We start from the raw sequence: 72,089 nt of genomic DNA, 5'->3' as shown, positions 1-72,089 counted from the left end.
GACATGATGTTTTTACCACTTCTGGATTATGGGCCCAACAGTGCTCGGTGGTACCTTCAGTAGTTTAGAAATTCTTCTGCAACCAATGCCATCAGTATGTTTTACTAATAGTTAGTGGCAAATGTTCTCTGAGAGCTCATGGTCATCATGAGATGTTTCTTTTTAGACTCCTTGGTAATGAGATACCCTTTTATAGGCCATCAGGACTGAACCAGCTGGTATTAATTTGCACTACATGGTAGGATTACTTTCTAATTACTGATAGATTTCAGCTGGTGTCATGACCTCCCATGCCTTTTTGTGCTTCCCTTACTTCATGTGTTCAATACTTTTTCCCTCTGTTATTTCTCATTACTATACAAAACCTAATTTATGAAAATCTGTGGTTTGATTTCTTGGCATATGTGGATTGAATGATTTATTACCAACATCTGGTGAGAATTTCATGTCAGTAGCACCTTTAGAAATATATTTACTTAGAAAACTGGTGATATGTTCAATATTTATTCAGGTTTGGTTTTTTTTAGCCTATGATGTAACCTCATTTACCAAAACAGTTGCTTCTGAGCATGAGTTGCATTTCCGGCTGGCCTTAAAAGGGAGTCACACCCCAAAGATTCACACATTAAAAAGGTCTGGATTTATGCCATTAAAAGCATGTTTACAGCCTGCAACAAAAAAGCAGTTTTTGCCTGTTATGAATATTTTCCCCTTTTATTAAAAATTAGTTTTATTTTATAGTTTTTTTTATAGTAAAAAAAGCACAAACACAATGCTTTAAAATGTCCAAACCAGTGGGTGATGTCATTGTGGCCGACACAGTGTTTTTTTTCTTTCTCCAGTTTCTAAGACCTAGGTATAGTGACTCAGGTATTTGAGGTTTTTGCTTGTTTTGGATATTGTGGATATTGGATAGGTTGGTAGTTAATAGTTTCAGTTAATACAAATGTATCTAGGAATGAAAGTATTTTATGTGCATGCAGGCAAGCAGAACAAACTATATCGGACAGATTTATTGTGGAGTGATTTTAAGCTATTACCATTACTGCAGAATTTCATGTAGTCTATGTGGTATTATCCCTCTCTCCCTCTCTCTCTCTCTCTCTCTCTGTGTGTGTGTGTGTGTGTGTGTGTGTGTGTGTGTGTGTGTGTGTGTGTGTGTGTGTGTGTGTGTGTGTGTGTGTGTGTGTGTGTGTGTGTATAAGGTACTTGAAAAGGCAGGAAGCTGCAGTACTGTTTTCAATTAGCATGCCAGTCTGAAAGTCATGTTGGGGTGGGAGGACTTTACAAGCAGCCACACCACATACCCGGCGAATGAGACAGAGGACAAGGCACGTACAAAGAGAACTAGTATTTTCCCTTTTGTAGACTACTTAACAGAACCAGACATTACATTAAAACATTTTCCTGTGTAGCTGTGTGTGGTCATGTATACATACATGAGAAAGACAGAAATTGCATGATGTCATGAATTTCAGTCTGCTTGTATTTATCTATATACCTAAGGAGGGATGTGTATGTGAGAGAGAGGAGAGAGAGAGAGGTGTATAACTTAAAGCTACACAATTTCTTCTAAGGGCATCTAAGGATAGATCCCAAGCCCCCAGCACAACTGAACTTACTCTTAACTTACTTGGGATTTAGCAGTAAGACCATATGCATCCCACCATACCCTTTCAATTTTAATTATGACATTAACTACACAGAGGTGACAAACATACAGACATTCTGTGCTTAAGTAGAAGTACAGATACTTGTGTTTAAAAATACTCCAGTAAAAGGTAAAGTACTTACTCAACTTCTTTACTTAAACTAAAGTCAAAAAGTGCAGTCTCTGAATTGTACTCAATGTAAGACAATAAAAAATAGCTCCTTGAAGGACAATTCCACCAGCTATTTTTACGCACAGGTAACTGGACCTTCTCTTATTTCAATGTAAAACAAATATAATAATAATGCATGAGAATCTTAAGCCAAATTAATGTACTCAGCTTGAATGTGTTATTTAGGATACAAGCAGTAAAAGAGAATTTGCTTCCACACCTTAATGAGTAAAATCAGGGTTTATAGTGAGATTTGGCAAATGGGGGAACACTGAAATCTGTTGTTGTGGCACAGCATTGGGAAAATACTAACAGCTTACAATAATTTCTAATGTGAGCTCCAGTAGATTTTCTGTGTACAGGCTGTGATCAGCTGACCTGCTGCTCTTTATCTCACCCTGAGCCTGGTTCTGCTGAAGGTTTCTTCCTGTTAAAGTTCACTTAAGTTAAATAAATATTCCTTTAAGGTGTATGTTACAGCAACAATGTTATTGAGTAATTTAATTTTATTGTTTGTGCTACTTTCTTTGTGATCTGGATGTTTTGTGCTTAAAAGTTGACTGCAGTTCCCCCAAAACAATGCATCTTGGGACTTCCTGTTTTTTGATTGTCAAGAAAACGTCATATTTTTGGCAATTAATCGAAGACCTGCATGCGTACTGCAGGGCGGCCATTTTCTTCATGTAGGGAATAAGTTGCAAGATCATCAGTGTACTCCAGTGTCCAGGGTGAGCGGAGATATTGCTGTGGAATCCGACGCCACTGCCATATTTCTTGTATTTCTTTTATATCTTGTATTTCTCTGGTGCATTTTTTGTTTTATTTATTTTTCATTCTGTTAATTTGCCACATTTCATCTCTTGCTGCCAAAGTTTAGGACAAATCCATATTCTTCTTGTTGGACATGTGTAAAGAGAAAAAGAGACATTTTTGTTTATTCTGTCTTCACTGACAATAAGACAGCACATTAAGAACCCCAGTAATTGTGTCGTGTTGGGCATCTCATTTCCAGGTCTATGGATATATAAATCCTCTCTTCTTCTGCTCTTCTCCTGTCTTTTCTTACATCTTTCTCCATCTGTGAGTGAAATTAGCTTTCATTTCTTTCTCTTCCTGGAAATCCAGTATCTGGAGCTTTAGCAAGCAACACACTGTACGACAAACCACACACGAACAGTTTGTGCGTTTCCTGATGTTTGTTGAGCTGATCCAAACACTTTACAAACATTATGTTGTGTAGAAACGTTACACCCTTTATGTTTATTCCTCTTCTATAGCGCTAGCTAGAAACTGACAGTAATATATAGACACCTGCACTCCTTCTGGCCCAGTTTAGCTCCCTGGTATAAACACTATACATGACACTGTTGAGTCCGTGAGGAGTAGAAAGTACAGATTGTTGTGTTTAAATGTAGCTAGTAAAAGTTTTAATAAAATGCATTTACAAAAGAATGAACAGAAATACAAACTATTTCTAGCCAGGTGATTATGCTATTACTCAATTACTCAGACTGCAGGCCTATTGCAGCTTAATGGTTTTTGGTGATTAAGGATCCTGGAATGTACTTTATTTGTTTTAGTTTTTTGCTTACCACTTCTTGGCTTTCATTTAATCTCCCTATGCTGGTAATGCAACATCTGCATGCATACCCATTTCACACTTTGGAGAGGCAAAGGGTCAAATAGACATGGTGGACTAGCATGTCTATTACAAGCTTTGCCATGATATTAGGTTGCCCTGGAGCATGGATGAGTTGCTATCCCTAATGGAGGAGTTTTGGGATCTTGAGTTCTTGTTCACAAGTGAGGGGAGAGGGGAGTGAGAGACTGGCAAATGCATCAGGGCATGGCTGCAGTGATGCAGACACTGTACTGGTCCCTCATGGTGAAGAGAGAGCTGAGCTTAAAAGCAAACAGATTGCAGATATTAGTGCCAAAAAGTGGTTTTCATCATGGTATGGCTGGCCTCTGTCTTACAGATAGGTTGAGGAGTTCAGTCTTTTGAGAGGGGCTCATAGTAGAGATGCTCTTCTCCCATCAAAAGGAGACAATTGAAGTGGTTCGGGTTTCTGACTAGGATCCTTCTTGGGTGCCTTTTGAATGAGATGTTTCAGGCATGTCCCACCAGGAGGAGGCCATGGGGCAAGCACAGGATATGCTCGGGTGGCCTGGGAGCACCTCTGTGTTTCTCCAGATAAGCTGAAAGAGGTGGCTTGGGAGAGACAATAACATATGGACACCTGCACCTGAGTATAAACACTTTAAATTATACAGCTGAGTCTAAAATAACAATGACAAGTAAATTAGTTAAAGCACTCATTACCATGCCCACATCCTTTCTCGAGGAACGTCAGAAAGTAGAATAGTGTAGCTAGTAAAATCAGTGTCAGTCTCTCACCTTCATTTTTACCAGTATTGGCATCTTTGCAACTGGTAATTACAATGTTGCTCTTTTGGCCTGCAGCAATGGTTTTAGCTGGGTATTAGAAAAGCACATTGTGTTTCTTGTTGACCCAATTACACACACACACACACACACACACACACACACACACACACACACACACACACAGTGAGAGTTGCCTGAAGTCTACAACCCATGGATATCAACAAATGTTTCCTCTCCCTACACTCTTAGATCTTTACTGCAGCCACCTTCAGCTGCTGCTTGGTTGTGGGTCAGTCTGCATTTAGTTGTAATATAATGACTGTTTCGTTACAATAGATGATAAGATGCAGATATTAGAGTGTGTTTGTAAGGTTCTGATATTCTGCAAGCCTGCAGTTTGAGTGAGTGACTGATAACAGAAGTGCTGGAAAAAAACTTAGCGCGAATAGTAAGAAAATTTGTGTTTGGTAGATTATTTCTTTCTTCCAACAATGTTTCTTGGAGATAAATCTTTTACTGCTGGAAAACCTGGTTATTTTCCTTTAAATTGTGCCACATTTGTAGGAAAAATGCATTTCCATCTGCAATCCAATTCGTGGTACTGGAAAACTCTTCACCAATACGGAGTATTGGGAGTTGAAAGGATGGAGTGAATGGAACTCCACTCTTTCCCCCCCCCCAACATATATTGCTTCCATAGGAATTAAGGGGGAAAGGAGGAGCAAGGGAAAGCAAGTAAATTTATGTGACCACATCTATAAAAGCAAAAGTTTGGGAAATTGGTTCATCTGGAGCATCAAACTGTGTTAAGACATTGTCAAAGATATCACCAATGACCTTAGAGAAGAAATTGTTGGGGTTGGGATGCTTTATATTATCATTTCCAAACATGTTGAATCCTGTCATTCTGAAAGATTATTCACAATTCAAGACAGTTGCCAGTCTTCCCAGTGCTGGATATAAACTCACTCTGAGGTCAGTCCATTAAATGCTTCAATGTGCAAAAACACAACAGCTACATACCTTCTCTATAGGCCTCATTTAGCATTTTACATGTTAAAATCAATGACAGTACACTTAGAAATGGAATTTGAATGGTGGGATATGTTGAAACTGCATGTAAATTACCAGAGACTATATCGTCTGACATATAAGGTTTTATTTTCTTGCCTTTGTAAATGGTGCCTTTCTTTACATTGTAAAAGAAAGCATAGCTTTACAGCACCTTGATGCTTCACTTTGGCTGGGAGACAGATGCAAAGGTTGCAAAGACACTTGGCATTTCTCAGAACCACTATTGTAATACACAACTGCTTTGAGCTTTTTTAAATAAAAAAAGGATTACACCCTAAGCCAAACAAGCAGACAATGTTAAAAGCATATTGCTTTTTCACAAAACAGAGAACTGGGATTGAGAGGAGACCTCAGAGGTGTTTCTGGGTACTTAGCTGTTCAGAAGAGACAAAATGAGCTTTTCATTCCAACTTTGGCACAGTATCTATCAAAGCGAATCTTAAAAGAGGCAGTATAGAGGTTGGGCTTCACTCTGTGCTTTTCACATTTTCCCAAGCGCATACAAAAAAGTCCCACAGTGCTTGTTTTGCTGATGGTTGCACAACTTCAGCGTGGATGTCTAGTGTTTTTTCATGGACATGAAGCATTTAAATTGAGTGCAAGAACTTTTGTTAACTCCTAGACGGGACAAAGACTGCAAAGTAGTAGTATTAGTAGTTTCTTCAGAGATGACGGTGTTCTTTCATGACTCTTGGTAAAAACCATATTTCACCTTTGTCAGCAGTTCATAAAATTACATTACATGATTTCAGTAAATAAATCGTATTTGTTTTTTCCCTTATTTAATAATTGGGGTCACAGTAGCCACCTTCCAAGCTGATGGAATAACAGTTGGCCTAAATGACAAATTAACCAAATTTGTCATTTTTTCAGTTTTATGAAGCAAATACTTAAACCAAAGGTATCTTTAGTTTTTGGAGCTTTTAATACTGTTGCCTTATAATTTGTTAATTAATCGATTCGTGTTGTGTTGTTAATCTCTGGCTGTCTTCCACAGTGTATCTTTTATCCCGTCTTCCTCCCATCTCCCCCAACCGGTCAGATGGCTACCTCTCCCTGAGTCTTCCTTTTAAAAAGGAGTTTTAATAGCTAGTATCATTATCAATAGATAAAAGAACCAAAGTTTTTTTTTAAATTTCCATTTTCTAATTTATTTTGTTTCTCACAGAGATACATTTTTGTCAGTCTGCAATATGAGTTTTATTTTATTACATTTGTCTCTATCGCTGATCATCATTCAAGTAGGGCATATAACCCTTTTGGCAGATTGTCCCTTTAATGTGGATTCCTCTATTCAATGAAAGACATTTACACTTGTTTAAGTTTTGGTAACAAATACATTCTAAACTCTATTTCTTTCTTTAACTTTGAATTATACATATGGGAGACCAACCAATTTAAAGGAACACAACACATTTTGCCAGTGTTCTTAAGTTTAAAAGCCTCATCTTTAAGTCTTAAATATAGTCCTTTTCAGGGCTGCAGACTGGACACCCAAATAGTTTCTGTTATACTTGGAAGTCTGTTCAAAGTTCACTGTCTGGGGCACAGTAGTAGTTGTTGCATTGTAATGTAATTTATACACTGACAAATCTGCACAGTCAAAAATTAAATAAACAAAGGCACGTAGATGTTTGCATTGACTTTTGTCAAACCATAAAACTTGTCCAGAAGGTATTTCTTCCACAATTTTCACTTGAAGGTGTTGATTTTGTAGCAAAATCTTCTTTGGCACCATTATCAGTTCATGTGAATACAAAATTAGTTTTTTTGTGACAATGATGCTGGTGTTTTAGCAGTTTCCACTTCATGGCAGACTTTAGCCTTGATGCTTCAGTTCAGTTTCCTCTAATCTGCGGGTAACAGTCCGACTCTCCTTTTAGACCTTGACAAAATGATATCGCATCCAAATAACTTGTACTGTAACTAACTGGCACACACAAGCGAGACCACATATCTCCTATACTAGCATCCTTACAATAGCTGCCAGATTTTAAGATTCTATTATTCATTTTTCAAGGCATTGGACGGATTAGCACCCTCATAACTTTCTGATCTTTTGAACTGGTACACTCTCGCAAGATCATTGAGGTCTGCGGATCAAATGCTCCTAGCTGTCCCGAGGTCCAGGTTAAAGCACAGAGGAGATCGGGCCTTTGCTGTGACTGCTCCTAAACTGTGGAACAAACTGCCCCTTCACATCAGGACCTCCCCAAGACACTTTCAAAACCTGTGTGAAAACCCACTTTTATTCCTTTTCTTCTAAATCAGAATGAGTTTGTACTTTATTTATCGTATTTCTTAATCAAATCTTCACATTTTATACTTTTTTTAAAAATTCATGACTTCCTATGTTTTTATCTCTTTCAATTATTTTGAATGTACAGCACTTTGGTCAACAGTTATTTGACTTTGAGGGTCTGTTTCCTGAGGGGGATGTAGGTAGGGATGAGGAGCAGAGAGAGGTGGTTGGATTGTCAAAGCACATGGGTCATTAAAACAAGGCTGGATGATTGTCATTTTAGCCAGGTGCAGTGGTACAGTACACAGTGAAACAAGATAACATTCCTCCAAGACCATGGTGCTACATATAACAGATAATCAACACAGGACTACATAAAGTGCAAGTGTGCAAAAACTGCAAAAGACAAACCCCAAAACAAAGACAGTGCAACAGCAGGCATAACAGAACGATGCAAAAAAGAGTGTGCAAACATAACAGTACAATAGAACAGTGCAACAATGACAAACTGAGCAAAACACTGAGCATTGTGCAAAAAGTAGCTTGATGTATGAAGGTATGCGTGTGTGTTTCGCAGTCTGGCAGTGAGGGCCCGAATGCTCTGGTACCTCTTTCCAGAAGGCAGCAGGGTGAAGACTGTGTGTGAGGTCTTTCACAACGTTATTGGCTTTGCAGATGCAGCGGGTGCAATAGGTGTCTGTGATGGAGGGAAGAGCGGCTCCAGTGATCTTCTCAGCTGTTCTCACTATTCCTGGTAGGGTAGTGCGATCTGATACAGTGCAGTTACCATACCGGACAGTGATGCAGCTGCTCAGGACACTCTCGATAGTCCCTCTGTAAAAGGTGGTGAGAATGGGTGGTGGGAGATGGGCTTTTCTCGGGTTCCTCGGGAAGTAGAGATGCTGTTGGGACTTCTTAGTTAAGGAGCTGGTGTTAAGGGACCAGGAGAGGTTCTCCACCTGCAGCTACCCCCCACCCAGCTCACCCCCTTTCCTCCTCCAGGAACATGAGGTCAGGAGGAGATTAAGAGCAGTGAACCCCAGGCGAGCTGCCAGCTTTGATGGCATCCCAGCTGCCAGAGATCCTCACCACTCTGTTCAACTTCTCCCTGACTCATGCCACGGTTCCCCCCTGTCTGAAGGCATCCACCAGCATTCTGATTCCCAAAAAGACAGAGCAAATTGGTCCACTTAGGATGCCATCACGATGACCCTTTAGAGAGCGCTGAGCCATCTGGAGAACACAAAGAGCTATGTGAGGATGCTCTTCATGGACTACAGCTCAGTGTTCAACACCATAATATCAGACATCCTCAACACCAAACTGGACCACCTACAGATCCCCCCCCCCCCTCCCAAACCCACAACACCAGCGCCCTGGTAAAGAAGGCCCAACAGCAGTTGAACTTATTCCCTGTCCTGAGAAAGAAGAACCGGGACCACAAGCTGCTGTTGGCCTTCTACTGCTCCTCAGTGGAGAGAGTGCCCTCCTACTGCCTGAGTGTTTGGTATTCAAGGGCCACTACAGAGAACAGGAAGGCTGCACAGAGGGTAATTAACACTGCCCAAAAAATCATTAGCTACCCTCTGCCAACCCTGCAGGCTGTCGCCAGATCCTTCTGTCTCAGGAAAACCTGGGCCATTATGGGTGATAATGGCCCGGCCCACCACCTGTTTGACCCACTGCCCTCTGATCGCTCAGGTCAATCAGGTCCCACACCTCGAGACTCGCTAACAGTTTCTTCCTCTGGGCCATTGAGATTGCAAACAAACACAATCACCCACCTCACTAATCTGAACCATGGTCTCACCCTCATCACTCAGGCCACTTTCATACAGACTCTATTCAGACCAACTCTTTTCTTTGCTTTTCCTCCAAGCTATTTGCTCTCCATTGTGTGCCTTTCTATTGTTTTGTACATATTTCTCTAGACTGTATACATCTTTTCTTTTTTGCTATTCATTCCCAATGAATAAATTATATATATGTACCTATACACTGTACCTATATATATACCTATATATCTACCTATACAATAAATTAAATTTAATTAAATTTAATTAAATTAATTTATACTGCACCAAATCACAACAACAGTCAGTAGTCCCTACAATAATACATACAGAGAAAAGACCCCCACAGATTACCAGATGAGCACAGCTTTCCCTGACAGCTGACAATAATTACTGATTAGCTTAAAAACACACATTTTACTTACCAGAAAAGTGTGGTGGAGCCTCGGGTCCTTCTGTCGGTTAGTTCAGTTTACTGCAGAACAACTCATGCTGTCACTTTGAAACAGTCAGCCATGGTTTTGGAAAGTAAACACTGGACCTTCTCTCTTAGTGTCCCGTTCTATCTGCCGTTCTCGAACAGAGAGAGACACACAAGTTTCTCTGTGAATGCCGCTGCCAGTCAAAGCTGTCATGATTACGTTGCACGCAGATTATAGCAAGTTAGTAATTAGAATCAAACTCAAGTAAAACAATACCCCTTGAACACAAATCAACATGATAAGAACTATTAGTAAAGACAGCAAGCATCTTTAGGAGAAATGTGTCTGAGGAGAACATTTTTGTTTTACTTTGACCCAAGTCCCATCCACTAACATGGAGAAGGTGAGGTTTATGATGTATATTGCAGCCAGACCCCAGTGGGTGATAGAAATATTTTGACTTTATTTCTGGGGAGCTGCTGGGTCATCTAAATTTGCTCTTGAGGCAGGATAACTGAAAATGGCATACAAGGGTCAGCGTGAAGGAAAAATAATAACCACAAAAAAATCTTTGGAGGCTGATTTACCATTTGGCAGTAGCAGATTATCTGGCAGATTCTGGAACACCAACTGGTATTTAAGTATTGGGAATTAATTGGAATCTGATGAGGAACTGGTGTATCTGCCAGCATACTAATGGCCGAGTTCTCCCCCAGAAAGAAGAGAAGAAACAAGAGGAACCTATAGCCAGCTTGTTATCTATGTAGCATGTGTTGTTCTCAATCTCTCTCACACACACAAGTCTCAGCACACATACACACACGCATGTGTGTGCGTTCAGTTAGTAACTCTGCCCCTCCCCTTCCTGCTCAGCACGGACCAATGGCTGTTTGGTGTGAACACATTATGTAGTTGGCCAATTACGTGGGGGGGCATAAGGGAAAGAAAAGAAAAGAAAAGCTTCTCTGACTCTGGCAGGAACTAGATCCCATTTTTAAAAAGCCAGCTCCCAGAGCCAATTGTTCCTGACGGACACATTGCTAACTTACGGACACTATTTCTCTCTTACATGCAGTCAGACAATACAGTGGAAAATAAATTATGTAAAATATATATTCTGGGTTTCCAACCTCTGCAGCTATAGTTTGGCAGTCTTGGTGTTGTTTGTAGAGAGGACATCCTGCAGTGGCTGCTCGTTTCTGTGGATGCTTTTTGCCATGTTCAGAGTCAAATTACTTCTGGTTGGAATGCCTTGTATAAGTGACTGTTTCTTTTGTCCATGTTCAATTTATTGCAGTTCTAATTCTGCACCACTTACTGGAATGTGTTTAAAGTAGCCCAATACTTTCTGCATTTGGCCAGGACATTGTCCCTCTTCTGCAGAGATACTGTGACAGAATGCTGAAGAAAGTGCACAACACAGCTTTTTGATAGGAGACGTGGTCAAACAGCAGTAATTATGTGTCTTGTGCTATCTGTTCCAAGTGTGCTGACTTTTTAAAAAAAATATTGAACTGCTTTGTAACGTGAATGAAATGTTTTCTGCTGATTCAGCAAAACGTCTCTCTCTTCTGTTCTCATTACAGAGCATGTGAATGCAACTCCCACTGTTAACCAATATAATTGTCACAGTGCTGCTGTGTGGTAGGCAGGGAATGGAGCCAAATCCAGGACTTGTGAGACTAAACATAAACTTAAAGGGCAGCTTTATTGCTAGTACACAAGCATTCAAAAATGCAAAATACTCGGGCACAGAAGGAGAGAACAGCGTGAGCAGATATGATGATGATGTGCCAAAGACTTAAATACACATGTAAGGTAAGGGCAGGGTGGAAACACCTAGGGAACACAGCTGAACAGAATCTACAAATGAACTGTTAACATGAAACAGTTTTTAGATATAGAAACTTAGCATAGAGATATGACTGACTGGGGATAAAAGACTAACTTGACACAACTAATCAGGGAGACTAAACAACCACAGAGACAGAACACATCGAAAACCAGGCAGATATTGGGAAACAGAGCAATCACAAAACGGAACTAACAAACCTATAAACAAGAGCAAGACAAGGGCCTAGGGCATGAAATAACAAAACTCAAAATTCATACAGGAACAAATGATCAACAATCAGAAAACTAAAGAGCTGAACGTAAAACAAAACCAAAACAGAACTCACAAAAAAACCCCAACTCAAAACCCTGGGTCCAAGCCACAGGGACCTTAACAAAAATGCTTTTTAACTCAGAGGTAGTTATGGTTACCCAGTCAAATCCAGTAGTCTCCAAAGAGAGTTGGTGCAGTATAGAGAGTTAGTGCTGTTTTTAACAACGCTGCCTTTGTAGTTCTCTCCTTTTTATATGACTTGGATATTCTTCTTGGGATGTTGTGGTGAGGATCATACGTGCCATCATACAGCATCCAAGGTAGTCTGCTGAAGCCTGTTTGTTTGGGTTGGTGATTTTCCTGCATCAACATTTAAGTAAAACTTTAGACTCGAAGTACTCGAACTATCAGAAGAGTTGTTCAAGAGCCAATGACCACTTGTGGAGAGCTACAGAAAGACCTGGAATCAGGAGGCACAATTGTTTCAAAGCCAGCAATAAGTAATGCACTCAACTGCAATGACCTGTATGCACACGCACTACGACTTCATTGCTGAAGAAAAAGCATGTTGAAGTGTGTTTGCTGAACAACATTTACAAAAACCTGTAAAATATTGGGAGAATATAGTCTGGGTCAGATAAGACCAAAAAACTCTTTGGATGCCATAATAAACAGTAAAAGTCGGCTTAGGGCCTGCAACAACTGGAGACCATCCTCATCCACCTGCAAGGCATCCAGGAAAACAAGACTACAGTCGTCAGTAATGGAATTGATCATTGGGGACCAGAGAGAGACAAATTCATCCAGTTAGTTTTTTGAAGAGGCAGACATTCTCTCTTAATGTAATCTAGATGGTCATTTCTATATTGATTGATACATAAACTGTTTTTTGATTTCCATTTCATGAGGATAGTTTTCTTAGTGATTCATAAGGAAGTAAGGAGTATATGTGATGTGTTTCCTTCCACGTGTAGTTCACTAAGATGCACAGCTTGGGTTTGGTTGGGATACAACAACTAAACCATGTGGATAGGTCTTCACATATTCCCTGCCAAAACCTCAGAACAGGCATGCAGGACCGCAAAGTAGTTCTCAGCAGAGTTGTCTTTGCAATGGGAGCATAAGTTTGAGTGTTTAAGACACATTTGGAATAACCTCTGCCCTGTACGGTTGTTCTATAGAGAATGTTGTATTGTGTAAATTTTAAGTTGAAGCCTTTAGTCATTTTGAAGGTGTTCAAGCATATTTCTGTCCAGCAAAAAAGTATTTCTAGATTCAGTTGATTGGGATTGAATTTTTTCTGTACAATGGACTCAGTAGCTGATATTCAAGAAACTTACTGTTGCTGGTTCCATATTTTGATAGAAGTTCTTCAAATGAAATACACTTTCCTTCATGTTTAACATGTTCTTGTTTTTTTTAACCCTTTCTGATGCCACAATGAACAACTTAGTATTTTCTTTTTCTCATATGTATCTGGATTGTTCCACATGGGTGACTTAGACTTAGTTTATTTTAGTTATTTTTAAGAATTCCCACCAAGCTGTCAGAGAGGTGTTTATGTTGAAGCTTTTAAAGCAGTTACATTGCTTAATACTGGAGCTGATGAAAGGCAAATTAGAGACTTTTACTTTTCCACAGAATGCTTGTCCTTGGTCCAGCTAAGGGCTGTCTAATTAGCTTGGTTTAACCCATTTTGAGACATATATAAATCTACTGGATAAGAAATGATAAAAAAATTGGTAGTTCTAGACCACTGTTGTGTTTTGGTTTTTGTAGAGTTTTTAGACTTGTCCATGATGGTTTATTTTTCCATAGAAATCTTTATTTAAAACAAGTAAGAAAGGGTTTATTAGGGATCAGTGAAAATAAGTAGTCAAATGCTTTCTCTGCATCTAAGGAGACTGTGGTTTCTAATTTGTTGATAGAGCAATAATCTATTATATTTATTAGTCTGTGTGTATTATTCATTGAGTGTCTACCTCTGAGAAAATCTGTCTGGTCAGAATATATTGTCAGTGGAGTAATTTTTTTTTTCCTAATCTTCTGGCATGGACGTTGCAAAGTATTTTAAGGTATAAATTAAATTGGGTGGTGGCTGGATGGTATGGCAGGGTCCTTGTCGGGTTTAAGATGTAGACTAATGATGGCAGAGTTCATGTTTGAAAAAAGCAGTGAAACCTTGCGGCACAGGGATGCCAAATCTTTTCTCTGGCCGTCATTCGCAAAATGCAGCAACAAGCTTCTCTGCATCTATCACTGCAAAAGCAGCAGGGAACCCTTGTGACTTCAGGATGTCAGTTCTCTGCCATCTATCATTTGTAAAGATAAAAAATAAATACGTAAAAAATTGCTCAACTACCCCACCTTTGCAATTTGTAGAAACACTTTTCTGGCACTGGGATGCCAGGTTCTCTTCCCTGTATCCCTCTTTCAGAAATGTACCAGAAAGCTTTCACCACTGGAATGCCAGTTTCCCTGCATCTAACCATCTTTCACAAAATGTAACAGTGCAAATTCAGACAAAAAACATGAAACTGAGTAGAAAAAAAGTTATATTTTTTACACTAAAACCACAAACATGTTTAACGAATCAATTTCATAACTTTAAATGCAAATATAAATTGTTAATTTTAAAAACCTACATATCTCCAACACTTCTGCCTCAGTGTTGCTAACAGCAGCAAACCCTGCTACAGTCCTGTCTCAGAGAGATGCTGAAAAACTAGCTTATGCATTTTTTGCTTCTTGGCTGGACCGCTGTAATTCGTTATTACCAGACGTCCTACTACCCAAAGAGAGCCTCATTCACCTGCACAAACACCAGTGTTGGGTAAGTTAATTTAAATTAGTAACTTAGTTACATTACTAGTTACTTCTATCAAAAGTAACTCAGTTACTTCAAGTTACTCATTACTTTCAGAGTAACCAGTTACTAGGGAAAGTAACTTTGGTTTAACTCAGAATTCTCTTGTTAATGTGTTGCTTCCGTAACTGGATACCCAGCAAGATTGCCAGTCTTCTAGCTTGCTTACTTGCCACAGGTGCACTGTGCCACCTACCAATAGAAAGGAAAAAAATAATGTGCACATTTCCACGAGAGAAATCCCACGCCTGATTCTATCCTAGCCTGCTTTTTACATCCAACACAAAAACTGCAGTCGTGGTGCTTTCGATTGTACTCAGAACTCGGAAATTCTGCCTTCTGAATAGGAAGATGTAAGTGAGCGATAAACAAACAAGAGAGAAAAGCCAATCAGCTGATCATTGATCAGTTTCATGATTGAAGTAGAAACAGGAGAGGGAGGGTGAGAGGATGAGAGAAGAAGAGGCAGCTGTGCAGCGTAAACACAGAATAAATCCAGCTTTGTGTCTTTTTCATTGTAGCTGAAGTCTGGGACAAACTGTGTTTCTTTTCACCTCAATACGAAATGCGTAATATTTTCTCTGAATATCAGACGATTCCGTTTTTTACGGGACGGTTGGCAACTCTAATAATTAACCTTATGAACAAAATAAAGTTCAACATCAGTAACATAGCACCCACCCAGCTGTATAGAAACTCCGTCATGCTAGCTAGCACGCAGTACGAAAAAGTCAGCATAACGAAAATAAACTCCAACTAAACTTGGTTCATATCTGACCCAGATGGACTGCAGGTTATAACTTCTTACCTGAAGTTCAGTTCACCTGACACTCTCGGACCGGCGGCCGCTTCGGGTCTCTCCTCTTGCCTCCCTTTTCCTTCATCCACCTGCTGGCTTCCACCACTCGCTAATGTTATTGAATCTGTGGAAACTCTGCAATAGCCACCACACGAAGTAACGAATAACGAGCCTATCTAAATCCCAGTAACGAGTAACGCGTTCCCGGTTTTGGCATAATAACTAGTTACTGTGCTCGTTACCACAATAATAACGTAGTTACTGTAACGCGTTACTTAATAACGCGTTAGTCCCAACACTGACAAACACCACCACAATGCTCTGTCCCCTGGACCAGATATGGGCTACCCTTTTTGGCTGAGATCCCTCAGTGGAGTTGGTCAGCTGTGCAAAACCAGGCAGATGGTTTTAACCACCTTGAACTGCAAAGCCAGATACCACTGGGTGATCCAGGCACTGGTATCCTTCATGGTGTAGAGCCACTGCAGCAGGGCGTGGTCTGAGCGTAGAGTGAATAAGCAGCCCAGAAGATAATAACAAAGAGACTAAACTGCTACAGCCACACACTCCTTTTCATCATGGTCTATCTGGTCTCTGTGTTCGACAGTTTCCGGCTGATGTACACAACAGGGCAGTCCCCCCATTACACTTCTTCAGGTTGGCCATGAACCCTGCTTTCCTCAGGGACTCCAGGACTGTGGCCACCTGCTACATATGCTCTGCCCACACATCACTGTGGATGATGACAACATCCAAGTACGCAGCAGCATATGCAGTGCATGGGCGCAGGACCTGTTCCATGAGGCACTGGAAAGTGGCCACGGCTCCATACAAGCTACATGGAAGCATGACAAACTGTATAGAGTGCAGAAAGCTGTTTTTGCCTTGGTCTCTGCAGACGAGGGAATCTGCCAGTAGCCCTTGGTTAAGTCCAGTGCCGTAAAAAAGCAAGAAGTGCCTAACCGAAGTGTCAAGGGCTTGGCAACCAGGGGCACGGAATAAGCATCAAACTGTGACACTTCATTTACCTTGCGTCAATACAGAACTCTATAGACCCATGTTTCTTCACTACAAGAACTATGGGGCTACACCACACAATGTGTGTTTCTTCTATTACTCATTGTAGTGGAGGTGTGGTCTGACTACGAAAGTGTTGAAGAACCTGGTCGCTCGGTTTGGCTTTTCCCCAGCACCGAAACTGCTTGCTTCTTGGCAAGTAACTTTGGGAGTAAGGGAGCAAATCCTGTGGAGGCCTGGCTACCTCCCGCACTGCAAGCTTCCAAGCTCACCAACCGGTGGCAGCGAACCCACCATGGCTCTCCGACATGCCACTCCCTCCGGTTTGTGGAGGAAGCCCCTCCATAAACTGTTTCAAGACCACCTGCCCCAGCATCTGCAACTCCCACTCCTAAGGCCCGGGGTGCAGCCACCTCACTGCATCCTCATGGAGCCTCCGTCACTGATAATGGCAGAGGGAGTTGTAGTTGCCCCAAACACACAGGCTTTATTAAAGGACTTTTTTTTTTCAAAATGGGGGGGCTTTTTTGAAGTTTGTGCGTGCGTGCGTGCGTGCGTGCGTGCGTGCGTGTGTGTGTGTGTGTGTGTGTGTGTGTGTGTGCTTGCTTTATTTTTTTTCTTTTATTGGGTTGGACCTTGGGATGCTTCCGTAGTTCTCAAAAAGAAGCTTCAAAATTGTTAAAGGCTTAAACTGTATTGATGTATATCTTTGTATCACTTTGGTATTTGTTTTTTGAGCTTGTTATGTCTATAAATTCTATATTTATAGACATATTCTATAAATAAAGAGGAAAATAATTTATTTACTGAAGTCAGATGTAAAGCCATTAGTTTGTGGAGAAGACGTTGCTGTGTTTAACAATTACATTTGAACAGAGAAATAAAAAACTTATGCTGTAGAAACAGTGATCTGAACCAGACAAGCTTCAAAGCAACAAGGACTTTTTAACAAGCTTTACACATCCAGGAATGGAGCAGTCAAGTCAATTTTGTGATTTCCCACAAAAGACGTACTACTACTTCTACTACTAGTAATACTAATAATTTAAAAATTAAATTATCTGCTGTACTCTTCAGCACTACGCTGAAGAGTACAGCAGATTTTTTTTCTAAGTCCTAGAAAGCCTTCCTAAGATCCTTCAGACTGTATGGAGGATTTGTTATACTACAAATTGACTTTAAAATTTGTTTGAATTGTCCATCTCTGTTTTTCCCTTTTATTCTGTATTTCTATGTATATATGCATGTTTCACTAAATACCTGCACTTTCCCCCCATTTACGTAGAAAATATTCTTGAAACATAAGAGATGTCTCAAGACTTTTGCACAGTACTCTTCTGTCTTTACATAAGGACAAGAATAACTCTTTTTTTTTGCTCGCAACATCAAATGTGTACACTTTTTTTTCTCCCTTTGTAGGTGTTATTGGCTGCAGGCTGTCGATTGGCCAACATTTCTATGCAGTGAAGGAAGTCTTGCCAGTTATTGTTTTGGCTTGCTGCTAAGTAACACTTGCTTGATATTGTACTTCATGTGAATGGAGATATTTTTCAAAATGATTTGTGTGTGGAAGTGTGGCTGTCTCGGCACAGAAAAACACAAACACGAGACATGCAAATCTTGTTGTTTGTACTTATAAGAATGAGCTCATGATTAAAAACTCTTTTTTTCAGTCATATATGTGCAGACATGGATGCACATATAAGAATGTCTAGGACTCTATAAATGTGCCCATAAATACCCTTTTGTTCAAATTGTGCAAATGATGCATGTATCCCATGGTGCCAACTGTCTGCCCAGGGTATCAAAATCACAGCCAGAAGGGCCCTTAGCCCCATTACAAATGCAAAACAGATTTATTTATGTTAAGGGAGCTGGCTTTTTCGCCCCAAATGTTTGGTGGGTTCCCACAGTCTATTATAATATTATTATTATACTATATATTCAAATATTTGTTTTACAATTTAACCCAGATCTGATAACTGAAATTACATAAACAAGACAAGAACACATACTTTTCGAGGTATCACAAAGCCAAGAGAGGCCTGGATAGGGTGCTAGTGCCCAGGGCATCACCAGGGAAGTGGCACCGAAACAACCCAGCACAAACACTGCATTGCTTCTGCAGCAAACGATTCAGCTTAGCAACTGCTTTGTCTCTGTCTTGTTGGCCAAACTCAAATAGTACAAAGTGCACTGATCCACAGGGAATATGCACGCACGCACACACGGACAGAGTAATACACATACACACACTATCCATACTCTCAATGATGGGCTTTTCATGTATGCTGGGAAACTTGAGCTGAAAACATGAGGTTACCAAAGAGTGTTGCATAACACCAGCTATTTAGAAGAATAAAAAGCTCTTTAATAACACTGAATGTCTGCTGCATTCAAATTCAGTGGAGTCCTCTCTAGATATGTAATCATCATTTAACTATCCCAATTGTAACACTAACTGTCTCTCTGGAGTATCAGATTATGGTATTTTTGTTTGATTCTCCCTGTCAGGAATGGGGTGTATCAAAGTGGAGGACCCAAATGTAGACTGCTTAACAGAAAGCAAGCCTTTATTGTGCATTTTAAATGTCCAAAAATAACAAATCCCAAACAAAAGCCAAACAGAATTTTTAAAAATGCAGCATAACAAGGATAGAAACATGCTAGGCTCTTGACAGGGCAAGAACACAGTATGGCATAACAAGTGACAAAGGAAGGCTGAGGCAACATATACATATGTTGCCATTTATCTTTTTAAGAGGGAAATAAATCTGGGAGTCATCGGCATAACAGTTGAAAGAAATCCCATGTTTCCTGAAGACTGAGTCAAGGGGTAGCACATATAGGGAGAAAAGAAGGGGGCAAAAACTAAACCCTTTTGGACCCCACATGGAGGAGAAGCAGCAGAGGATACAAAGTTTCACAGAGAAAGTTCACTCTGCCATATAAGATCTGAACCACTGCACTGCAGTACTCCTAACACCCACCAACTGCTCTAAACGAGAAATTAAGATTTTATGATCCACTGTATCAAAGGCAGCAGTTAAATCTAAAAGCACAATAATAACAGTTACCTGAGTCAGTTGCTAAAAACACATCATTAAAAACTCTTAAAAGGGCAGATTCAGCACTGTCTAAAGCTTTAAAACCAGATTGAAAAACCTCTAACATACCATGTTCTTCTAAAAATGACATTAATTGCTCGTAAACTACCTTTTCAAGAATTTTTGAGATAAAAGGCAGTTTGAAAATAGGCCTGTAATTTGCAATAATATCAGGAGCAAAAGCAGGTTTCTTGAGCAGAGGCTGAATTACTACAATACTAGAGGAAAAACTACTATTTACAATGGAATGTACAAATGGTGCTATAGTTAGGAAAACGTCTTTGAAAAGTTGAGGAGGAAGAGCTCGATATGGGGAACCTGAGGGCTTCAGGTGAGAAACCAAGTCCTGCAGGCAGAGCAAAGAAACTGGCTCAAACTTGTCAAAGACAGCAGAGTAATCCATTATTGTAAATGGTAAATGGTAAATGGCCTGTATTTATATAGCGCTTTACTAGTTCCTAAGGACCCCAAAGCGCTTTACATATCCAGTCATCCACCCATTCACACACACATTCACACACTGGTGATGGCAAGCTACATTGTAGCCACAGCCACCCTGGGGCGCACTGACAGAGGCGAGGCTGCCGGACACTGGCGCCACCGGGCCCTCTGACCACCACCAGTAAATGTAATTGTTATTAGGAAATGATCAGAAAAAAGAGGGTTTTCAGAAAATACTGGTAAATGTTCAGTTTCTATGTTATATAGGTGGTTTCTTTTACATTTTGAAAGAAGCCAATTCAGACAGAGGAGTGAAAAGAATTATTAGAAGAGTTTTCCGAGAGCCAAGGACCCCCTGTGGAGAGCTAAATGAAAGGCCTGGAAGAAACAGGTACAACTGTTTCAAAGAAAGCAATAAGTAGTGCACTCGACCGCCATGGCTTGTATATACACTCACCAGGATTATATCGCTGAAGAAAATGATTGTTGAAGTGCATTTAGAGTTTGCTGATCAACATTTAGACAAGCCTGTGAAATACTGAGAGAATATATCCTGCTCAGATGACACCAAAATGGAAGTCTTCGGGTGCCATAACTCACACCATGTTTGGAGGGCAAAAGGCACTGCATATCATCTCAAAACAAACATAACAAGAGTGATGTCTGAAGGTGGAAACATCAAGTTGTGGGGCTGCTTTTTAGCATACAGCATACACTAGCACACTTCATATAATTGAAGGAAGAATGGATGGCAACATGTAAGAAGTAATTCTTGAAAAAAAAATCAACTGACATCCTCCAGGATGATGAAAGTGAAATGAGGGTGAATATTTCAGGAAGACAATGACCCCCAAACACACACACAAGTAAACTAGTTGGTTTCAGAGAAAGAACATAAAGCTACTAGATTGGCTGGTCCAATCACCTGACCTGAATCCAAGTGAAAATCTATGGATAAAGACTTGAACCTCAGACTTCAAAGAAGGGGCCCATGGAACCTTCAAGATCTGAAGAGTCTTCAGGTGGAAGAATAAGCCACAATCGAACCTGTGCAATGCGTGTGACTTGACTGTCTCCATACAGGAGGTGTCTTGAATCTGTAAATGGAAAACAGACAAGCTTTCCTACCCTACCTGAGCACTCAGAGCTCTTTATGTAACGCGCCTCGTTTACTCATTCATACAAGCACTTTTCTTGGCTAAGGAAACTTGGTATGCAGACTGCGAATAGCCAGGGATTGTCGTGTTCTCCTTTTGCTGAGAGAAGTTAAGGAGACAATCTACCAGTTCACACTATTTTATTATCAGGCAGTTAAAGATTTGCCTTCCACAGCTGTGGACTTGCAAGCACTCAATGTCAGACAGCCTGTGCATGAAGAAGTGAAGTATAATTCATACTTCAAAGTATATATTAGACACAATGAAACAGGAAATATTTGTGACTAGCTATTGATTAAGACATGCTGTGGTTTAGAATTAGCGCTCTCTGACTTGTTCTGCTTGGGGTCGTTCTGCATGGCAACAGTCATTAACCTCCAGTCAGGGATCTTGTCCTGTGTGAGAAAACTCCTCCCTGCTTACAGTTGTTATCATGATTTTATTTTCATGCTAAAGTCAGCTTTATCTGACACAATGAAGTCTCTATTTCTTGTTGACTAGAGCACCCTGTTATCATACACCAAGGCCAAGCAGCCTGTCCTGTCTGATACTGTGTTGTGTAAGGATGCAGCAATTTACCTTTTAATGAGGAGTGCATCAACTCTTTTATGAGCATAAATTGCAATCAATGTTGAAAAGAAACTTTGGTTTTTGAAAAAAAACAAAACAAACTAAATTCTGACAGGAATGAACCATCAACCTTGCAGCTCGTGGATGACTTGCTCTACCTACTGAGCTAGAGCCAACCTGTCAACAAAGGCTTTTGTATGAAATGTTTAAAAATGATCAACCTATCTGTAATAATCAGCTATGTACCACAGGCCTTCAACCGTTGCTTAAAAAGCCATTCCTTGAGCTAGCAGTCTTAGCTAATTATAGGCTAATCTCCAACCTTCCTTTCATATCAAAAATTCTTGAAAGAGTAGGTGTCAAACAGCTAACAGATCATCTGCAGATGAATGGCTTATTTGAAGAGTTTCAGTCAGGTTTCAGAGCTCATCACAGCACAGAAACTGCTTTAGTGAAGGTTACAAATCATCTTCTTATGGCCTCTGACAGTGGACTCATCTCAGTCCTGCTAGACCTCAGTGCAGCGTTCAATACTGTCGACCATAATATTCTATTAGAGCGATTAGAGCATGCTGTACATATTACAGGTACTGCACTGCAGTGGTTTGTATCATATCTATCTAGTAGACTCCAATTTGTTCATGTAAATGTTGAGTCCTCTTCACACACTAAGGTTAATTATGGAGTTCCACAGGGTTCAGTGCTAGGACCAATTCTGTTTACATTGTACATCCTTCCTTTAGGCAGTATCATCAGAAGACATAGCATAGATTTTTACTGCTATGCTGATGACACCCAGCTCTATCTATCCATGAAGCCAGATAACACACACCAATAAAAAAAAAAGCCCCCAGCTTTTTTTTAAAAAAAAGTTAAACTACAGGAATGTCTTAAAGACATAAAGACCTGGATGGCCGCTAACTTTCTGCTTCTTAATTCAGATAAAACTGAGGTTATTGTACTCGGCCCTGAAAAGCTTAGAAATATGGTATCTAACCAGATTCTTACTCTGGATGGCATTACCTTGGCCTCCAATAACACTATGAGGAACCTTGGAATCATTTTTGACCAGGATATGTCCTTCAACGCACATATTAAACAGGACTGCTTTCTTCCATTTGTGCAAAATTCTAAAATTAGAAATATCCTGTCTCAGAGTGATGCTAGAAAACGAATTGATGCGTTTATTACTTCTAGGCTGGACTACTGTAATTCATTATTATCAGCATATAGTTAGGGCTGGATCAGGTGAGCCCAAATCCTCCCTTAGTTATGCTGCAATAGGTGCAATAGGCTGCTGGGGCATTGAATATTTCTTCTTCAGTAACCTTTTTTCACTCACTATATGTTTATACACCTCTCTGCATTTAATTATTAGTTATTACTAATATGTGGCTCTCTACCAGAGCATGTCTTTTATCCTGTTGTGGTATCGCAAGAAATTAGTTGTTTATATAAATATATTGGTATTTATAATAGTTATTGAGTGTGTGTTACACTGGTAATGCCAGGAGAGGCAGTATCGGTTCTGTGTTACATTAATGTTTTGTAAGAAAGTGGAAGAAGAGAGTGTCCTGTAGGAGGCAGTGAACGGACACTGATGTTATGTACATGTGACTAAAAAAGAAGGTTCAGTAAACAAGTCGCAACGATATTCCTGTGTGAGGCTCAGTCATTTCATTTTTATTTTTTGAAGATGCAACACCTGTCTTCCTTCTCTTTCCCCAAATAGTCGCAGCAGATGGCCGCCCCTCCCTGAGCCTGGTTCTGCCGGAGGTTTCTTCCAGTTAAAAGGGATTTTCCTTCCCACTGTTGCCAAAGTGCTTGCTAATAGGGGATTATATGATTGTCGAGTTTTTCCTCTGTATATCAGGATCCTGGGTCATTTGACCCAGCGTTCTTAGTTTTCCTGTGTTCCTGTGTCATGTTAAGTTCATTTGTTATTCTATGGGTCCCAAGTTGTTCAGGTTAATTTACTGGATTTCCCTTCGTGTCTTTATCCCCCTTGTCTCCCTCTGTGTGGCCGTGTATATAGTGGTGTGAGTTATTGTGCTTTGTTCATACTTGTGTTCTGCGTTTTCCTCTTTCCGTCATGTTCTCTCTGCCTCTCTCTGTGTACTCTCTCTGTTATGTTTAAGGTCCATGTCTTGGTGTCAGCATTTTCAGTTTCATGTCCTCCCCGCGCTGTCATGTGTAATTGTCCTCAGCTGTGTTCCCCGTGTGCTTCCACTTCCCTTATTACCTTCTGTGTATTTATGTCAGAGTCTCCCTTTGTTCCATGTCGCGTCGTCCCTCATGCTGTGTGTTCAATAGTGTGCCTCACTGTGAAGTTTAGTTTGTATTTTCCCAGTTTAGTTTTGTATCTTTTCCTCGAGCCTGCAATAAAGCAGTGCTTTTGAGTTTATTCCCCGTGAACTGCCTGCACACAGCCGAAACATGACACTGTATGTATTATTGTAGGGTCTACCTTACAATATAAAATGCCTTGAGGCAACTGTTGTTGATATGTGGTGCTATATAAATAAAATTGAATTGAAAGTAAAATGCCCGAGTCAAATGTACAGGATATTTTTTTATTCTTTTATTAAAGTTTCCTTTAGAATGTGCAGCCTTAGGGCCCAAGGAAATGAAAGCAATCATGAGATCAAGAGTACATCTTAAAATTACTTTAACATTCCAAAGACTCTGAAATGTTAGTACTGCAGAGCTAACAGACTAGCATTTTGGGGAGTCTGAGGAGAGATGTTTGTCACTGTAGTAAATTGAACCGTTTACTGACTTGTTTTCGTTTATTTAAAAAAAACAAAAAAAAAAAACAATGTCTCATTGCCTCTTCTTTTTTTTACATGCAATACATATTTTCTTCTGGATCTCCGCCGGCTAACTGGCAGAGACAGCCCCCAGCTGATGATAGAGGAGGCTGGGTTGGCTTGCCTGAGCTCCCAGCAACAAGCAGTACCAGAAAAAAGATTTCAAAAACAGGCCTGTCAAAAGGTTTTATCATCTGTTCACAGGTCTCTGTCTTTGCATTTTCTTTTCATTTCCAGGCTTGGAAAACAGCCTTTTTCAAACACGGGCCCGAAAACAAGTAACACTGTCTTTGAAGTAATAATTCCAGGCTTGAAAAGAAAAAGAGTCTTTCAAATCCACCAACATGGAATAAAAGGCCTCAGTGTTTTTATCTCCAAGCTCTGAAGGAGTTTGATAAAATCACTCACCACGGCCAATTGCTTTGAGGAAGTCCTAAGTTCTGGCCAGGGTGATGAGCGTGGGTGGCGCTGATGCCACTTCTTCCTGGAAAACGGTGCAGGGAAACAGGCAATGACGGAGAGGTGAATGGTTCCTTATCCTCCGACCATATTCTTGACAGCAGTGAGGCAGGGGAGGAGTAGATAGAACATGGCAAGGGAGAGCGAACTCACTCATGTGGCGAAGTGACGGCTGAAGGATTGCATAGCAGCTGTGAGGTTGTGCTGACCACCTCATGCAACACCAGAACAGCTGCTGAGCACCAAGGCAGTGAAGGTGAAAATTGCACACAGGGTTGCTGCTACTGTACCGGTGGATGCGTGGCTAAGGAGGAAGTCCTGATGGCCTGAGTCAGGGCTTGAGCGCGATTCCCTGCTCCCCTGCGAGTCCCTCTTGCAGATGAACCAGATGGTTAAGTGCCTTCACAACAGTCAGAAGCTGAAGAAGGTGCGGCTCCCTGCTGGTTATCGCATCTATGGCTGCCATGGATCCTCAGGAATGTCTGCTGGCTGTATTTCATGCTCACGCCATTCTGTCAAGTAGCACTGTGTGGCAGGGAGAGGTAGGACCTAAAGGCAAGACTCTTAACTCAAAGGGATGAACAAAAGAAGGCAGCTTTATTGCTGTTAGAAAACTCGAACATTTCATACAAGAAAAACCTAAACCAAAAACAAGGACGTAGAAAAACAGGGAAACTGAGACTGGAAATTGAGTGCACAGAAAATCGTGGAACACAGAGAACAACACAGCAATGATGGGTGAGGACTAAATACACAGAGGATAACAAGGGGATAACTGGAGGGGGACACAGCTGGGACTAATCGGACATAACAAGACGGGGAGGAAGCAAACCAGTGAATACAAAACAAGGGACTATAAAACTAAAACCAGAAATATGAGACACACTACTTGGTAGTAGTGGTCCTGAATAAATACAATTTTAATAACTAGAGAAAATAATATTAATAACAACTCACAGACATATCATTACGTACACCTACTCTTAAAACTATTACTTAAAAAGCCATCTTTTGACGCAGATGTTTCAACTAATTGCAACTTTCATTTTATTTCAAAAATTCTTGAAATTCTTGAAAGAGTAGTTGTGAAACAGCTAACAGATCATCTGTTCACTGAGGCGACTGTTGTTGTGATTTGGAGCTGTATAAACAAAACTGAATTGAATTGAAAATGGAGAACTCAGGTATTTGTTCACAGAGATTCTCAGTGCAGAAGTTTTAAGAATCATGATACAGGTTCTATTTTAGTGACAATCACTTTCTCTGCAATGCTTTGAATTCCCATGTCAGACATTGAATTTCCTTATGGTTTGTACTAAGCACCACCATTTTTAGCAATAGGAATAGAAATAGCTCATGTGCATGTAAAATGAAATTGTGCGTGTGCCACCCAACCGTGCAACAAATATAAATAGCAAGACAACAGGAACAAATAACAAAGCAAGGAGAACACATACAAATCAAGAGGAAGGCACACAAAAAAGGTGCACACATTAAAAAGGACAAGTTAGAACATGCTTGAATGTAATGCTAAGTACTTGGTCTGTGCACCAGGTCTGACTAAGTGCACAGCTAAATCATCTTTACACTTTTATCTAAACTTCAGGTCTCTAAACGTTCCATTAAATCTATATAGTCTGTACAGTGTGGTTTCTAATGTTTTTCTGGCTGAGGTCCTAAATTTATTAAACATTTCAGACCATTTTAACCTGTCAGTGCTCAGTAGAATACTACATAATACACTGATAGAAGCACTTTGCTTTCAACAAAGTTGCAGTGTACTGAACTGTTTGAGGTTTCCCTGTCCCCTGAGCATAATTATCCACTGAATCTGTTTGGTTTTGTGAGAGGCTTAATTAACATTCCCTGAGTGTTTACAGTCAGTTATTCAACACAGTAGCTTTCTGTGGGAGCTACTCATTACCAACACTGTCACAGAAAGAACAAATCCTTTAAAGGTAAGGGACTCCCTGTTTTAAATGTTTGTAAGTTAAAGACGTTTTCTGTATCGTAAGAACTAACCCTCAAAATATATTGTAACAAAAGCAGAAAAAGAAATCAAGACACTTGAATGTGTATGTTTCAGTGGATCACAGCTTTGAAATGCTGCTCTTTAGCGTTTGGAGCTTATAACTATATACAAACTGTTCAAGTACTAATCTTTTTCCCAAGGAATAAAACATCCCTTCAAACCTGCATTTACAGTTCTCCTCATCTTGTCCCCGCTTTGCTCATCTGCAGTTAGTGATGGTGTGATGAAGCCTTCACCAAAACGCCCTGTTTAACAGCTCATTTGGAAGTACTGACATCTGCTGGTTATTTGATGTACAGCATCCCTGCTGTGACAATACATGTGGGATACATACCAGTGGATATGTAAACGTAATGACATACAAATCGCAGAATACACATATGAGGTCCTGTTTTATATATACAAACACCCCTAACTAACCATCCTCTCTGAGACCGATTTAAGATCTGTTATTATTGGGAGAGATAATGTCAACATGCTCACTAACTCCTGATATTTTTCACCTTTTTAGTGGCTCCACAATGTGCTTACAATCTCCATGCAAGCTTGTGATGATACTCAGAATCACCTCAGATCCAGTAAACACGAAAAACCGAACCCCTGTGTCCTTTCAACAGCTTGAACCACATAATGAGGCAGTGATGTCACTTCAGAGAAACAGGGCCAAGGTCAGGTGATATTCTGAAGAATAGGCAGGCCTCAACACAGACTTCATTTGGACACGACCCCTTTACTCGATACAGGGCTATAGTGTCAGACGTAACATCACTACTTGCAGTTAAACCTTGCCCCAGTCTAATCCTTTTAATTTTCACTCGCCTGTCCTCATGCCCACTGTCTTCTCTGAATCATCTGGAACCTCATACACTCACTCACCTGTCAGACGCTCACTTGGCTGCCTGCCCCAGAGCTTCAATGACTCCACCTGCAAGTAAGCCACTAAATTCATTATTCTTCTCACCTTCTGGTACTCACTCCTCATTCCCTAAATCTAACTACATTCTTGTTCACGTCAGTGATTCTCCACCCCCTAACCTCGTCTGATTTTACGCACCCACGCCTTGTCATTGTTATCCTTGTGTTCACAATCAAACTTTTTTGCTTGGTGTCTGTGCTTTGGGTCCACTTCCATATACTGGCCTCTGGTGCCCCTTGACATGCACGTTCACTACGCATGCCTGCTTGTTTTCGACAGAACAGGGATACTTCTTTTCCACTAACACAGACATGAGCCACATTTAACACACACACACAGGCATGGACACAATTTCTCTTCTCACTAATAAACAACAACGCCATCATCTAACTGCTGAGCAACATCAAATTGCACCAGTTTATCCATTGCACATATATGTTTTTATGAATTCTCCTATTGTGTATATGACCACTATGTTACATGTTTGGAGTGTTCAACGTTCTCACTGTAGTCTCCTAAGTGGATCCTTTGCTGTGAAATGAGTGCAGCGAAACATGTTTAACAAGTGTCTGCACTGCATCAAACCAAAGCTGAGGAACGAGTACGGATCTGGGCCAAAATGTCCTTTAGCTGGATGAGCTGGATGTCTCAGAGTTTAGGGAAGTCAGTATGGCAGTAGTGACACACCTGCCGAATTCCATCCACAGAAGAGAAGATGTATTTGTAGTTTCCAAAAAGCATATCAACACACTTGACATTGCTGTTAAAGCCGCCCTGTCTTTGCAAGTGCTGTTACTGATCCGGGAAGTCTGTCTAGAGTCCACCTTTGACAACTGATGTTTTCAAGGATCAGACATCAGGCATCACTGGATGTCTCGATGCTTTTAAGAGATTAAAAAAAGATTAAACCTGAAAAAGATTGTTGCATATAATTCATATTAGGAACACTGTTGTTATTTTTTTTACTGTATTTTCATCCAGAAGAGAAAAATAAATACATTTGCCGTCATCATAGAGCATTTTTGTAAAACCCAAAAAATGTGATTTAACTCTCTTGAGTCGCCATTGTGTCAGCACATCCAAATCACATGACCTATTTAAGACAGCAGCAAGACGCAGCCTCTCTGACTCTCCATTTCAACTTGTGTCTAGAGTGCAGATTTCAAATGACCAGTTTTTAAATTGAGCTGACAGGACAAGTAAAACCAGAGCTATGATAAATATTTTGCACTACACTTTTTCTGAATACTGTTGTCACATTTGGTGCAGGAAGAAAAGGTAAAAACTGGATTTTCTAAGGAAAGCACACAAGCTCAAAGTCATTGCAAGCCCAAAAAAACCCAAAAAAAACCTCTCCCATTGATGGAAAAGTGCACCATGTGTCATGGTTCTGGGTCATTTGACCCAGCTTTTGAGTTCGTGGTCTTTTCGTAATTTCTTTGTGTTGTAATGTATTAGTTTTCTATTATTTGGTATGAAGTTATTCTTAGCATTTGCTGTATGTTTAGTTATATTTGTTTCCTCTACATGTTTTGCTCCCTGTCCGTTCCACGTCTCCCCTGTCATGTCTCGTTCCCTCTCTCACTCTCTCGTGCTTCTTTCTTCTCGTTTTCCCCGCTCCCTCTCTCTCTCGTGTCTGCTTTCCCTCGACCCTTGTGTCAAGCTTGCGCTTCCCAGCTTATGTCCCTCCACGTTTCCTTTTTTATTTTTGACAGTCTTGTGTTCCATGTTCAGTGTGTTTAGTTTTGCTTCCCCTGTGGCCTCATGTTCATTTGTGTCAGCTGTGTTCCCCGTGTGTTTCTACTAATTTGTTTCACCCTTCAGTGTATTTAAGTCCTCTGACTCCTTTTTTTATCGTCAGGTCATTTGTCTTACTCACCTGATGTTCCTGGAATTCATGTTTTCTCGGGTTCATGTTCACGTTTATATTTAGAGGTTTACCATGTCTAGCTTTAGTTTTCCCATTTCAAGTTATGGTTTAGTTTTTTGCCTTTGCTATTTGAATAAATGGTTGGCTTTTTGTTAAAGTTCAGTTCTGTCACTTGTGTTTCTGTTTTTGGGTCTGCTCCTTAATCACACTGTCCATTTGGCCTCGTGACATCATGCCAATCGATCAAAAAATTGTGGCAACACGTGGCATTTGGTTGCTTAGGAAGAGGGGAAAGTTGTGGGAGTGGGGAGAGAGAGCAACAGTATAGTTAGTGTGATCGAAAGGTTGGCTGGATTCCCCTGCTGCTGTAGTCTACATAAGTATCCTAAGGAAATATCCAAACCAACTCAGGGTTCAGTATAAGTTAATCGGAGTGTGAATATGCAAGAATGTTAGAAAGCACTTAAGTGTATAAAAAAGTGCAAGATTCAGAGAGAATTCCTAAACACAACGGTGTCATGGTCTGGATGAGCTGCCAGTAGTTTTCCACTGTGTTTTATGCATGTATGTTTCATGTAGAGCAGGGGTGAGGAACTCCAGGCCTCAAGGGCCGATGTCCTGGAGGTTTTAGATCTCACCCTGGGTCAACACACCTGAATCAAATGATTAGTTCATTACCAGGCCTCGGGAGAACTTCAAGACATGTTTAGGAGGTAATTTAGCCATTTAAATCAGCTCTGTTGGATCAAGGACACATCTAAAACCTGCAGGACACCGGCCCTCGAGGCCAGGAGTTACCCCTCTCCTGATGAAGAGTATTGCTTACTAAGTTCTCGTTCTCTCTGAATGCTGGTCAACACAGCAAGAATTCACTCTCCCTCTGCTTGGCACTTCGCCGCTTTTTCCATCACACACGCCTGCCTGCTCTCCTGCCACCATCTCTCTTGAAATCCCTTCACCTGGACCCTTACCTCCCCCTCTGAGCCTGCTGTGCTCTGCCTGCCAACTAAGCCACTCTAAACCGAATAATTCCCTCTGTCCTCGAGCTAGTTTGTAGTGTAGTTGTGAAGGAGAACATAGTGTTGCTTTTTGGGGATGTGAAGTGCTGAGGCAGCAGACAGTTGTTCAGTAAACAAGGGTACTACGGAAAGTGACCAATGCAGAGGTGTGTAAAATCTTTGAGCAAGAGAGACAGAATGGAAAATGACAGGGCTAAACAAGTAATTATGGTTAAAGGAAGAGAAGAAGAAGATGGTGACATTTAATTGCAGAAGTAATAAATGCAACACGAGAAGTCCACGACGGAGAATCCTACAGTGGAGTCTTTTGTCAAATGGTAAAGATTTTAAACAGTTTATATACGATCAGACAGAAAACCTGAGATAATTTGTATACAGGAAACATCGTTGAAGCCTTTTTTGGACTTTAGAGTATATGAATATATTGCAGTTAGACATGATAGGAAAGAATGGAATTGGGTGTCTTACATTGATTAAGGAAGGTATTCCATATAAAATAATTGACAGGGAAGGAGATTTAGAGTATGTTGGAAGTGAGGTATGGATAGGAGGTAAGATAAGAAGAAGAATTGGGGAATATTTAATAGTTTATGTGAAAGGAAGCTCTTACGGGTTCAAGATCATTTGAGTGTTGCAGGAATGAATTAAGAGATTAGTCAAAGCATTTGAATAGATGCTGAGGAGTCTATTCCAAAGACATCAGGTAAAGTTAGGGAGAGGTCAGTTCTGTGGTGGAAGGATGAGTGTAAGTTAGTAGTAAGAGAAAGAAATAGAGCATTTAAGTTGGTCAAAAGGTCTCATCATTTTTAACATTTAATTGAATGCAAAAAAACACAGGAGTACAAATAAGAAGTACAAAGAGAACATATTAGAGAGATTTCTATAATATAATTGGTCGTAATAGATAACTAGGGGAAGTTTGGGGGATGTTCAGGAAAATGGGGAGACAGAAGAGAATAGAGTTATCCAATACCTAATAAGAATAATCAAGTAGCAGGGAAAAGTCGATTTATTAGCACAAGAAAAATGTTCACGCGCGCACGCACACACACGCACAAACATATCCTCCAACCACACACACCCATATTTTGCTCCATTGCAGTTTATTTCCCACCTCAAACATTTAGTAAACAATTAAGCAAATACAAGTAATCTGCAATAAATTACAGGTAGTAATAAAATAAACTACTAACTCTTTTAGGCTACGTCCGCACCTACACGGGTATTTTTGAAAACGCAGCCGTTTCGTCCACACATAAACAGCGTTTCGAATCACCGAAAACTGAGATTTTTTAAAACTCCTTTTTTGCGTTTACGTGTGGACGAGGAATACAGAGTTCGTCACGCAACGTCAAAGGTATGGGCCTTTTTCACGTCACGCTGTGTGCCACGTTGTTTACATGAGATGAATTGCAGAATGGCAGATAGTCAGATTAACAGTATTTTGTCTCTATCTTCAGGTTTTACAGGCTTACGTATACACACCCAGTTACTGTCCCTCTATTTAGAAAGGCTGAGGCGTCACGATGTGATTATTTTACGTGTAGTTATTTTTTTCCTGTGTAATAATATTCAACATTGCTATCAATACATTTGTCAAAAAATGCCTCTCTGTTCAAAATGGGTTTAAAAACATAAACAACCGTGGGATACTGTTTGTCCGTGATTTAAACAGCCCAGCGCTGCTCCCAACGAAGGGAAAACAAATTATGCAGGGGAGACTTACCTTGGCACTTCTGCAGAAGACATGCTTCATCATATTTTCTAGTCTTTGGCTTAGAATGAAGTTGGTTTGGAAACATATTCAGCGATGCTTCATCTCCTGGTTTGCATTTGTGTAGGCGCCTGTGCTAGCTGTGTCCAAGCCTTGTTTTTTTTTTTTCCCCTTTTCACACCGCGCCCTCCCGCCCCCCCTGCAATGGCTCTGTGCCCCCCCAGGGGGCGGGCCCCACACTTTGGGAAGGTCTGTATTAGCAAGTACTTTTGTTGAAATACATGGTGAGAGAAATTTATCAGATGAGGATAAATGACGAAGGGAGAGAACTAAAAGAAGAAATCTTGAAGCTTTAAGAAGGAAAGAGAATACTGAAGATACAATGAATTGTTCCTTTTCCATTGGAGAAATGAAAAGAGCTCTGGGTAGAACCAGGAATAGTGCTCCAAAGACGAAGACGAAGTATGTTATATTATGCTGAAACATTTAAGTGATGTAGCGTGGAATAAATTGTTCGTGTTATTTAAGAAGATATTGAAAGTAGCAATAATTATCCCAATTAAGAAACCTGGAAAAGACCATAGTAATCCTGGGAATTATAGACCCATTACTTTGACTTCCAATATGAGTAAATTGATGGAAAGTGTGGTGAATTAGTGGTTGGTATCATTTTCAGAGTCAAGAAATATAATGGCAGCAGGACAGTAGCTCTCGAGGACTGGAGTTGGAGACCGCTGATTTAAAGTATATGGCAAAGAATTTAGTCAGACAGTGTTGTGGCCTTTAAGGCCTACATGGACATGGAAATACATTAATGTAGACACATCACTATCAGATATTAAGAAGAGGAAATTTACAACAGATATTTATGAAGAATTTTATAATAGAGTGGAGAACAAGTACAGTGACTAGATATTTGGGGTAATGAAAAAGCAGATAGGTTGGTTAAAGAAGCTATTAAAAAGAGTAGATATTCTTTAAATCCAAAGGCAAAAATTATGGTTGGAAAAGAAAGTAAACTTTTATGGAAAATGGCATAAAATAATGAAGTAAAAGGGAGACATTTATATAAAGTTCAAAATACAGTTGAAGTTATAAGAAATAGAGGAATAAGTAGGTGGGAGGAGATAATTATAAATAGAATAAGAGCACGTCATTGTTTTCTGAATCACGTTTTTTTTAGGTTGGGAAAACATCGAACTGGTTTCTGTAATTGGTGTAATGCTATAGAAACGATAGAACATATGCTACAACATACAATCATGGGTCAGACTATTGAGGTTTGTGATGAATCTCAAGGCTCCATGATAGACTGTCACAAGAGAATTTCAGCACTTTGACAAAGCATAAATATAAATTACATCTCCATAGTCCAGCAATCCAATCAAACTTTATTTATAAAGCACTTTAAAACAGCCAGCACAGGACCAAAGTACCACACAGTAAATAAGTTAAGAACAATGGATAAAACGAAACAACAACAAATAAAAAATAAATAAAACACGTAATAGATAAATATTAAAACAGCCCCATATTAAAACCAATATAAAACCACATCCAATCAACTTAATAACAACTAAAATAAAAAATAAACTAAAAAACAACATCTCACCAGGGTGATGAGTTGGGTTTTCAGAAGTGATTTAAAAACCATGTGAGAAGAGGCCTGTCTAAACTCTAAAGGCAGACCGTTTCACACATTGGGAGCTGCTACAGTGAAAGCACAATCTCCTCTAAGTTTATACTCAGCCCTGGGTACATTCAGGAACAGCTGATCAGCTGACCTGAGAGAGCGGGTCGGTGTAGCAGCTCAGAGCTATAAGATGGGGTTAGGCCATGGAGAGCATTAAAGTGCATTCCAGTAATCCAGCCAAGTGGTAACAAAGGCATGGATAACTGTCTTAAAGTGCTGCCATGAAAGAATTGCTTGATTTGGCTTTATTTTAGCCAGCTGAGAAGCTTGACTTTACCACTGCCTTAATGTGACTGTCAAGCTTCAGTTCAGAGTCCACTTTGACCCCCAGGTTTGTGACAGGAGAAAGGAAGAGCTGCGGTAAGATCTCAGTTTGGTTCGGGCCTTGTCCCAGTATGCACACTTATTGCCGGCTTGGTTAAAAGACTTTCTCCAAATCCTTGGACCTCCACCTTCGCATAGGGAGCACCGCGGGGACCACTCTCCAGCCTGGATGCCTCCGCTATGCACGTTGGAGGCTTCACTGCCCAGTCCGCTGGAGATTTCGCAGCCCGGCCCGCCACTTCCCTCCTCCCAGTGGAAGCAGCACGCCAGTGTTCATGCCACAGTCTGATTACGGTGGTCTCACTGCAGGACAATTCTTTTGTCAATTCCTCGGGTACCAAGTTCCACCTGCTACTTCATCATCCAAGACAGCCACCACAGTGAGTACAATGGAATCTGTTTCAAACACCCCACTTTCTGTTGAGTCAGTTCTTTGTGCCAGCTGGGGGTTCAGGAAAACCCATTCAGCTGCCACCTGACTTGCCTGGAGACTCAGGAGAACTCGTCCAGCTATCTTCCTCGTCACCTGGAGGCTCTGGAAAGTCTGTCCAGCCTTTGCCTGTTCCTGCTGGGGGCTTAGGAAAGTCTGCCTAGCCACCGTCATCCTTCCCGGCGGATTGAGCGGAATCTATGCAGACCCCACCTGTCTCCACTGGGGGCTCTGGTGACTTCACCCACGGCTCCCATACCACCACAAATCTCCACTAGGGGCTCGGGAAAGTCTGTCCAGCCACGCACAGCTCCCATGCCACCGCCTGAAGCTCAACCCCTTACTCACCCGTCTGCGGCGTCGATCCCACCGTCTGGCCTAGCCACATCTCCACCAGAGGTCAGCAGGCCCTCTGTTCCAGCTCCATCTCTGCCAAACGCACATCATCTGGTCCTGCTCTGCCTCCACCAGAGGTCAGCATGCCGGCACATCCTGCTTAGCCTCCGGACAGCTTAACCGCCGCCCCTTCCCATGCGGTCAGCCTCCGTAGTGATTCACCTGCATCGCTGCCGCTTCCCACACGGTTGGCCCCCTGAACTGCTCTGTCGCTGCCATTCCACAATATCTTATTCAGCAATATAAACTCCAGGTGGCAAATGCAAATACAGTGAAAATTAGTTTACAATTAATATATTAACAGGTTTATACATAGTTATATAGAGATCTTAGGATGTGACGAAATGATCTGGAGATTACTTTTTAAAAAGCCAGTGTTTAGTAAGAAAACATTGCCTGTTGTGTGTATTTATACCTTATTAGGATTCATATCTGTTATGATCACTATGTACCTTTATGTTAAAAAGAAAAGAAAAAAAAAGACTTTGCAGTTGAGAGCCTGTAGTTGCTCTATTATTGTTTTTATATACTTTGTGTCATGACAGGCGTGACAGACTCAAGCGCAGACTGGAAACAGCAGTTAAACAGTTCTTTATTTAAACACCAAGTGCTCTATATACAAGTTGGGGGAAATGCCAGGATTCCAGGGATCCATGGGGGATTCGGAAAAGCGGGATCTTTACACTTGCACTCATCTCCACACGTTCCACTGCCAGCTCGCTTGCTCCTCACAGAGAATCCCTCCTCACACACACAACACGCCAAACTGCCAGCACTCAGGGTTCCGGGGTTCAGGGTTCAAGATGAAATCTATGTACGGAAACAAACAGTTGCAACCAAATAAAATATGAAGCTACACAGAAGTTTTACAGAGCCGGGATTAACCTAACATGGGTTACTCAATAGTCCAGCGACGAGTAGATCAGAGCCACTGCCTTATGAAGTGGCCAGCCAACAGAGTGATGAACCACAGGTGAGTTAATTAGCTGCAGGTGTGTGGGCCGTAAGGCAGGAGCCGGTGATGAGCTCTGCACAGGCAGAGTGATGCAAGCGAGAGAGAGAAAGGCAAAATCAAAACAATAACATTTATGGCCGCGCTGAGCCAACCAGGGAGGTACAGCAACCATGACGCTTTGATGATTTTGGCCCATTTGTTCTCTTAGAAAGAAGAGGAGCAAGCAATTAAGAGCAAGTTGTTCTTTATCTCTTTCATAATGCATAAGGGGTCACTGAATGGAAATCAAACTGAGGCCTTCTTCAGTTTCTGTAAGAAGTACAGTTAAGAGGTTATTTTTAGCTTTCTTTACTCGGTTGGAAACATGTGACAGGTTATTTATTCCATTACTGTTCTTCTACATCTTTATCTTCAAGTCATGAAGTCCAGTATCCAAAAAAGAAAAAGAAACAAATAAAATTGGATTTCTTATTGCTGTGGCTTGGCCATATTAATTTTCTAATAGCAAAAACAACAGTGCCATCATGAGGTCAGAGAAAAAGCAGCCTTTCAACACTTAAAGGTTGCTAGCAGCATGTTTCCTTTTTGCCTAATTACCATTGTATATCTATAGTGCTGTCTTCCTCTCAATCTTTATTCAGTGTCTTTAACACTTTTGACCATGGCATTTTATGTCAGAGGCTATTGGAAATAGGCCTGTCAAATCAATCAGCTGGCTGGTTTTCTAATGACCTTTCAGACCGCAAACAGTTCATAACATTGGAAAAAAAAAAACTGGAAGAGAGACCAATGGTTCCTCTTCCAAAACAGATTGTGTATTTTCTTTCACTGCAAGGGTTGCTGCTTTCACCTTCTTACCTCTCCTGGATTACGGTGATATAATTTACATGAATGCCTCTGCCCATCTCGCTCTCTGTTAGAATCTGTTTATTACAAGGTATTAAGAGTTATAACCGGCTTTAAACCATTAACACACCATTGTACTTTATATTCTCTGGTTGACTGGTCCTCACTGGCCTTATGTAGACAGTTCATTGGTATCATTTTTATCTTCAATCGCTTTCTGGTTTACTCCCCTCTTATTTATCAGAATACATGTTAAGCAAACAATTTAGTCATAGTCTGTGGTCTTAGGACAGCCTTACATTTACTATTTCATTATTCATACAGAGCTCGCAAAGAAGGCGTTCTTATCTGCCCCGTCTTCATGAAATGCATTACAGAAGGGCTTGTGGATGTTGATCCTGCTGCCTCTGGAGGCATGCCTGCCAATATGGCTCTTTGGTCAAGCCAGGGGTGCCCAATCCCAGTCCTCGAGAGCTACCGTCCTGCAGCTTTTAGACGCATCCTTCTTCTGACACACCTGAATCAACTGAATGGCTTGTTATCAGGCCTTTGCCAAACTTGATGGCATGCTGAAGAGGTAATCACACCATTTGATTCAGCTGTGTTGGAGTAGGGATGCATCTAAAAGCTGCAGGATAGTAGATCTCGAGGACTGGGATTGGGCACCCCTGGGTCAAGCCCTCCCCTCAGTCACATCCATTATCAGCAGCTAATCTTCAAAGAAGAGAGGTTGAGGAGAGAATGGGCACATCCAGGCCTGAAGGTGCACTTATCTCTGTTCTGTGTAGATATAGTCAAACAGGAAAGCGGCATCCCTTGGATATTCAGTTCTCCAGGAATACAGTGGCAATCCCAATCCTCTCAAAGTTATAATCCACAGGATAACAATGGAAATCCTTGAAAGTTGTAATCCAGCAGGAACACATGTTTGTATTTTGTATTTTATTTAATTGTAAGTCCACAATTCGGCAGCACTTGGTCCCTCTGACATTTGTGCTGAACGGTGAACTCTTTGATCCAATCTTCTGTTCTGGAAAACCTCACAGGAGAGGAAGGGAAGAACACTGAATGCTGCTAGGATCCCTCTTTTATAGTCATACAGTGGGGCAAAAAAGTATTTAGTCAGCCACCGATTGCGCAAGTTCCCCCACTTAAAATGATGACAGAGGTCAGTAATTTGCACCAGAGGTACACTTCAACTGTGAGAGACAGAATGTGAAAAAAAAATCCATGAATTCACATGGTAGGATTTGTAAAGAATTTATTCGTAAATTAGGGTGGAAAATAAGTATTTGGTCACCTCAAACAAGGAAAATCTCTGGCTCTCACAGACCTGTAACGTCTTCTGTAAGACGCTTTTCTGTCCCCCACTCGTTACCTGTATGAATGGCACCTGTTTGAACTCATCATCTGTATAAAAGACACCTGTCCACAGCCTCAAACAGTCAGACTCCAAACTCCGCCATGGCCAAGACCAAAGAGCTTTCGAAGGACACCAGGAAAAGTATTGTAGACCTGCACCAGACTGGGAAGAGTGAATCTACAATAGGCAAGCAGCATGGTGTGAAAAAATCAACTGTGGGAGCAATCATCAGAAAATGGAAGACATACAAGACCACTGATAATCTCCCACGATCTGGGGCTCCACGCAAGATCTCATCCCGTGGGGTCAAAATGATCATGAGAACGGTGAGCAAAGATCCCAGAACCACACGGGGGGACCTGGTGAATGACCTGCAGAGAGCTGGGACCAAAGTAACAAAGGTCACCATCAGTAACACACTACAACGGCAGGGAATCAAATCCCGCAGTGCCAGACGTGTTCCGCTGCTGAAGCCAGTGCATGTCCAGGCCCGTCTGAAGTTTGCCAGAGAGCACATGGATGATACAGCAGAGGATTGGGAGAATGTCATGTGGTCAGATGAAACCAAAGTAGAACTTTTTGGTATAAACTCAACTCGTCGTGTTTGGAGGACGAAGAATACTGAGTTCCATCCCAAGAACACCATACCTACTGTGAAGCATGGGGGTGGAAACATCATGCTATGGGGCTGTTTTTCTGCCAAGGGGACAGGACGACTGATCCGTGTTAAGGACAGAATGAATGGGGCCATGTATCGTGAGATTTTGAGCCAAAACCTCCTTCCATCAGTGAGAACTTTGAAGATGAAACGAGGCTGGGTCTTCCAACATGACAATGATCCAAAACACACCGCCCGGGCAACAAAGGAGTGGCTCCGTAAGAAGCATTTGAAAGTCCTGGAGTGGCCTAGCCAGTCTCCAGACCTCAACCCCATAGAAAATCTGTGGCGGGAGTTGAAAGTCCGTGTTGCTCGGCGACAGCCCCAAAACATCACTGCTCTCGAGAAGATCTGCATGGAGGAATGGGCCAAAATACCAGCTACTGTGTGTGCAAACCTGGTAAAGACCTATAGTAAACATTTGACCTCTGTTATTGCCAACAAAGGTTATGTTACAAAGTATTGAGTTGTATTTTTGTTATTGACCAAATACTTATTTTCCACCCTGATTTACGAATAAATTCTTTACAAATCCTACCATGTGGATTCATGGATTTTTTTTTCACATTCTGTCTCTCACAGTTGAAGTGTACCTCTGGTGCAAATTACTGACCTCTGTCATCATTTTAAGTGGGGGAACTTGCACAATCGGTGGCTGACTAAATACTTTTTTGCCCCACTGTATATGCTCTGTTTCTCCTTTTTATGTATATTTCTTTTTTATGTTGTACTTTAACATGAGCTGTCATTACATATGAACATTCAGTCACATGTGAATATACTTTTCTTCATGTCTCATTCATCTTATGCTATTTTACTTCAATAGGATTTATCATTGGCTCAATTTTTATATGAGTATCATGACTGTGTATGATTCCAACATGTTTTTAACTCAATTACACAGAAATACTTTTTCTCACTTTTTCTCTTCATAACTCTGTGTTTGTCAGTCACAGTATACTTATTCATGTTAAAGTCAGAAATTCTTTTGAGATTAATGTCTCCTCAATGTCTCAGACACCCTCCCATCCTTTTCACACACAGCCTCCGAGGTCATATTTAGCACAAACAAGCCACTCCATACAGAATCTCAGTGAGAAGCCTTTTGAATCATCAAAAAAAATCCAGACATTGACATTATTTCATTATTTTCATTACTCAAAACTGCATTTCTCATTCATCATATTAAGTAGACTTGTAATTTGATTACAATTAAAGATAAGTTAGGAAACGCCTATAGGGATGAACTGCTTAATATAATGAGAGGTAAGCTAGAAGGTAAGCTGGGAGAACTTGTCAGTGATCATGGGTAAAATAACGCCTGAGCAATGCATCTCACTGGTTTCTCTATACATGAGAAGTCTTGAAGCTGTCATCACTAAAAATATGTTTCAATAAGCATGTTCAATACTTGTTTACCTGTTTCATTTCTCATTATTACACATAATGTATGGACATCTATGGTTTGATTTCTTTGCAAGTGTGGATTGGATGGTCTGTTACAAATATATGGTGAGAACTTCATGTCAATAGCATCTCAGAAAGCTGTTAAAAAAACTAACCGTAGAAATACTAAGTAAAAGATAAAGGGAAAAAGGAAGAAAGGTTAGTATGTTGGTTGACGCATGCACACTTAAGTATTTATATTGATTTGGTGGCATGTTCAATATTTATTTTACCCACTCTATCTGTATATATAGATGTAGACAGAGAGAGATGTAGCATTAGGAATAACTGCAATGTGAAGTGAAACTCCCTTCTATGGATCACCTGGGTGGTTCTAATACATTCTGATTCCTGCCCTGCCATAATCTCCCCTGTGTCTGAGTTAAAGAATGTACTAATTACTGCCATTTTACAGGAGCGGGTGACATCTTTTGATGTAACATTACCCTCCAATCCAATTAGCCCAACACTTGTCAACTTTACTCAACACTGATGAGCAGTTTATGCTAACCTGGAAGTTAGTTCCAGGCAGCAACTGGTTCTTTCAAATTCACATTGGACTACCTCTACTGATTAACTGCACCAATCAAACCCTACCTAGTTTTGTATTTATATTGAGTGTGTGTTACTCTGTATGGTTTATCAGACACTAGGGATTACATGTCATACAGATTAAATAACGCAATAAATGCTCTATATTTATATTTAGTTCTATAGTTAGCATGTTGCTATTTCTCTGAAAGTCTAATAAAGATCAGAGGAATGGAACATATATAAATTCAAATTTAAAAATATAATATATACAGAGCCTCTGACCAACTCAAGTTCACAAAGGCAGATTGTAAGCACAAAAATGAAGGCAAGGAATTGCATATTTACTTATAGCAGAGGGACTCTAAAACACTAAAAAAAAAAAATCTGTACATTAAATACAACAATTCTGGCTGTTGTGTTCAGTCTTGTTTTTAAATGAACAAATTATTCCATCTAGTGGCCAAGTGATCGCATACATTTTTTAAATGTTTTGATATCAGTAAAAATCCTTCCTGCCTCCACAGTACATTACTTTATTTGTTAGATTTCACTTGTAACGTTCCCATTCAGGGTGGCTGTAGCTCAGGTGGTAAAGCAGGCCTACTGATCGTAAGGTTGGTAGTTCAATCCTCGTCTGCCACGGAGAGTATCCGTGGGCAAGATATTAACCCCAAGTATGAATGTGTGCTTAGACAGAAAGCACTTAAAAGCGTAGAAGAAAGTACTTGTGGCAACATGTGGCATGTTGTATTAAGTGCTTTGAGTGAGGGAGAGTAGAAGCGCTCTATGTAACAATCAGCCCATAAGATGTTGGGAGTTTTTTTGGTTCTTTTTTACTTTCTTCATTTGTATAATTTTCTGAACTGTTTTGTTCTTTGATATTATATGCATTTTACTGAACTAGGTCATTTTGTGTTTTCCCTGTTGTAACAGTGGGGATGGAAAGCTCGAAAGAAACACCGTGTCAAGCTGTTGAAGGTTTTCGAAAAACTGCTCCAAAGCATTGTTCAAAACACCCAGATCAAGTGGCCACGACTAAAGGAGGTTTTAGTGCGCTTCATACCAGTTTCAACAGATGGCGCACCTGCTGTTTCTACGCAGTGCCAGGTGCAAGGATTACATTTTTTTTTATGAGCCAGAGTCATTTGTAATTACTGAATTAATGTTTGTTGGCACTTACGTTTGGATTTCTCACATGCACATGTGTAAAATAAAACAATACCCCATCTTTCATTATCTGACCACTACTGGCCATCCACTGGAATGAAGAGTGTAATTAAATAAATATGACATAGGTATATAAATAATATAAGAAATTGAGAAAAAAGGAGACTGGTGGGTGAGCTGCATTAACTCACATCAGCAGAGAGAGACTGGCACGCTGTGGTGTAAACTCATTAAAATATCTTAATAAAAATGCCCCTGTGTTCAAGGGGAAATAAAACAGGAGGAGTTTCCAGCTCTGACTCCGTCTCTTTTCTGCTTTCAACAGAAAATGTTATTTGCAGCATTAAGTGACCTCATCCTCACTATAGTCTGTTGCTTAGTTTTTCTTTTCCCTTTTTTTATTCCCACTGACGCTTCTGGTGCAAATATCTCATAAACAACAAGAGGCTGCAGGTTCACTATAACCAAAACTGCAGATTCAAACAACATGCCAGTGTTACAAGAAAGTAACAGTAGTTTCCGAGCTTTGGAAATAATTAAAAGTATTGTCTTATCTTGTCTTTCTGTTCAGTTATTTTTTAGAAATGCAAACCAAAAGTTATCTCATTTGTTCTCCACACATACTGTTTCCCTCCTGTCATAATCACAAGGAGAACTGACAGTAAATACACAGACAGGTGAAATATGTGACAGTGAATTAAGCATCCTGAAGTAACTGGCTCTATATGAAACCAAGCAATGATGGATTACTAGGGGAATTTCACAAAACATTCATCACAGAGTTGGCTTCTTTTCTGCTTGCTGTATTCCAAGAACTAATTGGTGAAAGTTAACTTCCAGTATAAACAAGGAGTGATAACACTTACTCCATATATACTAAAGAAATATACCATACCTGGATAACTGAAGGCCAGTAATTTTACAAAATAAATGATGGAAAAAAAAAAATTACATCAGAGGCTTTTTCAATTGCTGCTGTATCCACAGTGTTCGTTCTACACCCATCATTTTACACTCACAACGTAGCCATTGTTGCTCTCTTTCCAACGATGCATCTCTTAAAGTTAAGAGATGTAAACTTTTTGAACTGTGTGGATCCAAGTGTAGGGAGTACCTTCTAACCTATCTATCTAAATGTATAGAAATACATTGGATTTTCAGTCAGGAGTTTGGCTCAACAGCATGAAAGACCCCACTTTTTGACACCAGGAATATTAAAAAAAAAAAAAAAAAAAAAAAAACACTGTTGTTTAAAACAAGTCCTCTGGATCCTGATGGTTCAAAGGTCATCTTGATAGGAGTTAAAGGAGCTTGCAAAGAAAAGCGTCTGGACTTCTTTAAGTTGCTTGAAGACGTTTCACCTCTCATCCGCGAAGCTTCTTCAGTTCTAAGGTCAAATGGTGGAGAGTCCCAGATATAAACCTAGTGGGAGTGACCCCCCACAGAGGGACAAAAGGACCCCCTGATGATCCTCTAATCACCTGAGCCAAGGTGTGAAACTGCAAGCTCCTTTGACTACGATGACCTGGATGACTGAGAACCTTCACAGACTTGATAGGAGTTACCATCTCGGATTTAGAAGCAGTTTTTCAACAGGTGTACCGAGGAAGATTTGACAGGCATTTGCCACAGAGTAGGCCACAACTAGACAGAGCATTCTGATTGGCCAGTTACAGTGGCTTGCAAAAGTATTCGGCCCCCTTGAACTTTTCCACATTTTGTCACATTACAGCCACAAACATGAATCAATTTTATTGGAATTCCACTTGAAAGACCAACACAAAGTGGTATACACGTAACGAAAATCATACATGATTCCAAACATTTATTTATTTTTTTTTACAAATAACTGAGAAGTGGGGTGTGCGTAATTATTCAGCCCCATGAGTCAATACTTTGTAGAACCACCTTTTGCTGCTTTGCACCAGAGGTGTGGACTCGAGTCACATGACTTGGACTCGAGTCAGACTCGAGTCATTAATTTTATGACTTTAGACTTGACTTGAAAAAATGTTCTAAGACTTGTGACTTGACTTGGACTTTTACACCAATGACTTGGGACTTGAATTGGACTTGAACCGGTTTACTTGAAAAGACTTGATATTTTACCCCAAATATAAAATTTAACACGCATATTATATAGAGCAGGGGTGCTCACACTTTTTCCGCATGTGAGCTACTTATAAAATGACCAAGTCAAAATGATCTACCCACTACAAAAATCCAAAACATACTTATTTATAAATATATTGAGGATTCTTTATATCTACAATGTATATACATGCATAACCGCAATATCCAATATTTCACAACACAATTAACTATGTAAATTTTTTGTCATTACCTGAGTTTACTCTGATGACTTGCACTGAATTGAATCAGCCAGGGATGCATAGTCCGGACAGTAGCTGCTGACGGCCAGGTTTAAGAGAAAAAACCGAGAGCTAAAAATTGGAGTTAACTCGCTGACTAGCTTGTCAGTTTTACTACACTTCGCGCCGCTGTTTGCGCATGCGCAGCGACCTAAGCGTCAGAAAAAAATCTGCTGTCATCTGACTGGCTTCCCTGTATCAATCAAGTGACGGGATGGATGATAGGCTGGCATCTATTTTTTTAATGCCATGCGATCTACCAATATTACCTTTGCGATCGACTGGTCGATCGCGATCGACGTATTGAGCACCCCTGATATAGAGATTGAAAATGTGACGTCATTCACGGGTAGAACCGCAAAGGATTCTGGGAACTCGTGGCAAGAGGTACTAGCGCACGCAGGCTTTCAATTGAAGTCACAGCGATAAAAAGAAACACAAAAATGTCAAGAAGCCGTTGTATTATTAACTGCAATAGCCGGTCGCATGACAGCCACAGGAAGCCGACGGGTAAAGAGATCGGTTGTTATCGGATTACGTCGTTGAAGAGAAATTGTTCGAGCCATGTTTCCGAAGTAACAAAGACGCGATGGATGGCCTGGATTGCAGCCATTCAAAGATCAAATATAACGTCCCAGAACACTCCAGCTCACAGGTTAGTCTGCTCCAAGCATTTACACGAAGGTCAGTCTGCTGTTGTAGTTAATGCGTCATTTTTCTTAACATAATTGGTGATATAGGTTACAAGTAAGTCTGGCGCTGAACAGAAATTGTCGCGCTATGCTCCTTTATTTATTGTGCATAAATAGTGAATTGTCCTGACACAATATTGCGTTTCGCCTCTGTTATTATGGCACATTGACAAAAACATATACTTTTATTCACAGGATAAAACAGGTTTTTTGTATCACTAATTGCCCAGTACGATTACAGCATACAATATTATTGTCACTGCTACATTTCTGTGATGCTACCAGAAATTATTTCCACTACTAATTAATTACCATTGAGCTCAAAGGTCCTATTAATAAACGGTTAACGAATGTGTATTTATGAAGACACTTTGTGAGACTGGTAAACTTATGATACGTACGATGGTCTTTACTTTCTACACGGTGCATTTCAAGGTCCTGCACCCATCCGTCGGTAAACTGTACCTGGGCTTGTTGCAGTGACCTGAAGTTACTAAACTTCATGAGTGTATGCGCTCACTCCAAGAACCGTATGATTATAAATATGCATATAAATATGCTACGATGAGATAGCTGACTTCATCTAACTAGCAAATGTTGTCCAGGCTACGTTGGTGATACAGTTTTTTTTAATGTGTATGATATTTTTGTCATGCGATTTTAAAGCCGGTCCTACAACCGCATCCAAGAATAACATGCAGCTTATCTCAGAACTGTCGGTGAAAATTATTCTTGGAGCTAGGTTTAATTGAGCTGCATTTTAAAGAGGTGCAATTTCACAATTTGTGTATATTTTCTAAGTTCACTATTTTGTCATGTGTTGAGAAAAACACAGATTTTAAAATTACATGGTCTAATATTTACATTTAGCATATAACTGCAACATTCTTTTTTCGTTGTTTTTTTTTTTTTTAAAGACTCGAAAGGACTTGAAATTCAAAATTTCAGACTTGTGACTTGACTCGGACTTTTACACCAGTGACTTGAGACTCGACTCTGACTTGCCTGACATTACTTGAGACTTGACTTGAGACTTGAGGATAAAGACTTGAGACTTACTTGAGACTTGCAAAACAATGACTTGGTCCCACCTCTGCTTTGCACATCTAGAGACTGAAATCCTTGCCCATTCTTCTGTACAAAACAGCTCCAGCTCAGTCAGATTAGATGGACAGCGTTTGCAAACAGCAGTTTTCAGATCTTGCCACAGATTCTCGATTGGATTTAGATCTGGACTTTGACTGGGCCATTCTAACACATGGATATGTTTTGTTTTAAACCATTCCATTGTTGCCCTGGCTTTATGTTTAGGGTCGTTGTCCTGCTGGAAGGTGAACCTCCGCCCCAGTCTCAAGTCTTTTGCAGACTCCAAGATGTTTTCTTCCAAGATTGCCCTGTATTTGGCTCCATCCATCTTCCCATCAACTCTGACCAGCTTCCCTGTCCCTGCTGAAGAGAAGCACCCCCAAAGCATGATGCTGCCACCACCATATTTGACAGTGGGGATGGTGTGTTCAGAGTGATGTGCAGTGTTAGTTTTCCACCACACATACCGTTTTGTATTTTGGCCAAAAAGTTCCATTTTGGTCTCATCTGACCAGAGCACCTTCTTCCACATGTTTGCTGTGTCCCCCACATGGCTTGTAGCAAACTGCAAACTGGACTTCTTATGGTGTTCTGTTAACAATGGCTTTCTTCTTGCCACTCTTCCATAAAGGCCAACTTTGTGCAGTGCACGACTAATAGTTGTCCTATGGACAGATTCCCCCACCTGAGCTGTAGATCTCTGCAGCTCGTCCAGAGTCGCCATGGGTCTCTTGGCTGCATTTCTGATCAGCGCTCTCCTTGTTTGGCCTGTGAATTTAGGTGGACTGCCTTGTCTTGGTAGGTTTACAGTTGTGCCATACTCCTTCCATTTCTGAATGATGGCTTGAACAGTGCTCCGTGGGATATTGGAGGCTTGGGAAATCTTTTTGTAGCCTAAGCCTGCTTTAAATTTCTCAATAACTTTATCCCTGACCTGTCTGGTGTGTTCTTTGGACTTCATGGTGTTGTTGCTCCCAATATTCTCTTAGACAACCTCTGAGGCCGTCACAGAGCAGCTGTATTTGTACTGACATTAGATTACACACAGGTGCACTCTATTTAGTCATTAGCACTCATCAGGCAATGTCTATGGGCAACTGACTGCACTCAGACCAAAGGGGGCTGAATAATTACGCACACCCCACTTTGCAGTTATTTATTTGTAAAAAATGTTTGGGATCATGTAGGATTTTCATTCCACTTCTCACGTGTACACCACTTTGTGTTGGTCTTTCACGTGGAATTCTAATAAAATTGATTCATGTTTGTGGCTGTAATGTGACAAAATGTGGAAAAGTTCAAGGGGGCCGAATACTTTTGCAAGCCACTGTAAATTCATGCTAATTTTTTATTGTGGATTTGTCTTCAGCAGATAATTAGTTCAAATCTGGGCAGTTTGAGTCAGTTGATGGTAAATGGTAAATGGCCTGTATTTGTATAGCGCTTTTCTAGTCCCTAAGGACCCCAAAGCGCTTTACACAACCTGTCATCCACCCATTCACACACACATTCACACACTGGTGATGGCAAGATTATTCTAAAAGTTGATGACTTTTAGAATAATCTTTTCTGACTGGATGATCAGAAATGAAACAATTTACCTTTCTATAGTGGATTCTCCCACATTTCAACTCATCCAATTGAATTTAATGTCTCTGTTATTAATCTGTATAGTTTATCCCCCCACTAACACTCAGAGTGAAAATAAAACCCACAAAAACTGTTAAAATCAAAAAATTATTTTACCTGCAAAAACACGCAGATGCACACGCACAAACACAAACGCATACGCACACAGACATAAACTCAGCAGGTTAGTCAGTGTCAGTTGATGTCTTTCCAAAGATTTGGTTGAGTTCTTTTCTGACAGAGAATCTGGACTCTGAAGGAACTTATGTCAGGCTACTGTTTGTGGACTTCCACTTTCAGGTGAATCACTCACTTCCTGTTTGAAAGGAAGCAACAAAAGCTGATGACGCCTCACATGAACTGTTTGTCACACTGTCCTCTGGCAAGAGGCTGCTGTCCACCGCTTCAGCCTTATTTTACTGACTTCCTGTTTGAGAGGAAGTCACTGATCTAAACATAGCAGATTATAGTAGACAAGCAAATAGTCTGGTTTTACTTTTGTAACTTTAAGATTCCTTAGTTTAGACATTTAAAATCCCACTCTTCTAGTAATTAAAAGACTATTCATTCAGATGTTTTCCGACTAATTATTCTTTTGTCATTAGTTAGCTTTTTCTACTGTACATTTTAAAGATGGTCAGCTACTTTCCACTTCTATGTGAACTTCAGCTTTCTACAGTTCTGCACTTTGGCTTTGAGATGAATGATTCAGTGTGTTTCAGCTCATTCAACATTTTTGTCATGTGTAGCTGTGTAGCAGCCAGGATGAGGACCCAAACGCAGGACTCAAACAAAAGGTTGAACTCAACACAGAAGCATTATTTGCTGGAAAAAAAAACTCAGATATTGAATACAAAACCTAACTGGGAACTAGAAATGCAAAACTCAAAATTAGGAAACAAACCAGGAGCACAAAGGAGACACACAGCAATGAAGGTGTACGACACAACAAAGTGCAGAGGAAAACACAGGGCTTAAATACACAAGAGAGTAATGAGGAAATGGGAAACAGGAGGGAAACACAGCTGGGACTAATCTGACATAATGAGACAAGGTGGAGGCAAAATCTGAAAACACTGAATACAAGACTATCAAAGTAGAGCAGGAAACACAAGACAGGCACGGAGACGCAGAATTGACAAGGAAACCACGTCTGGGGATGGGCGTCCGGGTACACACCGGCTCACTCCTTGGTGGCTGCTTATCGGGGCCTGGAGCCTGGGGCTCGCTCGGGCCACTTCGGAGGTGGGGTGCCCCCGGCCTCTCGGCCTGGGGCTCGGTCACTCAGGCACAGCTGGCTGCCGGCGGAGCTCACGGGCGCGTCACTGCAACTCCCCCTGGCTTCTGCTCCGCGGCTGCTGAGTGAGCCCTCATCTGGGACTCTCCTCAGCTCTTTCTGGGACAGTGGCGCGGCTGCCCCTCTGTTGGTCTTCCTTGGTCTCTTGTGTTCTGGGGGCCTCTGGATGTCTGGAGTCTTGATCTCCTCCATACCTGCTTCATGCCCTGGAGGACGGGGCTGTGGCCCCCCCACACCCTCTAGCAGATCATTACATGAAGGAACCTTTTGAAAAAAAAAAGCGCGTCCATGCTCACAGGTGTACACACGGGTGATCACACCCACAAACTACACCCTTTTTGGCTCCTACCTCAAAGCACACTGTGTTCTGTTGATCTTATGTGCTGCACAATAATGTTTAATATTTAGTATTTACTGTCATATTCCCATATATCATTGTGATGTTGTTTATTCTATTACTCTTGTTCTCTTCTGTTTGTTTTCTTTTTTCTTTCTCAGCAGGTGATCCAGGTGATCGATATATGCATTTTTTTTTCTGCCCATTCTGTTGGTTTTTGTTTTTTGCCCTTCTCCCCCGTCCCTCTTCTCAGCTGTTTTTCTTTCCCTCTTTCTTTCTCCCCTTCTTTCCCCCAGTCAAATCTGTCCCGTATTCAGCAAGTGAAAATAAAATAAACAATAAAAGGTGAATCAAATGGACCATTATGGCAAGGCTGGGATGGTCAATTTGGTAAAGTAAATCCGTTGGACATCTTTCTTTGCCTTTAGACAATAATTCTGATGGCAAAAGAGCCAAACGGGACAGGCGGGGGAAAAAAAAAAAAGACAAGGAAACCACGAGAAGCACAGACATGAAAACATAACTTGATTAAGATGTGACACATGGAGCACAAGGGAGGCACAATGACACAACCTAAGATCTAAAAATCATTAAAGAAAACCAGAAACTAACTAAACTGAAGAATATTAATAATCAAAAACACAAACATTTGACATGTTTTTTCACCACAGATTCAGCAGTCATTAGATTTCAGTGCAAATTCAAGGTGCATTTATTTCTATTTCATATCACTTTATATCTTCATCTCAAAGATAAATGCATCCATACACAATATGTTTGGATGTATTGCATGTAAAAGAGACAAATGTTGTTATTTTAATATATTGGCTCCACTACATTTGTCTGAACGTAAGAAGACAAGGTGTGCTCAGTTGCATGTTTCTGATAAATGAAGACTAGGCAGAGCAGAATTTATTTTTAACTTACTTCATTCATCCACATACATGACCAAACATAAAGAAAGTGCAAAACATGAAAATAAACATATACAACCCTTAAAACACTTCTCAATTTAATTTCTTGGTTAGAAAACCAAGCCTTCTATATTATATCAATTTATTTATAAATTATTGATTCCCATTTGTATAGATAATGTTTTTTTCATGAGTACCATCACCAGTGGAGGACAGGAAAGGAAAAAAAATACAAACAAACAAGAAAGTACAAACAAAGAACTATAAGAGGCATCTACTATTCTTATATAGTTTTATCACTGGTGACCATTCATCTGTAAATCTGTGTTTTTAACTGTAGTCTTGCAGTAATTATGTTCCAACAAAGACAGCCTTGAGCCAGTTTTTACACTCCTTTACACTGGGAGAGAAAAAAAAGCAGGAACCAACCTGGCAAAGATGAGACAGGCACATAACGTCCTTATAAAATATGATGTAATGCTGTAGATTAATCAAGTACATAACTTCCATCCATCCATTCTCTTCCACTTATCCATTTCATGGTCACAACTGGAGCCTATCCCAGCTGCCATGAGGTCAGAGGTGGGGTGCACCCTGGACAGCTCGCCGTATAAACATCTACTCCAATAATATGCAACAACCACAGTAGTACTATTAATCAAAATACACCATGTTTCATGACACTTATTCATTTATTCTCAGGTACATTCTGGTACTGATACCAGAATGTACTTTGATTTTCTTTTTTGTTTGTGAATGAATGAATAACTTTTCATTGCTCTTTAAGGAAATCTCCTCTCAGAACAGTAGTGACACACACACACTACAACTGTCTGTAAATTGTGCTACATTTGTATAGTGCATGGTTCTTTGTTATTTTATCTGCACGATATAAGTACAACAGTTATTTGATCTTTTTCACCACTACCTGCATTCCAAATATTGCAGGTGTGTGGTGGTTGTGAAACATGTATGCCAACGATCCATCCTGACCACCCCACTGAGAATTTCCTGGCTCCGCCGCTGGATTGCACGTGAGCACGGGCTGGGTGATCCCCGCACCCTCCCCGTCCTATCGGAAACGTGTACATGGACGGACACGTTTGCGGGACCAATCGAGATTTCCGAGTAGAGTCTGGAACCCCCCCTTAAAAAAGTAAACGAGGGACTTGACGGAGACCGATGTGCAAAGCCTCTCTTTTGTTTGCATGAAACTCCACGTGAGAAGGCTTACGTAAAATCGTTTTTGACCAATCAGCTCCTGCTTACTAGAACCGGAAGTTGTACGCCATTGGCGTTTTCCTTAAAGCAAGACTTGACCAGCGTTTTTATAGGCTACAAAACAAACCTTATATTACGGTTTTTAAATTTCGAAGTGTACCTGTCGTTAAATTGGCAATATGAAACACAACTCGAATGTCCCAGCTTTCCTCACTAAATTGTGGACGTTGGTCGAGGACACAGACACCAATGAATTTATTTGCTGGAGTCAGGTAAAGTTAAAGCTGCATACAGCTAGCATGCTAGTTTTAAATGCCAAAGCAAACAAAACATTTAGCTAGCGAGAATAACCTAATTTAAAAAACGGTAATCAAAATTAACAACAGGATGTGATCATCCTTGATTTTCATAACATGTATTCGACAAATTGCATTGTGCAAAGCTAAAAACAAACTATTAGCTAGCCAGTAATTTTTCTTTGCTGCGTGTCTGCTGCTTAGCTAGCCTACGCATACAGAACCAGTCCCTGCATGCGAGGATCAGTTTCAAATTTTGGCCTCTACAGGTTGATAATTGTGTTTGTGTGTAATTACGTACACGCTAAAATAGTTCCAGTTGTCCTTGAAGGTGCGTTCTCACTGTCGTAGTGTTGATTTTTTTTTTCCAGGAGGGCAACAGCTTTCTAGTTTTGGATGAGCAGCGCTTCGCCAAAGAGATCCTCCCCAAGTTTTTCAAGCACAATAACATGGCCAGTTTCATCAGGCAGCTCAACATGTGTAAGAATGCTTTCGTTACCTCATCTTGGTCTGTAGCTGTCAAAGCAAACGCATTCTGCTTCTGAAAGGTGTCCTTTTTTCTGCTGAAGAAGTTTGTTTGAATTTGGCTTTTTGTGTATTAGACAGCTACGCAGGTGCTTTGTAAGTAGTAACACACATGTCAGTTCACTTCATTCATTTCTGTGCAAAGATCACAATCAGGTTATTGTTTAAACACCCATCCACTAGACCACCTAGCAAAAATGCATGGACAATATCAAGACCGCCATTGATTACAACTAATTTGTAGATTACTTTCACAGTTGTTTGTTATATGCCTTTGTTTTTTCACATTTTAAGTTATTATAGTCAGATTTAGGGTGGGAACCATGGAGTAGGCTGCGATACATCAACTTATGTCCTGTGGCATTTATCAGAGTCACATGCCATGGTCGTAATAAAGCTGTTGGCTTCACTACAAGTGTAGCGTGAGCTTCAGTCTTTCAGATACTCCATGCACCTTGTTGGTGAAGTTGTCCCTGAAACTGTTGTTCTGTGACATATCACAATAGCTTTATGACGGCATTCCGTTTGTCCTCCTTTTTTGTAGGTACCCCCTTATAAAGGTTAATGAAGTGTTAAGTAAGTGAAACTGATAGGGTAGTGTTTTTAGAGCAGTTGCATTAAAAAAAAAACAACAACGTATTTTGCTTCATCTTATCCATGACCTTCAGGGCTCACAAAATTTCAAAATCCCTGGTAGCCCTTCGGGCAGGGACTCTTCAATTTTGGTAGCCCAAAATAAATTTAAGTAGCCCGAATAAAAAAGAGAGCAATTTTTTGATTGATGTTTTGTTTCCTTTACAATATTATACATTAAAGTATAATATTGTAAAGGAAACAAAACATTAATCAAAAAATTGTTGAAACACAAATTACAACATTGTATAAAAATTACAATCATCAACTCAAATACTTGGTTCTAATTGAACAGAAACTTCTATGAACTTGTAAGAACTGTGTAGGACATGAATCAGTCTGTGTCAGATCCTGAATTTGAAATTTCCACTGAAGTCACGGGTAAGAGGCAAGTGGAACCAAGATCTAGGCCATTTGCTTTTTGAAGTTTGCAAAGACTGCTAAATTTTGCCAGTGGTAGTTCACTATTTTCAACATAGTACGCTGTTTTAAACTGATTTTCAGGTTTATTTTTAGTATGTTATTTGCAATTGGTGTTTGTTCTGGGAAAGATATTGCAGACTGAGCAATAATGCATTTCTTGCATTTCTCATGGGTTCTAATGGGGGCCTTTCTTAAAATGACTGGTCCCAGTAACAAAGGCGCTTGTCGACTCAGAAATCGAGGGAAAACCAACAACACACCCGGCAGAACATTATGTTATTTACACGGGTGCACATAAGTGGTCCGCATGTGCGCATTTGCTGTCAAAATAAAAGAAGCGCACCAGATAAGAAGTTGCAACGTGCGTTTGCGTCCATATAAAAAGCACTGTTTTTGTCCGCTAGAGTGGGATTTTCACGGCACATTCTGCACCACATCTCTGTGCGTTCATCGTTTGTTTGAAGCCAGCTCACCTCCTGCAACCACTTTTCCGAGAATACGCGCTTCTTTTGTGGTTCGGACTCCTTCTGACATTTCTTTGGAGGTGGAGGAACATCACAGTAATTGCTTAAAAATGACTTGGGTCGTTGCTGTGCTTTTTGGAAGTCGAATTTCCCAGAGGAACCCACCCGAGGGATTAATAAAGTTCTATCTTATCTTATCTTATCTTATCTTATCTTATCTTATCTTATCTTATCTTATCTTATCTTATCTTATCTTATCTTATCTTATCTTATCTTAAAGGAGCTTCTTCGATATCTTTAAGAGTTCTAAACAAATGTCTGTCCTCCTCCAGAAAATCCTATGTACGCAAACACGCGTTGCAACTTCTTATCTTGTGCGCATTTTTTATTTTGACAGCGAATGCGCACCTGCGGACCACTTATGTGCACCCCTGGTTATTTAGCTCGTCATATTGCAGCCACAGAAATTCTTTTGTCCATGAAACCATAAAGCTGCACTTTCTTTTTGCCTTATAGTCTGATTTGTCATAACTTTTCCGTTTTGTGGTAAGCTTTTCTTTGGCTGTCACTTCTTCACCCTGACCTGTCTTATTTGGCTCAGCAGAACTAAAATATATATCCTGCTGCTTTTACACACGCACTCACATAACGCTCAGCGATTCTCTGTGCACATGTTTAAGCTGCGGGAGATTTCACTTGTCATGTTTGCATAGTAAGCTAACGATTGATAAGACGATGTCAGAGGAATTGGTGCGCAAATTATCGTCATTCACCAAACAGTACTGTCGCTCTCTATACACAGTTCGCGCAATTGCAAAGTGAAAGCAAAAAACAAGCGCAAATTCAAACGCGATTTCAATATGTCACATATTGACAGTGGCTCACCGATGCCAATGACATAATTACCCAGCTACATTTCCGAAAGAATGCAAAAGCATTGACATATATTTTTCCTTCCTACAATAGCCCAACGGGCAGGGCAGAGAGAGATTTTGGTAGCCCGACTGGAAAAATCGCTAGCCCTGGGACGTCGGGCTAGCGATTTTGCGAGCCCTGACCTTATTGCAAAAGCAATCAGTATGATGTATTATTTCACTCCTAGTCTCATTTCCTTATCACTTGGGATAATTTTAGAGACTGCTGGATAGTATAGTAACCACATGGCATATTGCAAGTATTACCTGCTTCCTAGGAGACAATCTATTCAGTGCCATGCTCAGTCACTGGCTAGTGTGCCAGTCTGCATGGGCAAGATACTAATGCCAAGTAAGCACTTACAGCAAAGCAGAAATGCATTATATCCGAACCAGTCCATTTACTATGTATAGCTACTTACTGTAAAGAATTAACACTGTAAACTAGAGCAGGGCGATATGGCCAAAAGTATTTATCACGATATATATTTGAAAATTTGCAATAACGATATAACTGACAATATAATTGATGCGAGACAAAATACAACTCCACAACATTACTAGCACAAAAAGACAACCTTCCATTTATTTCCACTTAAACAAGAAGCTGGTTTTTATGTACATTAAAGCTTTATAAAAATGTAACAGTGCAAATGCAAATTCCTTGCTGAAAGTTTAACCAAAAGGCATTTCCAGTAGAAATGGGCTGACATATCCTGAGCATAACCATGTATAATATCCACTGAAGTTAAAAAGAGGTGCTTTGCAACATTAAACTGCAGTGTGCAGTACGTATTTTTCGGACCATAAGGTGCACGGGATTATAAGGCACATTAAGCGAAACAAAGCAGTCAGATAAATCAAACTTTATTAAACTCATTCTTCTTGCTTCCTCCACTTCTGTACCATTGATTCATTAATGTTGAATTCTCTGGCAGCTGCTCTATTCCCATGTTGCAGTATATTAATGACTAACCTTGTATTGTGGATGATTTATCTCAGTTGTTCTCCTGACTGAAGTTTGGTCCATTTACAGCATCCTGCCATGCGATTGCATTTGTCTCTAACTATCAGGAACTTTAACGTTAACTTTTATAAGTGGAAAAGTGTTAGTGTTCGTCCTCCAGCTTCACTGTTTATGTTATGCTAACATAGCTGTGTCGCTAGCGATCACGTAGCACATCATTATATACCAGCTAGCCCAACTTCAGTAACCCTACAAACGTCACTGCTGTTTAGTTTCCTGTCTTCATTTATGTTGGAAGTGATAGCAGAGCTGTACGTTTGAATTTTTTCAGAAATCTCTCAGTCAGAACATGCTATATCATGCTTAGGTAACTAGCGAGCTAAGTTCCGCTAGCTTCCTGCTAACTTCTAACTCCGTTAAATGTAATAAATTTTGTTTTCATGGATGCCTGGAAGTTAAACTTCATAGTTACACCTGGTAAAGCAGCAATGCTGATCGTTTTATTAAAGATGAAAGAATTTAGACAGTTTTTAACTCTCAGTGATGCTGCAGTGTTCGTTTGACCTGAAGCATACGGAGTTTAGGACTCAGATTACTACCAGACTAAAGAGCATCTTAGTCCGACAAATACGACAATAACAACGGCCGCTTGCATGTTCTGCAAAAAAATGTGCTTTGTCGTGTATCTGACGGACAAACACCAAACCAGTTCCACATCACTGAAGTTGCACCATTTTTACAAACCAATTCTGGTTCATCTGTTTCACTCAACAATCGGCCATGTGCGTATGAAAACAAAGGCACTGCGCATGCGCGTTTTACTCATATTCTATCGTGATATTTCATTTTCCTATCATTGCCTAACATTATACCGGTATTACCGTGAACGGTATAATATGGCCCAGCCCTAGTGTAAACTCACCTTTTACGTTTTAAATTCAGGATGCGGTTGTTCTGCACCAATGTAACAATAAAATTGGCTAGAATCACGGGACTACAGCAGGCACTGTGTGACAGTTCTGTGACTCCCATTTTCAGCATTTCTACCAATTCTTTCTGAACAGTTTTGTCTTTTATGTTTTGTCTTTTAACCTGTAGGGCAGGGCATGTTTCTAAATGCCATTGTATTCAGGGTTAGGCCATAGTACCTGGTACCAGGTACTAAAATAGTACCTCCAAAGTGATCTGAGAAGGTACTGAAATCTGGTGTAAAAAGACTCCATGCCACCCATTGGCTAATCAGTGGCGTCACTCGATGAGTCATGAGAGAGTCTTGTTCTCAAAAATCAAAGCTGCCATTTTTGAAACCCAGCAACAAGGAAAATGGCAAGAAAAACAATGCTGTGGTCATCTGACAAAAAGCCACATAGCGAGCAGCAGGTAACTCATCGCCTCGACGTCCACCTTTGTTGTAGCGTTTGTGTCGCATACTAATAACATCAAGGGACGCTTGGCCGTGTTGCTGTAACAACAACCAGCCATTGGGTTGTAATGTGCCATATGGCCATTGTCAGCGTTCCATCAGGGCGCACCGTTTGACCATCAGTTTTCATCAAGTGGTCAAAGGCTGAGTGTATCATCCATGGAGTGAATTATTGGAACTGGGCGGGTCTCCTGTGGGTCTCAGTGGTGGCTCTTCCCCTGAGCGAGTGTCCTCGGGTCACTTGTCCAGTTTTCTCAAATTTAGATTTTGTTTTTGTTTTTTATTCTTAAAAGAAATGCTGCACCCGATCCTGCCAACTTTTCAGCTCATAGCTCTTTGAGAATCACCTTCATATAGTAAAAATATTTTGTCTTTCAAACTGTTAACTTTTAATAAATTCAACAAAATTTTATTTTATTTCTATCATCCAAATCACAGCAGCACTTGCTTTTGTTTTTATACTGTAAGGTAAATACCTTAGAATAATAGGGTAATTAGTGGAGCTCCCACCAGGCATCGAGTCAGTCACGTGACTACAAGCTATGGACTTAGAGGGGGCAAAAGTCACAAAACACTGAAATCTATGATATAATTTTAAGTTTTTGGTTTTTGATCGTATGACTGTACAAGTGTCAGTATACTGTATATATACTTGAAATCCAGGGTCAATTGATTGTTTGTTTTTCTTCCCTGTTCTTTGTGTCTGTGTGTAGATGGATTCCGTAAGGTGATGCACATTGATACAGGCATTGTGAAACAGGAGAGAGACGGTCCAGTGGAATTTCAGCACCCCTACTTCAGACAAGGACAAGATGATCTGTTGGAGAACATCAAGAGGAAGGTGGTGTCTTCCACCATTGTGTCATGTAAAAATGTAGCTAAAGTTACCCCCATGATTCAGACAGCTGCCAGTATCTATGAGTCCCAAACCTTGATGACTTAAAAAATTGATTGTTGTTTGTCAAAAACATCCTCCTGCTCCTTGGAAACCTCCTGACCTTCACCATCATATTTTTCAAATGTATACAATTTCATTAGGAGTCTAAATGTAAGATGCAAATGACAGCTTCCATTGTCTTCTAGTTAGGTTGAGAGAAGACACTTTCAAGTTTGTCAGGGAATTTGTTTTAGTCCATTTGAAATTGTGTGCTTCTTACTGATAAACTGAGGCTGCTGAACTACAGTTCCATGATATGAGAGTTCTGACATTTTTCCACTAACTGTAAAACAGTGAAGAGTAACATAAGAGGGTATAATCCTTAGTAGCATAAGGAACAAATGTTTTTACCCTTCAGCTGTGAAAAGCTCATGTGATATTGTCACCCTGCGGGGCAGGCTGGCAACATGGACACGCCAATTTGTGAATGCAATAACCCAAGAAGGAAGTCACCTAGGGTTTTGAAATTGATGCCATAGATGCATCTACTAAAAATCATGGAGCAGTTAAAATCTTAGTGACCTCGACCTCAAGGTCAAGGTCAGAATTCAAGTTTTCTGAAAATCAGGTGATTGCTAACAAAGCGATGTAAGATTTTGAAATTGATACCATAGGTGCATCTACTAGGAGGCTGAGGAGTACCGCTGGCCAGCACCCATGTTTTGTTTTTTTCCTGATCTCTGGGGGATTTCCAGAAAATGGTAATGCAACGTGCAGCCAGACTCTGATAGTGTAGAAAGAGGCGCTGGTGTGAATGAGGCAAGTTGTGTTTTTGAGTGCTCGGGGTAGAAAAGCGCTATATAAGAACCAGTCCATTTCCATTTATCATACACAACCATGTGTTAAGAAGCTCCAGTCGATTGAAATGCTGCCTTGTTTTAGGAAGTAAATATGGAACAAAGTATTTTGCAAACCATTTCCTTTTTTTCTGAATCAAAAAATGATTTTCAGTCAGAAAATTCAAATGTCATTCCAAATTTTTTTTTTTTTTTTACATTTAGCCTATACCACAGTCACATTTGGACCCCTCTATTTGTTTAGTGTCATTACAAGGACGACAGTAACAACTGTTACTTCGCAAATAGTCTCAGCTGTGCTAAATCATCTCAGAGAGAGTTTGTTGATGAAACCATCTGCTCAGTCTTCTGATCCATTGTGGCAGATCACAACTTTGCTGTCCTTTAAGCACAAGACTTAGTCATGCTTTATGTTTTTCAGGTTTCTAATGCTCGACCAGAGGACAACAAGATTCGACAGGAAGACCTGACCAAGATTTTGGCAAGTGTTCAAAGTGTTCACAGCAAACAGGAGAACATCGATGCCCTGTTGGCAACACTCAAGAGGTGAGTGTAGGGCTTTAAACCAACAGATGCAAACCAACACATCTGGAGAAGTTGCATGTAAAGGTTTTGGTCAGTAAATAGTCATTTGTATTTCTTATTGTTATTGGTATCATTTTTTTAACACAACAAAAATACAGAAACCTATCACACCTGACACTATGTATGTTCTGAACAGGTCACCGTCAATCACAGAGCTTGGTCGTGTAGCCTGCTGGATGAAGTGGTAGTTACATGTTAAAGTAACACCCAACTAAATAACAGGTTTCTCACCAGAAAGTTAAATTGTTCCATCCACTTTTAAAACATTGTTTCTTTTTTGCACATTGGCAGTGTTTCAAAGTGAACATCTCAATGGCCATTGCGCATAAAAGCCTGTAATTTTCACTCGTCTTTCCTGCTATCAAAATGCACCAGGACCTGTAATTTAGGAGAAATAAGTCAAAAAATATACCTTTGAGATATTCCTGTTTGTGCCAGAACAAAGGCATGAAAACACATCTCTTAAAGTGTTTTATATTTGAAGTTAAAATAGATAAACTATATATGTTCCATTAAAATTGTTATGCAGATCAGAGAGAGTTGAGCAGTAAGCTCGTGCTGATTTGAGATGTAATAACCCGATTGTGTTTGATCAGTGTATCAGGAAGGAATTCTTACATGAATGCAAGACTGTGTAATCGAATACTGAATCTTACAGGTGACAGCTGGTCCTGTAGTCCAATCTGTTGACTGCAAAAATCGTATTTTTCAGAGAGAACGAGTCTCTGTGGCGAGAGTTATCAGATCTGAGACAGAAACATGCCCACCAACAACAGCTCATCAAAAAGGTCAGCAGTCATATGATTTGGAACTGTATTCATAAGTTATGATTGTATCTTCATTAGATTATACTGAATTTAAAGTTGAACTTCTTTTGTAATAAATGTCATAATATTATGCCTTATTATTCATGTTATGTTGTTGATATGTTATTAAAAGACTCTTTCTAATTACTTGGTACATTGAAAGCTAAACAAGTTTTTTAGTGATTTATCCCGTTTCTTTTACCACCTAATTTTTCAGCAGCCAGACGTAAAACCTTTATCAGCATGTATTAAAAATACAGAGATGAAAAGCGATGAAGTGTTCATGTCAGGCTTGAATTTTTCATACTGGTCTTTTTTTCAGTTGCTCCATTTTATTGTTACATTGGTGCAGAACAACCGCATCCTGAATTTAAAACGTAAAAGGTGAGTTTACAGTGTTAATTCTTTACAGTAAGTAGCTATACATAGTAAATGGACTGGTTCTGATATAATGCATTTCTGCTCTGCTGTAAGTGCTTACTTGGAATTAGTATCTTGCCCATGCAGACTGGCACAGTAAGGAATCAAACCACAAACCTTCTGATTAGTAGATGACCACCCCTATACTAATAAGTTGCCAAAAACCTTGTGTGTTAAAGATAAATAAATAGTAACAAAAGTAACGGTCAAGATGTAATTTAGGGAGGGGAAAAAAACTGTGTGGTAAGCGGTAAGTAAGACTGCTCGTGGATAAAGGGCGTCTGTTTCCAGTAAGGGTCCCCAGGCTAGGATCCTGTGGTACTTACAGATACAGACAGACTGGTGATGGCTAACCAACTGGAGACACCAGTGGTGGGCAAGCAGACGACTAATCCTGTAGTGATGTTGACTACTGAGGACAGACACCCTCTCTACTTTTAGGATTAGGCTTAAAACTTTCCATTTTGACAGTATACAATAGTAAGGGCTGGATCAGGTGATCCTGAATCCTTCCTTAGTTAAGCTGCTAAAGGTCTAGGCTGCTGGGGGATTCCCATGATGCAGGGTTTCTTTTTGACTAAACTCACTATGTGTTTATACACCTCTACATTTAATTATTAGTTATATTCATCTTTGGTCTTCATATTGTCTTCATCCCCTCATCCCAACCGGTCGCAGCAGATGGCCACACCTCCCTGAGCCTGGTTTTGCTGGAGTTTTCTGCCCGTTAATAGGGAGTTTTTCTTTCCCACTGTTTCAAAGGGCTTTGCTCAAAGGGGGTTATATGATTGTTGGGGTTTTCTTTGTATTATTGTAGGGCATTTATACTTACTGTACAAGGCGCCTCGAGGCAAAAGAAAATTGAATTACATTTTGGAAGTGGGGTTGTCAGTTTTATGTAAGGCGTATGTGATAAAAATAATTCACTAGTATAACACTAATATCATACTAATAAAGTTACTGTTGTAGGTGTTTCAAAGTGTAACTTTTTGTGAGTTTAAATTATACAAATGATAAAGCTGCTTTTTTATTGATTACTAGTGACATAAAATATTAGTTTGGTTTTCAACAAAGGGTTGGCCATTAAATACAATGGTACAACAAATAAGAACTTTTAACAATAAAGATGTTTTCCAAAGGACTACCATATCACAGTTTTTGTCTTTGTTTTTAAACAGGCCCATTCTTATGAATGGCAATGGGAAGAAGCCCAAATTCATTCACCAGATCTATGATGACAAAGTGTGTGTTGAACAGGTCAGTAAAGAATGGTTACTGTTCACATTATGCTTTTCAAAAGTATTGTTTTTAAGTGCTGCCTTAAATAAATTAGAAGTCTAGTGATACCAGAAATGTTTCCTGTATGATTACCAATACAGTAACTCTGAACTCAATACCCAACTTTGTACCACAGCAGAAAAATGAAAATTTCTATAATGTTAGCCATTGCAAATATTTTATCTAACTGAACATAATTAATTTTACAATCACAATGGTAACGTGTATTTCAGGATAACAACACCAAGTACTATCTCATTAACAAGTCAATCACGAGCTGCTGCTCTTGTGGGTCCCTTTAATATGTAGTTTTTTTATGTGGCTGCCTTAGTCTTCAGCATGTTGCTGTAGCTGATTTGCAGCAACTAACCAAACCAAAGCAATACAAGACAAGCGACTGGCTTCCTGTGTTGACACAGGTTCTTGGCATTTAGTTTGAAAGTCCTGATTGTAATTCAATTAATCTGATGGTCTGATTAATTTAGAGAGGTACTGAGTTTTTCCATGTAAGAATGAATGTATTTATTAACTTTTTGGTAAAATTAGAGTAAGAGAAGTATATTTATAACTACAAGCCTCATTCATCCATTCACAAATCCTGTCATACAGGCACTTCATTCTCTGTCCAAGTACTTTGCCAAGCACACAAACACTCACACTCACTATAAACTGATGCTTTGGGGTAGTTCAGGGACTCAAACCAGAGGAGCCAGACTGAATCACTCACCTTCTAATTTAATAGAAAGTGTGCTGGACGTCCTGAGCAGTAGTCACACTAAATGATCAAATACAAATTCAAAACAGTTTGTTTTATTATTTTTTTTTTGGGATGGATCCCAGTTTTGCTGTTCTTTGCATACTAAGGTTTTAAGTTGTATTTGTAGATGCAGTGAAGAACTCTGCCCCTGACCGTTGGTCACAGATGTGCTTGTGCAGGCAGTGATTGCCACAGCAGAACTGTCTACTCTTGAGGCTGTGGCTCTAAGTGCCTAAAGTTATTGACTATTCAAAATTTGCTTTTATATTTTTCTCTGCGTACAGATTTCATTCATCTAAGACTATGAACAACAGATGATGATATTCCCAAATTCTTTGCAATTTAAAGTTGAAATGTTCCGCTTTAAGGGTTTTGTTCACCTTGCCCCGTGTGTGTGTGTGTGTGTGTGTGTGTGCGTGTGCGTGCGTGCGTGCGTGCGTGCGTGGTCCTAAAGTTGAGCATTGGCATGTTGATTATATCATCTTGTAAGAGCTCTGTAAACAATCTTTTCTAAAGTCATGAATCTCTCTGTGCCCCGTGTTAAGTCCTCTGTCAGTAGTATCAATGGCGTAAAGGGTTCTGAGCTGTCTGATGATGTCATTATCTGTGACTTGCCTGAGAATGATGGAGAGGTAACGTCGGAGATCACAGAAGAGTCACAAGCCTACGAGCAAGGGTAAGACGATTTACCTAAGACTTCTTGAAAGGCATTAGCATTCTGCCCTTATAACATCAGATGGTAACATCTTAACAGCTGTAGTAGAGGTGTGCTTTGCTCTGTCAAGTGCCTTTGAAGATGTTGAATTGGTACTCCAACCTGCTACACTGAACAATGGAATAGTCAGTTTGCATCAATACAATCTATATAGTGTCATTACATGACATGTTGCTACCAAACAAGACCCATCATACTTGCTGAGCTCTTTGTAGCTGTGAAGTAGTTACAGTGGTGTGAAAAACTATTTGATTCCCCCCCCCCGTTTTTTTTTTTTTTGTTTGTTTGTTTGTTTTTTTAAATATGTTTGTCACACTTAAAGTGTAAAGAGTGATGCACCATTGCATGCATCAATTACATCCTTTGGTGGACATAAATGATTCCCCAAATACTTATTTGGGAAACTAAAAAAGCAGTTCTGCATGGCATGATCGCTTCATATGCATCAAATAAAAAACACACCAAACAAGAAATCAAATGTGAAGCACAAAATGACAGAACTATAAATCTATTTGCAACCAATCAGTTTGAAAAAGCTTTGTGAAATAAGGAAAATAATTTGGAATTAAACTCATTGTTAAAAATGAGGTCCACAGATTCCAGTACAATTAGGAAAAAACAGGTAAATACCTAGCAAATCTTTCTGATGTATTTCTGTTCCTTCGCGGGCCCTTGGATCAGTCGACCAGCTGCTTTTGGTTGTCCCAAAAATTGAGGTTTTTCACTTGTGGCTCGTTTTCACCTCGTCCTGTTTTCCTTTTTGTATGTCCTTGTCTTGTGTTATTGTTGCTTTGCTAAAAAAAAAATTTTAAATAATGATAATAAATTTTAAAAAGAGGAAAACAACACACTTCACTTTCAACATTTGTTCATTTTTCAATTCAATACAGGTTTGAAATAATTTGCATATTATTGCAACATTGTGGTGTTAATTTTCCCACTAAATATTTTACTTTAAAGACTGGTAATGTATATGGCAACCAGTGCCATAAAGTCTTTGCCAGTTAAGTAAAATGACAATACACTGACTTTAGAAAGTTGTGTTTAGGTTAAGTTTTAAATATATTCATATAGTTAAATATATTCTATATGTTTTCCTTCAGCGATGTCGAAATTGTGGAAGTAGAGCTCGAGAGCTGTCCAGTGCTTCCAGCTGAAACAGAGGTGTGCACCACCATTACAGAAGGCCTCAAACACACTGAAGCTGTGTCGGCAGCCGCAGCAGATGACGGTCAGAGGAGCAGCACTCTAGACAGCAGTGGAACAACTAGTAGTGCCCTACAGCTTAATAAACCCTCAGTGCTGAGTCTTGAGGACCCCGTGAAAATGATGGATTCCATCTTGAATGAGAATGGAGCAGCAATATCACAGAACATCAACCTGTTGGGGAAGTAAGTTTGAACCGAAATTCTCACTGAATATTGATGCTTCATTGGTTGTTTAGATTGTGAGACTTTTATTTTCAAATAAGACTATCGATCCCTTTCAGATGTTTACAAAACATTTAAATGGAGCACTGAGCTGATGTGGAACTGATGGCTGACTGGTTACACTGAGGTCATCCCTTGGTTATAAGATACTCTGTGACCCAGATCCTTCTGTGTGAAAAACTGATCTTCCAAACTACGCGGGGGATCATCGTAGTGTAATGCATAGTCAGTTAAACTGGTGTGTGAATATGGGTCACTCTAATGTTGTTGGACCCTTGTGGCCCTCGTGAATCTTTTACTGATGATTTGGTAAGAAACATGAATGTTAGTAGCCAGGTAGAGGTCATTTTGTCGGCCTCTGGCAGTGCTCCTCCTGTTCTTTGCACAAAGAAGCAGACATTGGTCTTGCCGTTGGATAGATGCTTTTTTTTGGGGGGGGGGGGGCTGTCTTTTGTTATCTTGTGCACATTCTTGAGATTATGCTGGGTGACATCAAAATGTCTTGTGATGGTGTATATAAAGATGAGACAGCACTTTTACTGGGCTGCAGGTACCGTCTCATGCTACAAGTAGTGAAATGGACACTTAACAAGAAGCAGAACTCAAGTAAAATTAGTCGGGAAGGATGGTCTGTGTCTACCACCTGTAAAACCACCTTGTTGGGGTTGTCTTGTGCACTTGTTAAGAAGTTCAGCAAGCTGTCTATACCTGAGGACTTGGAAGCTGCCAAACAAACACTCACAGGCTTTGCCACCTGCTTGAAGAAGCGGAGAGATGGTCACCAGGAGAATAAACCAGATATTCTCCACTGGCCATCCAATAGCTGGCATTTTGGCTAAGTCTCAAATATGTTCAAAGGATGGCTAGAGGGCAAAGGAGCACGATACTGGTTTTTTTTCTCACCAGTAGCTCTGACGTCACATGTAAACTGTAGATAGAGGCTGGGGTTAACCACACCAGGCAAGACCCCAGGAGCAGGCTGTGCAAAAATAGCTAAATAGTTGACACACAACTGGATGTTTCCACGGGACAGTGATCGCTACGTTTCTGAAATATGTAAACTACGCTTTAAAGCTAGGTCTGCCCCAGGTAATCAAATAATTTAAATGAACTCTGGAATTCTGCTAGCCAAATATCGAGTAGCCTAATATCAAGTGAGAACTACACGAGAAGTTACATTTAAAAGCTATCATTGGATTACATGTGCAGTATCAAATGCACCCTTCCCATGTTTGTAACATGTAATGTCTTAGCTTTAACAAGGCGTTATAGAAATGTCCATGTGGAGGCCAAAAAAAGTCTTTCGTTTTCTGCCTGCTAGTTATTTATACTGGGTTTCTTTAGCTGTTTACCAGCTAAAGTTCCCACGGCACATTGTAAAAACATCCCTCTGGCCAGACATGATCATTATTTCTGATGCCTCAAAACATCTGATCATGCTGGAACTCACAGTGCCCTGGTAAGAGCAGATCCAAGAGGCCAACGAGAGAAAGCGCGCAAAGTACCAGGAACTAGTGCAGGACTGCAGGGGAAGGGGCTGCAAGACTTTCTATGAGTAGGGATGGGTACCGGTGTCCGGTGCCATGATGGCACCGGTTCTGACATAAACGGTAGTAACCAGACCGCAAAGCAGCGCACATTTCGGTGCTTTATTTCGGTGCTTTTTTTTTTCCTGAGCTGTGATACACTTCTAGCCAATAATTTTACGTTTCCGAGGATAGTAGGCGGGTCCAGGTACGTGCGTTCTTTTAGAGCAGAGCTACAGATTAAAATGTCCAAGGCGAAGCGGTCAAAAGTCTTGCTGTACTTCACAGCAAAATATGCAAACTCAGCAGCCTGCAACAAGTGCTTTAAGGTGATACTGTGATACTGTCAAAGGAGGTAACACCTCGAATCCGATGAAACACCTGGCGACGCATAGCGTTTTTTTTAAAAGCCCAGAAATGCGCCGTATGATAGCTTGCTGCCAGACCTCACACCGAGCGCATCTACTGTGCGTGGGTTGCCTGTTATCTGACCTGGAGTTAGCAATATCCCCCAAAAACCCCGAAGAGGAGAGTCCTGGCCCCTAGCCCTGCCAGTGTAGCAGAAATGATGACGGATGATGATGCAGCGGCAGCCGTTCTTCTCTGCGTGAGTAGCTTAATGTTCGTGTGTAATTTACGTTGAGTAGGCTAACCACGTTATTACATTAATGCATGTAAAGTGAACTAGCAAACATCATCATAGCTACATGCGGCTGTCTTCTTGTTTGATGGCAGATACTCCCTTCACCCTGGCCAAAAAGGCTAAAATGACCAAAGAAAAAGTGGAAAACAGCTAAACATGAGAGGTTTAGGACAAAGTTTGTGTTTTTTCCATTGTTTAAGCACTGCTTCCAGCCAAGAGTGATGCCATATATGCCCCATAGCTGCAGAAAAGGCTAACATTGTTATCTTTTTACAAAAAACCAGCTGAACATGAGAGGTTTTTGGACCAATTTTGTGTTCTCCATTCTTTAAGCACCGGTTTGAGCACCGGCACCGTTTCAAAAGTACCGATTTGGCACCGGTATCGGATAAAACCTAAACGATACCCATCCCTATCTATGAGCCCATAGAAGTGGGTTGTAGGGGCTTTGCAGGACAATCACTCTGCAAAGTCCTGGGCCGACTGGGAGTGGCTGGGGCAGCCAAGAAGAGGGCTATCCAGGCTGTGAACAAAGCGGCAGAGAAAGCCACAAGGTGGCTGTGGATTGAGAGGGCTGATCCATGGGCAGCTACTGGTACCAAGTTGGGGCCTGATCACCCCCGGCTGGGTCGCCTGGGCGAGGGTGTATGATGTTGCGAGACCTGAAACACCTGAGGATACATCACAGAAGATGCGTACCAGTGCATCCAGGAGATGTGTCTTGCATAGCCAGCCTGTCCTTGGATTAGCCACTTAGTTCTCCAAACCCTTTCACTACAACGGTACCACTTTCTGCAAGGCAGCACAAATCACAGATTGTTTTTGGCAAGCCATATAAACTTTCACTGGAAATCAGTTATGGTTAATGTCATGTGTTAGACTGGTCAGGCACAGTTTCCCAAGAACACTGATTACACTGAACCTTATCTTAGCTAATTAGCACATACCCTTGCTCTGACCTTCCAAGCTGGATTGACCCATCCATACTGACAGTATATGTTGCTGTGTTTATGCTGTCTGTACAGAGTCATGGAAGCAACATTGTAAGGGGGCTGATTATGCACAAGATGCATATGTAACATTGTAAAAGCATTGCATGTGCGTTGCTGTTTTTAGTATTTTAAATACTTTGCTGTGTGCTGTGTGCAGTATGCGAACCACAAATTCCCCAAATTCTAGACAGCTGAACAGGCATGTAGTACATTTAAGTGTCTAGTGCTGTCACATTTTAACTCTACAACTCCATGTTGGTCATGTGATCATGTGAATATGGTGTTCCATTTCATTCATTTTATTTAACGTGTGTGAATTTGTCTTTTTTTGTTAGGGTGGAACTCATGGACTATCTGGATAGTATTGACTGCAGTCTAGAGGACTTCCAGGCCATGCTTTATGGAAAACAGTGTGGCATTGATTTTGATACTCAAGAGGTAAGATAGCATTATACACACACACATCATAAACACCCACTTAGGTCATTGGTGGTTTCTAGCCTTAGTCAAACTGATCAGATGTGTTATCCAAAACTGGATAAGCTGACCATTGGTACTTCCACTGCTATAAAGGTAATGTAATGGGAGTATTTTGAGGTAAAAATATGGAAGGAGCCACCCATTCATTTTCTGCTGCCTGTCCATCTCTGGGACGCAGGAAAGCCAAACCTACCTCTCCCCATCAACCTCCTCCAAGCTCTTCTGGGGGAGGGGGCGCTGAGGCATTCCCAAGTTGGCTGAGACATAGTCTTGCCAGTGTGTCTCCTCTTAGTTTCGACATGCCTGAATCACCTCACCTAAGAGGTGGTTCTAGTCAAGTGTCTGACTCTGTTATCTCAGGGCTTTCAATTGGAGGGAGGACTTTTGTTTTAAGTCCTTCCTGAATGACCAAGCTGCTAACCTCTTCACTATCTGGCCTAGATACTCTACAGAGCAAGCTTCTTTTTCTCTGCTTGTATCAACAATCTCATTCTTTTAGTCACTACCAAAAAGCCATGGCCATAGATGAGAGTGGCAACATAGATTGACTGGTAAACTAATAGCGTCGATTGCACACTCGGCAAGAAGAGACTGCAGCTGCACCAGTCTGCACGTGCCAGTTTTCTTCTCAGAGACACTTGCAAGTGTTCCACATATGGCAGCAGCTCATTCCCTGTCTGTAAGAATATTTGTTCTTGAACATGTAAATCTGTTCTCTAACTTCTAATTTACATCTATGCTGTTAGCTTTTGTCTGTTTTAAAGCTTCTGTCTTGTGATGTCACCCTTCAGGAGAATGTGCCCTCCAAAGGGAGCACAGCAGAGGTGAGCAAAGGGAGGAGTGAGGAAGATAACACAGGTAAGGATAAACTACACAATGAACCAAAGATAGTTTTAAATTAGCCATTGGATATATTGCAAATCCAAAAGGTACTGCTGAAATGAGTTAGATGCATATGGATGTCATTATTTTCTAAATTACAATACAACAGATGTACAGTAACTATGTACTTTCAGTATCCTGTAGGCAATTACTGATTGTTAATGCTATAAAGTCGTCACTGTTTTGTGCTGTAAATCTGTAATACAGACTGTTATAAGCAGTTACAAGCAAAACAATCTTCCTAAGATTAGTACTTAATTTGGTATGATACTACTGAAACATTACACTTTATTAGGGTTAATGATACTTCATATAATGCCATTTAAGCTTTTATTTCCCACACTGTGGTGTGAACTTGCTGGTTTTATTTAATAAGCAGCTGATTAAGATTTGGAGTAATATCTAAAATTACAATTAATTAACAACTCTCTCTACCTGCAACATTGTGTCTCCAAATCGGCGTCAGAGAGCAGACATTCAAATATTTCACAAGTTTAGTTAGTGTTGATTGTTTGAAGCTCTTTTCTTTATGACATGAGCAGATGATCATTAATGTTATGTTGTTAATAAAGTTGTGAAACATCCTTTACTTTTCCTGTGTTTTTCTCCATTGAACCAGATATATTTAAAGTTTGTTTTTTGTTGCTCCCCCCACAAGATAAGCAGCTGATCCAGTACACCACCTGCCCTCTGTTGGCTTTCCTCGATGGCTGTATTCCTCCTCCAGACCTGGATCTAGCCATAGACGGCAGCAGCACAGGCTCCTCAAGCACCCAACATGAGCCTTCTTCCAGCTCTGTGGCTTCTATTGATGCTGAGAAGTCATCAGAGATAGTGGACACCAGCTTGGAGTCGAAGCAGGCACATCGCAGCTCGCTGATTCGCCTGGAGCCCCTGACAGAGGCAGAAGCTAGTGAGGAGACCCTGTTCTACCTATGTGAACTGAGTCCTGCTGGGCCTGAAGCTGATTCAGTTCAGCTTAGCAGAGTGTGAACACCGAGACTGCTTCAATCACAGACTGTATCCCTCAGTTATGTTAATACTTCCTCTCATCTCTGGAGTTCTTTTAAACAGCAGAAAATGAAGCGAAAATCTTCGCGGCTGCAGTTTGGACACATTTTTAGATTTATGACTTTGGCTTTGGGTAATAGTCAGTCACTCAAAAGTCACATCTGATTACTCCATACTCATTCTCTTTGTGTTCTGTAAGGAAAACAATCCAGGTAAATCCTGGAAGGTGTGTTCGTCATCTGTGGGAGGGGCACAAAGAGCTAAATGAACTTCCACATTTCTGAAACTTGATCATTTTACTTTCAAGTTCTAGAACTTGAATTTTTTTTTTCAAATCAAAGGTCTCAAATGTAAAAATAAGGCACAAAGTGGAGGCATTGTAATCACTTGTGTATAAGCTCTGTTCATCTCTGTGCTGCTGGATCCACAGACAGAAGAATACATTGGCTTTCGTTCCATCTCCTTCAGCGTCTTTGTAGTCTAAAGAAAACTGCTTCAGTTTTGCTTCTACAACTTTAGTGAGGATGAACAGTAAACTGTTGTATATAATTTAATAATCTATTTATTCTAGTTTTTGTTTATATTTGGCTTAATGTTTGTGCACAGAGCTTAGACTTTTCATTAAGCAACATTCCTGCGGATTGTGTTTTGTTTAGGGAACACCTCGGAAAGTAACTTGTACATTTACATTCAGTTGAATTCTGGAGGACTGGGGCAAACACTGGATTAAAAACGGAAACAGAGGATAATATTCAATCCTTCAGTCAGCTCATAGTTTTCATTCTCAGAACTGCAGACAGAAAAAATCTTGATGATAATATGTGAGTGGCTTTAGCATGTGTGCATGCTACAGATATGATAGATGTGGAAAGAATGCGCTGTGTCCACCCGACCACACACGAGACATACAAAATATATATTGCGAAATCTGTCCTGCATTCCTTTAGCAGTATATAACAATAAAGTTGAGTTGTTGTAAGTGTCAGTGTGTTTTTTGGAACGGTGGTCATAGATCATAGAGAAGTTTGATTTCTGTTTTATCCTCACCCGGCCGGGCAGACAGTAGCTCCAAAATGAGGCACAGTACAGTTGGTGCTCCTACTACAAATTCAGTGACAGAGGTCAAGTTTTCTGAACATTTTGTGAATGTGCTAACTGAAGAAAGAAGCCACCTACCATTTTTAAATTTATACCTTAT

General features: G+C 40.4%; 1 protein-coding gene across 1 annotated transcript; it reads left to right on the top strand.

Annotated features, from left to right (window-relative positions):
- Window positions 1-51,944: 51,944 nt before the first annotated feature.
- Window positions 51,945-71,861, top strand: hsf2 (heat shock transcription factor 2). Its single transcript, XM_085382043.1, has 12 exons — window positions 51,945-52,259; window positions 52,655-52,763; window positions 58,346-58,473; window positions 59,788-59,912; window positions 60,664-60,739; window positions 61,080-61,141; window positions 62,356-62,434; window positions 63,758-63,888; window positions 65,031-65,318; window positions 68,854-68,956; window positions 69,790-69,856; window positions 70,539-71,861. The coding sequence occupies exons 1-12, from the start codon at window positions 52,167-52,169 to the stop codon at window positions 70,871-70,873; spliced, it is 1,596 nt and encodes a 531-aa protein (XP_085238169.1). The 5' UTR covers window positions 51,945-52,166; the 3' UTR covers window positions 70,874-71,861.
- The last annotated feature ends 228 nt before the right edge of the window (window positions 71,862-72,089 follow it).

This window comes from Rhamphochromis longiceps, linkage group LG15 (assembly GCF_057381845.1).
Source record: "Rhamphochromis longiceps isolate RC_006_pf linkage group LG15, R_longiceps_female_GT1.1, whole genome shotgun sequence".
Taxonomy (NCBI): Eukaryota; Metazoa; Chordata; class Actinopteri; order Cichliformes; family Cichlidae; genus Rhamphochromis; species Rhamphochromis longiceps.
This window is presented reverse-complemented; position numbering and strand designations above follow the sequence as displayed.

Excerpts from the sequence above, each read along its gene's own strand:
- hsf2 (XM_085382043.1), top strand. The coding sequence starts at position 52,167 with ATGAAACACAACTCGAATGTCCCAGCTTTCCTCACTAAATTGTGGACG. Across the intron at positions 61,142-62,355 it reads CTGAATTTAAAACGTAAAAG|GCCCATTCTTATGAATGGCA; the intron begins GTGAGTTTACAG and ends GTTTTTAAACAG. Across the intron at positions 68,957-69,789 it reads TTGATTTTGATACTCAAGAG|GAGAATGTGCCCTCCAAAGG; the intron begins GTAAGATAGCAT and ends GTCACCCTTCAG.